This window comes from Passer montanus, unplaced genomic scaffold (genome assembly GCF_014805655.1).
Source record: "Passer montanus isolate IOZ18808 unplaced genomic scaffold, ASM1480565v1 scaffold17, whole genome shotgun sequence".
Taxonomy (NCBI): domain Eukaryota; kingdom Metazoa; phylum Chordata; class Aves; order Passeriformes; family Passeridae; genus Passer; species Passer montanus.
The window spans coordinates 4,901,047-4,965,150 of NW_024364270.1; the positions used below are offsets into that span (position 1 = coordinate 4,901,047).

Consider the following 64,104-nt stretch of genomic DNA (forward strand, 5'->3'; position numbering starts at 1 on the left):
GGGAGGGAATTTGTGTTTGCTAGACAAATGTAAATTCCAGTGAGGAGATTAAACTTGTAAGAGTCTTATGGAAAATAAACATCCTGGTTAGGGAGGGAGGCTGGAGAAACAACGCTAAGTATAACCATTGAGTGCTTTGCCTCAGCAAAGAGTATTAATGGATAACTTGATATCCAAAGTGCTAAAGAAAACCTCAAAAGCCCATTTGAAAGGAGTTAAAGAAACTCTGTGTGTGTATAAGATAAGGAAAGAGGCCAACAAACACAGCACTGTTGAAGGTGCTGGAAGTGATTTAACAGACAGGAAGAAGATCCAAAAAGCTGTTAAGGCTGTAGGAGACCCCACTTGCAAGGGAAATGGGATTCTGATTTTCCCAGTCTGAGGTGCAGGATACAAGCAGGAAAAAACCATTTTATTCTCAATGAAAACATAACTATTGGAGTAGAAAGGAGCAGAGTCAAAGCCCTGACACCCTTGCTCCTATTATACTCTGTCATTTTTTCTGTCTAATGCATATGCTTTCAGGAAGGAGTAGGATGATAAGGCAGAGGGTTTAGTCCTGCCAGACCTTTCTTTGAGAATCTCTTTCTCACACACGAGAAGAAAAGAAAAGAAAAGAAAAGAAAAGAAAAGAAAAGAAAAGAAAAGAAAAGAAAAGAAAAGAAAAGAAGCAGCAAGTATTTTGTACAGCCAACTTCACTTTTGTTCCTGAAAAGATTATAGGATATGTCTTCTTAGAATCCATTTACAGACATGAGATGGGCAAGAAGGTACTCAGAAATAATCAACATGGATTGCCTTTTACAACAGTGTGACTGTGGAGAAGGAGAGAGCCATGTAGGCAATACACCATGACTTTATTAATGATCTTGGTGCCATCCATCACCCACAGCATTCTCATTTGGAAGCTGAAGAAATATGGACTAGAGAAACAAAATGCTTGGGGGACTGAAAAGCAGCTGAACCTCTGGACTCAAAGGGTGGCTCACATCTAGTGATTGGTTGTCACTTACAAGAGGAGTACTGAAGATGTTGCTTAACTTTTTCATCAGCAGCCTGAATGATTTCACAGAATGAACCATCAGTGAATTTATACAAGATATTTAATTAAAATTAACATTTGACAAGATGAGTGGCAGAGCTTACATCTAAAACACCTTTGCTAAACATAAAGACCAGGCCAACCTAAACAGCTCAAATAGTTTGACAAGGAGAAATGCAGGGTTTTGCACCTGTTGCAGAATAACCCCATGTATCAGCACAGGCTGGGAAGTGACTGACTGGTGGTAGTCCTGCCCAAAAAGTCCTGGGTGTTTATGGAGGATGGATGCCAACAGGGCACTCTCATTGCAGATAAGTTAATCACCATCTCACTTGCAAATAAGCAGAAACCTAATGTTGCTTTCCATTAGGAAGAGTCTTGGGATGGCAACAATCCCGCTTTGAGCATGAGATTGGGGTAGATGGCATTTAAAGGTATATCTAACCCACACATCCATGATGCTACAGCTTCAATATCAACAGCAGCTTATCTTTAAATGTTTTTTTTCTCCAGCAAATATGTAGGAAAGATTCCACTCTGTAGGTATACATCTAGTGTGGAATTTAAGACAGTACTTCAATTTTCCACATAGAGTCATCTCCCTCCCCAGGAAAAAACACTTACCATGAAATCATAAGGTAGACAGAAGAATATGAATGTGTTGTATGAAAGTTGGGAGTTGGGCCAGTTACACTCCTACCCTGAATATTTCTGGTTGTCTTAAAACTATTTGCTTTATAGCCTAGCTAATTTATGTTGGTTGTTATGAGTCTTGATAGCTGGGAGGGACTGGGTATAGTCTCTTCTAGTTTTCATTACTGGCCTGTATAATTACAGTTAATAAAAGCAATGGTTTCTTAAAATGCACTTAGTGTATTCCAGGTGTCCTCAGACAAGAGAACAGTATGTCTTGTTAAACACTCAGCCTGTACAGCAGCAGCATAAAGTCTGATATTCTCCTCTGAATCATGGGAGAGGATAATGGAGCACATCCCTTGCTGAGAACAGGGTTTGGAAATAATTTTCTCCATCTTGCTCTGGTTACCCAAAATTCATTTTGGTACACTCATTTGTACGCCCACTCTCTTTCTAAATTGAAAATGGAATGCTTTGTGCTTTTGGGGATTAGTGACTTGAGCAGAGCCACTGAGATGAGATCAAAGCTCATGGGAAAATGATGAGCTGGACTTTATCCAAATGAAAACAGAACAGAAACCTTCTCAGAGTCCTGTTGTTGCAGTGGCATGAACACCTTTGGCCCAAATTCATCCCATCACATCACAGGCAGTTAACGAGGCATCTGAATTAAGAATCTAAATGCTTTAAGTTCTCCTATTCCTGTAGTCAAGGGACCTGGAATGCCATTTATTCCTCTCACAACCTGAATTACTCTTTCAGACTGTCTCTCACTGGATGCTCAGGAAGCTTGGGTGACTCAGGGTGACACTCCAAAACTTTCATTTGGTAGGAAACTCAAGATCTAGATATTTTTCTGTTGAAAGATTACAGCTTTCCTAGCTTTCTTCAGGTTCTATCAGAAAGCATCCATCTTTCTCTGCTGTTCACCTATCCTAGACCAGGACTGTGCCATGACTCCTGGAGTGCTAAAGGAGGCTGTCTGCATCCTGGAAATCCTCTTTCCTGCTGTCAGCCTAGAAAACACATCCCAGTCCTCAAGAGTTGATTCTAAGAAATAATGGTGTTGGTACCCATACAAGATGCTGGCTTTCCTGTTCAGATGTCCAAATACACATTTATCTTTTGTTTCATGCAGATACCCACTTGTTTGAAGTTGCAAGCACATGCTGAGTGTTAGTTTCCTTCTTTCCTTGTTTCAAAGTGTACGATCCATGTCTGTATAAAAGTATCTCTTAAGTGTAGGAAATCCTTCTTCCTTTCATTGTGCATCTATTGGACATGTGATCCATTTGTGTAAACAAAAAGGGAAATTTTGAAAAAGTGGAAGGAAAAATCCCAAACACTTAATTGAATTAATACATATTTTGCCTTTCAATAGATTGTATTTATCTCATTTTCCAGTGTTCCACTCCTGAAACTTTCCACACATTCCTGAGGGACCCAAATTTTTCCCTGGAGACTCAAGGTATTGGATTAATCAGGAATGACTTAGATGGCTGTGTAAGCCTGACTACAGACAGAGTGGGCTCCACCTCACTGGAAATCATCTGGAGGATGTCTATTATATAAAGAAACAGAAATTCTTAGTTCATCTGGGCAGAAATAAGCAGTGCAGAGACGTGTAGCTGCTGCAGTAGTCAGAAGAGCTCTTCTGCAGGGCACGTGCTGCAGCCGTGGGCAGAGGCAGCCAGGCTGGGCAGCTGTGGCTGCCGTGTGGTGCTGCCAGCTGCAGCAGGAACCTGGAGCAGCTGCACGGCCTCCAGAGCATGGCTGGCAGCACAGGGGACAGCAACAATGGCCACTGATGTGTAGCCAAGTGTTTCCATAGCACTTTGAAGTGCACTTTTTCTTTTTCATAAATAGCTTTCTGCCTTGCTTTCCCAAAGAAGCACAGAACATGTTTTACTTCCCAAGGACTCCCATGTGCCCTTGGGCAGGAAGGAAACACCTGTGGAGGTGAGAAAGCATGGTGAGGAGCTTTTGCTCTATACCTGTTTGTGGGAATCTATTGCAAGCCACTTGAAGGTTTTCTATAAAATTAGTAGTGTGCTAATGTTCTGGCCTTCAGGGATATTTCAGGACTGGGGTTTTCCATTTGTTTTACTTTTTGCTTGTTGTGCTTGAGATGCCAAGGGAATTTACTTGGAGGGGGCCAAAGCTGCTCTGGCACTGTGTGAGTGATGCCCACCAGCCTGCCTGGAGCCCAGGCCTGTGTGTGCCCAAACTGATCAGGCACAGGCCCCTTCCAGGGCACCTGGCAGCACCTGGAAGGCAGCGTCTTGGCACTCCCACTCTGTACAATGGCCACACATTGTGTGGCACTGCCACATGTGATGTGACACAAATGGTAGGGGCCAGGGGTCCAGGGTCTTGGTGCATCCTGGCTGCTCCAGTGCCCAAGGTGACTTGGCACAGCCTGGGCAAATGAACAGCTGAGAGAAAGAGGCCACAGAGATGAAACACAAAGATACTCTTGGAATGCTGGCTGCCCAAGCTGATTCTGGAGAATGTTTTGGAGACTCATGGGGCTTTAAGCTGTGCTAATTCAACATTTTGAAACAAATAGGTTCTTCTGCCCTACTTATCCACTGGACGATGACGTTGATCCAAAGTGTTCACCGTGCCAAAGGCCTATTCAAAGTGATAGGGGCTTTGAATCCTGCCTGTCAACACTTAACATATGTCTCCTTGGAAATCAGTGCTACAGGCCTAATCTGGCAGGCACGGCTTTGGAAGAGCCCAGATTTGTCTGTAAAAGAATGGCAGGAGGGTACTCTGTGGTATTTCTAATCCCAGTTGCTATAAACTATAACAGGATCTGTAATGCTGCTGTTGTTCAAATAGGTGCCATGGCAATTGTTTTCTTCTCCTGGCATTTTCCCATTATTTTTTCTTGAAATGCATAAATAAGAAAAAATATTCTATTTTATGGAATTGGTCAGAAACTGGGGAAAAAAATCAATTAGAACAGGGGCTGAAGGAACTTCTCCCCATTTCTCTTTCTTCTCCAGGGCTGGTAGCTCTCTTCATTCCCAGGCATTCTCTCCATTCCCAGTTTGTAATGTCTGAGATGAAGTGCTATTAAATGTAATGAAACACATTTAGGAGCCACAATCTACTACCTTGGTGGTATCTATAAGAACAGGTGCTTAAAAGCTACATGGAAAAAGAGAAATCCATTTTTCCAAGTGTAGCAAACCCACCGCTCAGTAATGGTTTCTGTCCAACTGAATCTCCATGCCCTACTGTTAAAACCCAAGAATCTGGTAAAGTATTTATTTCCAAGAATCTTTTTTTCCCCCTACTGTCTGAAAATTGCCTCTTAGTTTTAAATGATGATTTTAAAACACACCAGAAATTTATTTTTCTGCATTGGTTATTCATTCTGCCTTAAGAATATATAAAAAGCAGATGGGACTCATTTTCTCTTATTTGGTCCAAACATTTCAACAAGTGGATTATTTTTCTTACCAGCCTTTGGGCTCCCTGCTGTTCTTAACAGGATTATTTGGATAAATAAACTGATCCAACTTTGACCCTTTACTAACCATTCACCTGAGGCAGAACATGCAGAAATTTAGGGAAATAAAGGATGTCTGTTCTGGTGAGAAGTGAGCTAATATTGCTTTACTATGAAAAGACATAAAATTATTATTGTCTGAAACAAAAAATCATGCATTTTTGGCATAAATATCCTGTTTTATTTCTGATGTAGTTGAAAAACACTAAAATGTTAATAGGTTGGAACAGTTTGGAAAGGAAAAAGAAGGAAGGCTTACTCTAACTACCTTATGGTTTACAGATGTTTCAGGTAGGCAGATAGACATCGCCTTTGTTTCAGAGTTATCCCTATAGCATTTTGTCAGTGTTCAAACTCATTTTTCCCTTTAAGGCTTTGTCTACCTTAATTACAATTGGAGGAAAGCAGGATACAGTCTACTATACAGCAAAGGCAAGACAAAAACAAACAGTGAGACAAAAACAGTTTCCGCTGTAGACAGGAAAGGAAAAATTTCAAAAAGTGAAATGATGAATAAAATAGGACAGTCATACTCCTTGTTCTTCAAGTTTGAGTGAATGAACAAAGATGCCTCTGTCAGTGGTCAGCCACTGATACCTGTATCAGTGATAGATTTCAATGACAAAACTGAGGTGGAGATCCTGAACAAGGGAAGTTAAAAGCTGAGCAGTGCTCTAAGTATGCAGGTCACAAAAGAGGTGCAGGTTAAATTCACACATATCATCCTTCAACTGCTTCCCAAGCTCTGGTCACCAAGGACCTGAAGCTGTAGTAAAATGTTCCAGTGGGCTGTACCTACCTTTAGGATTAAATGTTTTCGTGCTGTGAATGACAGCTATGACTGAGGTGCTCTGGCGTGCCACATTGTCTAATGTTTCTGGCTTTCTCCTCATTATCTGGTCTTTTTGAGGAGGGATTACAGGAGCAATGGAAGTGATGCTGTGATAGAATGGAAGTAGGAGTGGGACTGAAGCATCACTTGTGTCTGGTGACCGAAGGTATAAGTGACATTGATGTGTTGTCCCAGTGTGCAAGGAAGCATGCACTGCAGACAGATGCAGCAGTGGAAGAGGGTGTTACCTGCTCCTTTTTGTTTCTTCTGGGCTGCCAAAATCTCCTGTTTGCTCAGATGTGCTGGTAGGGCTATACATGAAACTCCCTTCCTCTGTTCAGTCCCCATGAGCTGAGGTAACCAACGCCTCAGAATGGAATTGTTTGGACTAAGAATGAGCTGAGGGGACGCTCCTGAGGAGCAGGGCAGTGGTGAGGAGTGGTTTGCAGCAGCTAAGAGCACTTGTCTCTTTGGCTGTCAGCATTGCATTTGTCCTTGGTGCCAGGCCCTGTGAATTTGGCCCAGTAATTTATCATTCTGTAAACAAGGAGCTGGTTCCAGCTGTGAATTCCAGAAGCAGGCATATAATTATAATGTTTTTACCAACTCCTTCAGCTAGAATTGCATTAGGACAGTTAACTATGGCAACTGAAAAACTAGACAGATCTGTAAAAGAAATTTTTCTCAAGCAATCCTCTTATTTTATATATAAAGTACTAATTAAAAACTATTCAAGTTGTGGAAGAGTGTGTAGGTAATTGCACTGTACTATAATTTCTCTTTATATTCAGTATTGTGGGAATAAACCAAGGAGACAGAGCAGCATATTTGACAAGAGGTAGAGGAGATGATCCTACAGAAGATAATGGGACATATGTCACAGCTGCAGTAGTGTTCTGCTCTGGATGACAAGGGTGTGCAATGTAATTTCAATGAAATATTTAAGACCTTGTTCCCAATGTGAACGTGGTCCAGTGAACACTGTGTACTAGTCTCCATTAACGTTGACTGTGTAGTGACATTGGATAAATCATTGCATCTCTTTGTGCATAAGCTCATCTGCAAAATGTCTTCCTCACAGATATGTAGTGAAGATTCATTAGTTAATGCTTACAAAGTGCTTTGAAGACATAAATAAATACTGTTATTACTTTAACAATGCTCAAGTTTTGAGATCAAGAGGGCATTATACCCTCTGCATTGCACTGACAGTGGGGGGCTGCACTGATTGTCTGTAAGTGAATGCACCTTTTACATTGGTGTCTGCACACACCTGTTATCTTCTGCTGAATGTCATTATAAATCTACATGGTCACTGGCTATCCACTGTCTATGAGTGCCCAATCTTTTATAGCAATTAAGGAACAAATTATAATCATTTTGCAAAAATGGTACACTAGAGATGAAAACCTTTTGCATGCACTGGCGTGATTTGGCACTCCAAGCGAGTAGAGGGTGATTTGGTTTCAATCATTCCTTCATTCATCTAATCCATAGCATTTCAATTCCCAGGCAAACAGCAGAATAATATCTGAACCTGGGGATGCCATTAAAATGAAACAAGTTTGAAATTCATAAATTTATTTAATGCTAAATCCCTGGGACACATTAGCATTGTTGTGTCTTTTCTAAACTTTCAGATGAATTTACTAAACTGATACACTTCTTATGCTGTAGTTTAATATGCAACAGGAGATCTCTTTAGCACAGTGAAGCAATCGAAATCTTGATCAGAACTATTGAAAAAATATGCATTTTCATAAAATCTGACAAAAAATAGTATAAATTGGTGAATATTAGATTTTCACCAATTAAAGTTAAATTAGACTTTGTCCCAAATTGGATGTTAATATCTATTTGGTTTGGTTGGTTTTTTTTTTGTTTGTTTTTTTTTTTTTTTTTTTTTTGTTTGTTTTTTTTCTTTGCTAAAAGGAACAGCACAACCATGGAAATACAGAGGGGCTAAAAACTAGTAGTTCGACATTGTTTCCATGTTGATAAGCATACAGTTATAATCTATAATCATGCCTCCTTTTCCCTATGTTCTTCTGTTCTCTTATATTAGGGCCTAATGGATTAATTTCCACCATGAAGGGAGACATACGTGGAGATATGGGGAAAAACAGCTGCCTGGAAGGACACGAAACAGACCATGAAAAAGCGGATGGGGCTACTTTCCTTTTCCAGGAAGGAAAGAAGACCATGAAAACCATGAGCATCATTTACTGATGACAAAACAAACAGAGAAGCCACAGGTTTCATGGCTTTGCTGCCATCTAGCAGAAGATGGACAGCCTGACATCCAACCCCCCACTGGGACAGAGAAGAATATTAGATTGCTGAGGTAGCTGGGGGATAATGTGGATTATGGTTCAGGTCTGAGCTGGCCATTCTGGCTGGTGGACTCTTAAAAAATGGCTTGTTTCTGGAAAAGCAAATTTAGAAGCAGAACTAGCTGAGATTCACTCCTGTTGCTGGAGGAGTGAAACAGGCTGGTCTCCCCTGTTGGCACTGTTGGAGTGAAGGGAATGTGCACCCAAAAGAACAAGGCTTAGGAAAATTCTGCTATGCCCTCTAAAGACAAACCTTCTGAGCAAGGTAAGAGCCATTTTCATTTCTGGGGAAAGAAAAGCACTCTTTGTGTGTACAGACCACATTTAAAAATGATCAGTTAATAATATCAGTCAGCTTGATCAAGGTTTGGTCAAGGCTTATGCTAAAAAACCCTTTAGCCTGTAACACATTTCAAGCAAGTCATTAGCTGATTCTGAGTTTATACTGCCTTATCATCTGAACAGTCTTGAACAAAGCTTAGTTACGTAATGACCGTGTTAGGCTCCTAAATGAGTTTTCTTTCCTGCAATTATTAATCCTCCAGCTTCTGTCTTTCTTGCAATCTCATTTTCTCCTGCAGTGTAGGTTCCTTTTGCAGGGACAGATAACTATGTCTTGCAGACAGTCATTTATGGTCTGTGTTCATTAGTTCACAGGCAAAGGAAGCAAAGCAGACTGTGCTCCAATTTTCCCTTTGTGCAATGGAAACTGAACATTTATTATGGTTTTGTTGCTGAGGAGAAGTTCAATTGCTAATGTAACACAGACTAAAAATTTGCTGAAAGAAATGTTTCGTGTTCTGGAACAACTGAACTCACATGTGTTTTCCTGGGAAGGAATAAATTGGCTAAACCTGGGCTGAGGTGCTCTTGGGAGGCTGAGAAACATTATGATAATGTTGTGCTTAGGCTCAGACTAAGGATTAACCAGGTCACTCAGCCTGAAGGTTAAGCTTTAAAAGAAACTGAGACAAGTGAAGATAGAGGACTATACACAAATCATCCAGGTAAGTTTGCCTTGTCACTGTGTTCTTTAGATGATTGAAAGTAAATACATTTCCTGCCAGAAATTAGTCTGATTAGACTGAATTTTTTAAAGACGAAGTGAGAAGTTTTATTCCCATTCTTCTTCTGTTGGACATCACAATACAGCAAAAGCCATTTTCCTTTGAGGAGCATATCAGAAACTATGGGGCCCACACTCAGCTGAGTTTCTGTGATGCTGCTTTTTCCTAGGGATTGTGAATACAACAATAAGTTACATTCCAGGTCTCTAAATAACATTAGCTTTCATACGAATGCAAATATATGTTTAATAGTTTCAGAAGTGCCTTGGGGAGGGGATGTTGGCCACATCTGGAAGGGCCTGGGGCATGCCTTACCTTCCTCAGGGGAGCTGTCAGCTGGACAATGCCCTTCAGCTCCCCAAGGATGGGGAAGCTCTCCAGGGCAGAGGGCTGCTTCACACATTCAGCACCTTCAGGGACACAAGCCTTCTCCAAGTGCTGTGCATCAGGGTATCCCTTCCAGGTCCTGTCCTGAGGTGAACAGATATTACCCCATGAACCTCTGCCTCACAGGGCTGGGGCGAGGCATGGGCTGCCTGGAGGAAAAGCCTGGGTGCTGTGGGACCCTGTCCTAGCCTATGCATTACAGGCACTGGGTTCTCCTCCTCTTAACTTTGCAGCAGGGATATTTTAAAGTGATTTTGTTCCACAAGCCTTCTTCAACTATTCCTTTTCCCCAGGTCCAGTAGGTCAGAAGGGAGTGGTGTCTCTGCTCGGATATGCCCCAGTACCCAGCCCTGAAGAGCTCACCCCACTCGTGTGGTGTCTGCAGTGCAGTGGCATGAACTGCAAGGGTTCCTTGTGGGGCTCAGCCTGGCAGAGTTCCATGGTTAGCCTCTGCTCCTGATTAAGAGGGAAAACATTCATGTATGCTTAGGTGAAATAAACCTTTCTCTCTTAACTGAGAGAAAATGAGAGAGTAACTTTAGCTTTAAAACAAATTAGTTTTCAAACCATATTGTCAGTGTCACCAAATAATTGTTTTAAATCCAGTTAACTCGAATAGACTACTTTGCCAAAATGAGGGTGTCTCCTGCTGCAGAAATGTACATTTCTGAATCTAAAGCTGTCTAAACAACACTATTGTGGCAGTACAATTATTATTTAAAGCCAGATTAAAATAAATTGATTTTTGCATCAACACACTGATGCCTTTACAATAATTTCAGTCTTTCTGAAGTTCACCCCAATGCATGTTTCCTTTATGATCTGGGAACTCCTCAAAAATCTAGAGAACATTCCTTTTTTATGTTCACCGGGTCCAGACTGGTGGAATGTGTGTTGTTTTTGAAAGAGGGTTGTATGTGCTGTACAAACCAACCTCGAAAAACAAAGGATGTGTAAAGTGCCAATCAGATTCAAAGAAAGTGGAGTTCTGTGCATGTTCCTTATATTATCCTGACTGATGGCTTTATTAAATCACTCATGGCCCTGTAAGTGCTTTCTGTGATAATTTACTTGCAGTTGGTTTGGACATGGGAATAGAGCATGGGTATTTTAGTGCAGTCTCCTTAACTGTAGGGATGTTGTTGGTGATGCTCTGAGCATACTTTAACTGGAGTTAAATTTTCAGGTCAGGAATTATGTTTTCAGATGTGCATATGGGTTCAGTACAGAATCCCAGCATGCTTTTTATGCAAGCAATAAATGCAGCTGACTAGAGGAGGCAGAGAGTTGTGTCTTTCTCTTCATAAAGGATGTAAAGTATTGCCCAGAAAAGAACAGTTTGTCCAACCAACATGGAGTTAGCTAAAATAAATTTACAAAAATCTGGTATTACATGATGGATTTATGGGCTACTGAGAAAAGAATTGACTAAAAGAAAAGAGCAAAGCTGCCTAAACCACCACTTCTCTCTTATGAGTGTGCATTTATGCTTTCTAACATGCATTGATGATATTCATTCACTCTTCAGTGTGTTTTATTCATTCCTTTTAATAAATTGACTGGTTTTCCCAGAGGAGGAGAAGGTGGATCTTTTCCTAATGTCCTCTCTATAATGTTTTCTCTTCCTCACTCAAACCAACAGCTCTTTGTGTGCAGATAATTGAATGGACAGTCTAGCTTCCAGCAGAGCCTTACATGTTCAGGAGATATCAGTTAGCCATGGAACAGACAGGGAATGATGCTCCAGTTTTGAAGCATGTTTTGAAGCATATGTTACCCACATGGAAACTGTTTGTTCTCTCATGTAAAGGCTGATAACTTTGTGGAAAAAATGCCAAGGGCTATCAAGGAAAAGGCTTTCTGAAAATTCTCAGAAGCTGAAGTCTTTTAAAAAATGTTTTTCAGAATTTTTTTTAGTTGCAGAAAATGTGAGGAATGATGTCTTCTCTCCAAGATGGAAATCATGAGCAGAAATAGAAATTATTGTCTGTGCTCCTCTGCTGTTGAGATATTTCCAGTCTCAGAGAATTTGCTTGGGAAAATTCCTACCTGGGTAGAAGAGCAATAAACATAAGGAAAACAAAAAGAGATGCCAAGACAGTATCATCTGTGTTATTTAAACTGTTTAGAAACTGGAAAAACCCCACTCTGTTTGCATCATGCATAGATTTAATTTCTTGCTAAGGAAAGCTGAAATCACTCACTGCTTTTTGGAATATGAGTGCAATATGATCACTTTGTAATGCTGGGGAAAAGAGTAGGGAGCTCTACATGATAGAAATGGTCCCTGGAGGCAGTAGCATCATTTGATCCTTGGCACAGCCAGTGTCTGACATTATCTGAGACCAAAGACTGTCAGGTTAGTAGCTATTATCTTTACATAAAGAGGCAGCAGTTACGCACTTTAACTGTTGTTTGAAATTCCCATCCAACAGAATAAATGCCCAGTGCACAGGTTATACTTTGCACATGCCCTGAGGAAATGTGTGTACCTGGCTACAAAGAGGGAAAATGAGGGCAGGCACTGGCAAGTTGGCTGGACCCAGAGGCCTGTTTTATTCTTGCAGTTATTGTCAGCAATGCTGCTTTTCTAGGAGCAGCCTGTGCATTCATTCCAGCTGGAGACATTGCTACTGCTTGTCAGAACCCCAGACTAAAGCACTGACTTGCTCAGGGTACTTCTAAGGCCCACCTATGCAGGACTGTATGTCACATATACATGCAAAAAACCCCCAAAAAACCAAAACCCCCAAGAAACCCCCAAACAACATTTTGGTTAAAGTATATTTGGGTTATGAGCATATTCAGGTCTTGAGTGCAGCTTTACAGATTTCATTATCGAAGGCTGTCATCAATTTGAGGTCACTTGGTGAGAGTTTTTAGTAGTGTAAAACTGAGTGGCTGTAGTTTTGCTGGTGCTGGGGACTTGGGGTGGTTACAGTGGAGTTAAGAAAGCTTCTCAACCTCAGAGCTGATATTTGCTTAGAAATCAGCAAGCTGTTCTTGTGGACAAAGCTTGGCAGAACTTGAACATATCAGCACTTGTGTAGTGCGGGATGCTCCCACTTGGTTGTCCTCTGAGATCCCCATTATTGAGATGCATCTGTGTCTAGGACTTTCTGGAAATTGTAAGTGTCTTAGGGCCAAAATAAACCTTTGTAATTCTCTATCTGGAGAAGGTGATTGGAAGACGAACCAGCTGCAAGTGCACTAAGAGCTGTGACAAAATGGTGTTGAATAGATGATAAGGAGCACTGCTAGCCAGATTTTTAGGAGCTCGTGGAGACTATTACACTTCTATCTCCCCATTCTTACCTTTCTGAAAAAATATCAAGCCATACATAGCCAAACTGTAGGTTTATAGGGCAATAGACTAATAGACTCCACCTATCCATGTTAGCCAGAATACCCATAGAGCACTTTCTCAGCTCTTCAAATACATCATGCTTGGTATGTGATTTTCCTGGCCACAGCACACTGTGGTTTAGACATGGCAGTGAAGTGCTCACAGCCAGTTGTTGCTGAGTAGAAACGTTGCTTGGTTTCATATTAATTGAAATATTTTCAGTGCATACAGCTCCCATTCCAGATGTGTATTTCAATGGCATAAAATCAGAAGTTATGAACATTTTGGAACACTTTACTCCAGGGACAAAGTGTTGATAGGACAGAATTTAATTGAGATAAATGCAGTGAGATAACAATCTTACGTGATATGACCTTACTGGAGGCATTAAAAATGCCTTGCAATGAGACACCTTGGCCTAACTAGCATGCTGCCAAGATATTTTTCTTAGGCATTAATTTTGTCCACATCTCCTGTTACATCCATTGTCCTGCACTCAGAGAAATCAGTCCCACAAGACTCACAAAATGGAAAGACTTAGGAAGCAGACATCAAAGCAACCTCCTTTGATAGTTTTGTTGTTTGTACAAAAAACACTCTACTTGTAGCATGTCATAATATGAATTCTGATGTGTTTCCAGTGATATTTAATCCAGGTCCCAAGCAGGGTTTTTTAATCTGTGTTACAGCATGACCGATGTGCCATAAGAGTGACTTTTTCATCCCTAAAATCCCCTGCAACTGAGTCACCATGCAACAGGATATTCATTGAAGAAAGCTACTCCCAAACAACAAAACAAAACTGCACAGTTGAGTTACACACTGGTAAAAATAGAAGGTGATTGTGGTAAGGCTGAATGCTGAATCCACTAAACTGAGAGTTTAAATAATACCTTCAGTGTTTTATATATAAATATATATGGATGTTTTAGTCATGGCATAACTTTTACTATCTTGAGAGAAAGGACAAAAGTTTGACTCCTTTAACAGAAACCACAAATGTGATTTATGGATTCAAATTTGTCTGTAGCTTTCTGCTGACAGAATTCATGACTTAGCTAAACGAGAAAAAGTTTTAGTCTTCAATTCCAGTTGAATCAATGACTTGATAAAATAAGAAACGAGAAGAGAAGAGAAGAGAAGAGAAGAGAAGAGAAGAGAAGAGAAGAGAAGAGAAGAGAAGAGAAGAGAAGGAAAAGAAAAGTGCAGTCATATAACAGGAATCCGTGGGAGAGGACGTTCATATGAGGAGCTATCTTTTGGAAATGTGGGGTGTTTGACTCAAAGGGTTTTGCCCTTGGTTAAGCACACAGGCAGAGGCAGCACTGTCTCCAGCTGTTGTGCAGTGCTGGATGAACACCAGAGCTGTGCCAGCTAATGCAATCCCACAGAAGACCAGGTAAATACTTTCAGGGGGTGAGAAAACTGGCATGAAAAAATATCCCAGTGCAATACTCAGTGACTGATTGATTGGATTTGCCGACATTGTTCACTCTGCAGAATTGTTTCTGAACTTGCGATCATCTCACAGTTGTTTCACATTTTCCTAGGTTGAAATGGAAATTTTCTACTTCTATTCTAGTTCAGCTGTAGGTCACTGCCTGGCTGCTGTTACCACAAAGATTTTTGAATTTATTTTCTTATTCTCCTCTTCCATAGAATCGGTTTCAGTTCAGCATCTTGTCCTCCAAAGTGTTTTCAATGTTATTTTTGCCCCTCTCGCATAATATTTCAAGCTGCTGTAAACAAATTGTATGGCTGGTGAGGAAACAACTTGAAAGGATAAGAAGGACATAGAAAAATTAATTCCCTTTAGAAAAGAGTTTGAGTATTATCAGTTGTGGCTAGGCAGGTATTTGCACTTTGAGTGTGGCAATTAGATGCTGCAGTGCTGGGCTGCTGGAGGGATATGCAAACTTCTTATGATATGGCTTTCTGATAAGCTGCTAAGAACAAAAATGCATCAGTAGTAACAAATGCTCTGACTGTTTGCTAGAGGAGAGCTTTAGCTCTCTCTAGATGTAGTAGGGCAAAATTCCCCTTGTGCCCCCAGGGAATACTGTTCGGTGAGCTGCTGCCCTCATCCCACAAATGGCTGTGTTCAACTGGCCCTGGTGAGCACGATTGAGAGAGTGACCACAGATCCTCTGGTTGGAAAGATATTTAATCTGTCTCTCCATTCTGCTAGTCATTGATCCAAATGTCCTCTGTTTGAAGTACTGCTGAAGGGGGAAGTTCTTTTTACTCCCATCTGGTTATGATTAATCTTCTCAGCCAGGCTCCCTTTGGCCAAGGAGGAGCCCAAGACAAGAACAGTCTCTCTCCCTCTTAATTACACTGGTTTAACAGAGAAACACCAGTAATTAGAGCCCAGAAATGCCAGTAGGTATATGTGAACATGGTGTCAGTTTACAAGGCGATATGTAAAAGCTGATTCAAGCCTTTACACAATCTCTTTCTCATTACAGAGGTGTAATTAATCACTTTGTCTCATTAGCACACTATTGGATTGAACAGAGCCATTTTAACCTTTCTCCCTATCTTGGAATCTACTCTCACACAACAGAAGCCAATTTCCTTTGGAAAATATGATCAAGCTTTTGCATCTGTGTGGACGTGGCTCTGCAGAATTAAGTTAATTTTAGCCTTTTGGTTATTCACCTGAACTTGAATGGCATGTTAAAGTCATTGTCTTGGAGTCATCCCTGGTCCAGACATGTCATTGGCTAAGTTGAGGAGCTTCGCTGGCCGAGTCTGAGGTGGGCTCCTTTGCTGAAAAGGGCTGTGGTGAAGAGAGCTAAGGGTGAGACCCTGTCCCTATTTTCTATGAAAAGCAGCTGCTTTTCAGCTTTATGGCTGGTCTCACCCAGGCTGCATGGCAGCTGGGTCACAGCTGTGCCCGGGCTCAGCCTCTGGCTGGGCCTCAGAGCAGCCTGGTGGCTGAGCTGGGTGATTGCTGGGCTGCATCTGGCCATGGCTGCTGTCTCTGGGCCCAGACCTCACGGGCATTGCAGCTCCTGGCTGCTGAGGCTGCTGCCTCCACCAGCCTTGCTGCCACCCTTGGCTCCCAGCTATCCTTCCCTGGGGAGCAGCTAGCCAATGCTCTGCCCTGCCACAAGTGGACTCGCCTGAAGGAGAAGGATCCAGGCTGGTGTCATGCCTTAGACCTTGTTGGTGCCTCATAGCCCTGCATGGGGAGATATTTCAGGGAGGGATTTTTGCTACTTGTCCTTGCATCTCATTTTTCTTTTAATATTGGCCAAGCAGAATCCCTCCTTGAAAATGAAACAGAGCAAATAAGTATGACCCAATTTTGCATAGAATTACAAAAATAACATTTTTCTGTGCAAAATCATAATCCAGACCAAGATTTTCTGAGCTTCAACAGACTTAAAAGGTTTATGAACCTTTGAGACTCATTTTACTCTCTTTAATTAAGCTCATGTCTTGAGAAAGCCAAGGGGAGGTTTACAGTCATCTTTAAAAATAACAGACAGCAAAGACTTTGCTAGGAAAAGGCTGGTGGTCTATTGCTTTCTTCCAGTCTGCTGTTTTTTTTCCCAGAGATAACAATTTGCTAGGGTTGTGCAGGACTTTGCAGCTTGCCTTAACTTGAAGAGATGCCCAGAGAGACTCTTAACAGGGCAGGAGGGAGGCTGGCGCCTAAGTGAATCCTTTTATCCCCTACAGAGGCTCCTGGAGCTCAGCCCTGGCTACTCTGGCAGGGCATTGCATAGTTATCTGATTATACCAAAATATATTCCCTGAAACATCTTTTCCTCTTTAATTGTGTATGCTGGAAAGAGCTTTTGCTTTCTCAGCCTCTAAAAATACTCTTTTTTCTAATGCATTTGAAAATGTCAAAAAATTTGTAAATGTCTTATATGCATAAGGGCTTAAAATTATGTGATTTCTGCACACATGATGGAGTGGAATCTTACATTAAAAATCAATGATCAGACAGCAAGGTAAGGTCACACCACGACCATCAGGCTTGTACTGCAGGAGCACAAGGGCAGGTTTTGATGCTGTCCCAAGCTAGCAGACTCTGACAAGTCCAAATAATGGGAAGACCCAAGCAAGGCTGAGCAGAAAACCCCCAAATTATTTTAAAAATTATTTTCGAATCAGTGAGTATATTAACCAGTTCAACAGGGCTGCTCCCTTCACTCTTTCCATTTTTCTCCACATCCACAAGTTAGATCCTGAACTCTTGTGGGGCCAGGTGATATTCCTGGGCGCTTTCTCTGGATTTAGAGAAGTCAAAGACTGCTTTGCTCAGTGAAGTGCAGTAGATAATGGGCAGAATCAAGAACTCCAGAACCAGGAGACTGACCCTCCTCCCCTTCAGGCCAAGGCAGACCAAGAGTGAGTCCAGTGAAATCACTGCCATTGTGTTACTGTAAAGGCAGAGAAGAACACGAGTGTTTGAGTCTTTGCCACTTAGGCCTAGAGTGTCTGTAGAGACATTTTTAACCATCATCTTCCAAACATCCTAGTTTCAGTACATCAGGGATGAAAACCCTAAGGTAGGTGAGCTGCCAAGTGGGGGATTTTGTCATTACTTGGAGCAAGCATCAGAGCAGAGCTCCAGTCAACTCCTCCCTAACATCTTCTACCTTATGTTCATTTAATTCCTGGTGCCTTTCAGGCACAGAAGAAATTGTTACCATTTAATCAAGATTTTGAAGGGGTGTAGGGTGATTAAACTACATGCTGGTTGGTTACCTCAGTGCGATGCAGAGACTACAGAGGCAAAGCATTTTCTTTAGTGCTGAAGAATTGGCTGCCCAAATAAGGGAGATGTTTCTTTCTGGACAGTTTATTGTGGGATCTTTATATCTATTTCTTATTTTCTAGGCTTAAATAGTTTCCCTTTTCTTCCCAAAAGATTAAACTTGGTCCAACTTGGCCCATTTCAGTTGCTGTTACAGGCACTTACCAAGATGCAGTATTTTACATATATTGAGTTTTTTTGGTCTCTCTGCATTGTCTTTGCAATCACACCATGCTGGGGGATCCGAGTGTAAACTGCTGGTTCATAGTTGTCAGTTTTGAAACGAGAAAGCGGCTGTTGGAAAAAAACAAGTTTCATGCTCCCCTCCCACCCAGATTTGCTACATCATCTATGAAATTACATTGTTGTCACATCCAGAGCGAGAAATACCCAGCCAGAGGCAGGGGAAAGGCATAAAAGCCTGGCATCTGGGGCCATAATGAGAATTTATTTATTTGGAAAATGCAGTAAAATGGAGGTGCTCCAGCTGAGGCAGAAGGTTTTGTCTCCTAGGAGGTCTGGTGATGGCAGACTTGGAGGTCCCAGGATTTTGTGAACAAGCAATGCAGCTTTTGCCACCCACAAACAAAGTTACCATGGCCTGCAAGGGGAATGGGGGAAGGCTTTGTGCTCTCAGAACTTAAGCTGGTGTTGACTGACGTGATTAGAATTAATTTCATCGCTCTAGGAATCCTTGAAGAAACTGCTTGAAAAAATATCCTAAATTCTCATCGTATTTCTCATGTAATAAATGAATCTGGAAAGAAGCTGGACACTAATGCTTCCTGCACACATGGATCTTCTCAGATGATCGCAGTCAGCACAGCTTGAATTTGCCTCAGTTGTGTGTAGCCCTTCTTTTCACTCCTTTACATTCTAAGCTATTAAATTTTAAATTTTTAAGCAGGCCATGGAGCCTTGCTCAGGAGCTCTGGGCTGGAAGGAGAAAGCATTGCCATGACCCAAGCGCCTCTAAGACAACCCTCCTCGTTGACCAAGACAGCTGGTGAAGACCTGCTTCCCTAGCCATGTTGGAAGCAGGCTTTCCTTCACTGCCTGTTGGAGGATTCCCTTTTGCTTGCCTCTGGCTGGGTTTGCTGGCAGTGCTCAACACCTTCCAGCACGAGGGGGTCTCTCCCAGCTGGCTCTGGACTGCCCAGCCCAAGCTGGGAAGCAGTAGGACATTCATCCACAATGGTACTGCTGGTTAATTTTCCTTTTTCATAGCGAGAAATGAACGAGATGGAGTTTGGTGTACTCCCCTATTTTTTACTTCAAAAAAAGGGAGTTCCAAGTGCACCAGTGAGGACAAGAACTGTTGGAGGATACAGCCTTCCTCCTCCTCAAGGAAATGATGGCCATGGTCCCATCAATGCAGCTAGAGCAGGCTTGGGGCTTGTTAGTGATTCTCATAATGTATTTAATCTTATTAAACTTCTAATTGTTCTGTATCAATTGAAAGGGAAAGGTATTATTGTTGGAGAAGCAGGTCAGAAAAAATCCAAAAACAACACTGAGTGAACTGCTGAGTTTTCCTTTTAGAAATTATTTTTGAGAACCTCAACCCTTTGCAACTCACAGTCATTTTAAAGCTGTTGTTGGTAACACGGGGCATTAATTCACACCACTTTAATCCCGGGGAGGGTAAGGTGGCAACACTGGGCTTGCCGAAATCAATAGTGAACCTGCCGTTGATTTTAATGGAAATGAGCAAACTCAGTTTTGGTCGAGCTGTGTCTTACGTGTGTGGCTAGGGAGGGGCAGGAGAACGGGAAGAGGAAGCCACAGGTCTGCAGCTGTTGTCCACTTGCTCTCTCCAAGCAGCTGGTGGTTCTAAGGACGCAAAGCGAGCACCAGCTCCTCGGGTGTCGGGGCCGCAGTCGGGCAGGCACTGCTGCCCTCCTGTGGAGAGCAGGACCGAGGGACGGCTGCAGGGACACGGGGTGTCAGCAGCGTGCGGCTGGGCAGGCCCCTGGGCTGGGCTGGGCTGGCTCCCGTGGTGCCCAGCTGAGGATCACCTGGCACGGCTTTGGGCCAGGGTCACCCAGTCTTGCCCTGGCCTGCTCCAGGACCTTAGGAGCCAATTTACATTGCACTGGTCCTTGTGCCTGCAACAGCTGGGCGGGAATTGTGCCCATGCTGCATGCAATAGCTGGGTGATGGAGCCACTGGGGCGAGCTGTTATCCTCTCTGCTAGTCCTTCAGTGATCACATCCAACTAAGATTCCTCACCTGGACATGTAGTGCAGGAATACTTCTTTTAAGGGTGTCCTTGAAAGTCTTCCATACTGAAATGAGAGCCTCAGTTTTAAGTTCATTTTTTATTCTGTAGAAGTTTAATATTTTTGCTAACAGATAGTATAAAAAATAGTCAATCCAACAGTGTGATTGGAGTAAAGCTATATGCTGACAGGTAAACAGATAGCTAGAGAGCAGGAAAAGCAGGACATCTAATCACCAAAGAACAGTTATAAACAGCAATAAAATTAATGTCTATATTAAACTAGCAGTGCAAAAAAAAACAAACCCAAAAACAAACTGGAAGCAGCTTTACATTAAAAATACAGCTTTTTAAATACAGAAATAGCACCAATTTACAGAAAACAATCAGAAATGTAAACGTGGCAGATAGATTCAAGTATAAGTTATATGCTCAGCCTCCTCAACAACTGACTTGGGACAGAAAGGTTTCACAAACCCTGCAGAATTTCCTGGGTATGCACTTTGTCTCAGTGCAAATACAAATTCTGCTTTTCCAAAGCTACTTTGCTGATGAATTGTTCATAGGTCATTTAAATTCTTAGCTTTCAGTGAAGGTAAAGATAGGAAAGGTAAACCCATTCCCCCTTGACAGCCAACTGCTCCCCATCACCAGTCCAGTTCAGCAGCTCAGGTACAGAACATAGCTGCCCAACTGCTTCAGTGGTCTCACTCTATTTTAGTGAGAATTTTGCATTGACAAAATCAAGACAGCATATCAACATCCTTTTTCTCCTAGGTTCAAAACCTACTTTCCCAGCCATGAGTCACTGAGAAGAAGGAGTCAATCCTCATTTCCAGACCTGCTGTATTTACAGAAACTCAAAACTGTAAGAAGAAATTAGAAATGGAAAATCCATTTTCACTCCCTGCATTTTCAAGTACAGTTAAGTTAGTTATGGCACAGTAACATCACTGACAAAGAAAGGCAGTTTTGGTGATGATGCTTCAACTGGAGCAAAGAGCCAATATTAGCTCTAATCCTCCTCCTGCTCCCAGCTGCCATTTCACTAAAAGGCTGCATCGTACTAGAGGGAGAGAGAACCCCAGCAGCCTGTTCCTGCCCCAGCAGCAACACATGCACACCAGCATGTGCTAGTTACACACTGCTTTTCAAAGCAAAATTAATCTAAGTGGGTGTATAAGAAGAAATAATTCAGAAGAAAAAAATGTAAACTTTCATAACTGTAGTGTCATTAAAATATAAAAAAAAATAAATTAGCAGTCTGAAGATGTCTCTTTACCACCCCTGAAATTTCCTATGATAATTCTGCTCCAGATTGTTTCAACCAGGGCTAACCAAGCCCTCTCAAAAATCTGATATTGGTCTATTCTAAGAGAAGGCCACATTACTCAAACTCTCAGGTTCACTAAAATTCTTTCTTAAATTTTATTTTCATTATAAAAATAAGATGCCCTCATCAAATCCCCAGCCTCAAAGTCCTAACTTCCTTTGACCAACAAAAAAGCACATCCAAGAGTGCATCTACCCTTGGAAAATCAATACCAGTACCAAAGAGAGAGCTGATCATGCTGGCCTTACATTTGCTAAAAGTCCAGGCTAACGTGATGTCTACAGCAACACTTTCTGTCTTTTGAACAGGAGACTGCACAAATTTAATTGCAGTTTGCTACATTAGTGAAAACATACCCAAACATAAGAGCATTAGCTCTTAAAATTATATCCTATATTGATAATAGCACCATCTATTATTTGAGAACTCTGAATGGGAGCTGTTAAGACTTTTCTTCCTCATTATCTTCTCCTAGGGTATACTGATAATTTTTTATTAATTTTTTATATTACTTTAAAACTCAAGGCTCCTGCTCTTTTCAACCTCTTTTTCTGTTTTAGATAGATAAGATCTCCCTTGTCTTCCCAACATGCTCAAAAGCACTATTAACTAGTCACAAAGTTCCTGCAAGTGAAGAGTTAGGCACTTAAGTACATACCCCTCAAGTACACACCCCTCAAGTACACTTAAGTAAACAGCTAAGTAGGCACTTAGTAGACTCAGGTTAGACTGAATCTAATCATGAGTGAGGTTAATGACTTATCAGTGTTCCTTAGTCATAAAGTCTAGACTAGATATTTAAACAGGAGATGAAATCTTAGCACAGTCCTCTCAGTGGTTTGTCTCTCTCAAATCACTTTGTCAAATCTGATAAAGGATTCAGATTTTGTTTTCTTTACATCTAACTTGCAAATTTTGTTCAAAGTAAAAGTACAAACAAAAACAAAACAACCAACCCAAGGACTAATACAGTTCATTAACACAACTATAAAAATGTTAACATTCACAGTTATTTTGGTCTTAATATTTTTCACATGTATACATTCAATCATACTGTGTTATTACTACGTTTTTCTAACCACAAGGGCTGGGCAAATTGTACCACAACCAACTGACATTCAAGTAATCCTACCCTGAGAAAATCTGTTATTCTGAAACGGCAAAAATCCTTTTTTGCACTAATCCCACTCCAATATACAAAATAAAAAGCAAGAGGCTGCACTGCAGAGGCAGGCTTAGATAGCTTGGAACCAAGGAAGCAGTTGCTGTCACAAGTGCAAGAGTTTATCATTTTCACCACAGATTTACTCAGGGTAAGTAGAATACATGCAAAAGAAATGCTTACCCCAGGTGAGTGCTACACATCTCACTTAAAACCATGAATAAAGAACCCCTGGGGATTCCAAAATAATTTGTTTGTGTCTCCTCACAGAAATCAAGAGAGTTTTCCAAATTAAAATCACAATTACAATTTGATGTCCACAAGGCTGTGTGAAACCCAAAATCTGGATTCAAATCTGTACTGAAGGAACAATTCAATAAAAGGATTTCTGTACCAAGGGTGATTTCGAAGAAGATGGCCAACAGAACCAGTGGGTGAATAGACAGTGGGGAAGCATGCCAAAGGGGTGACATTTTAACGTGCTCCTCTTGTCAGGTAAGAGCTTGTTCTCTTGTAATTGATACAGGGTCTGAGGACAATCTGCCCACCCCTCGCCAAGAGTGGAATTAGTCAGGGCTGGTACCAGAGATTTCCAGTCTCCTCTGCACAGAGCTGGCATTTCTGGTCTGGTTGCCTTCATTTTTCTTCCATGCCACAGGGTCTCCAAGACTTCCAGGAGTTTTGAAAAATGCCTCATTATGTGCAGGACGAATACTCTTGGGAGTGAGAGGAGCTGACGAAGGCTATTTGTGAAAAAAAAAAAAAAAAAACAAACAAAAAAAACATGACCCGAAGTGATTCAGCATAGTTCTCTCAAAGTCCAGACACAAGCAGGCAAACAGAGGACAGCTGGGAGGCATTAATCCCTGTACCCTTATCCATTACAGTGGATCAGAAGAGAGTGAAGAGAGATCAGAACAGGGCTGAGGGGATAATTCAGGACACTACTACCTGAAAACTGTTGCAACCAGCTGATTCCAGAATTCTGACACAACCCTCCTATCCTCCTAATGTTTTTCTGTAGCCATTGCATAACACATAGTGACACTGTCAGATGGGGGAAAAAACTTTAGACTGCTGGGGGATTTTAGAATTTTTGTAAGTTATAAACCCACTTCACTGTTCAGTACTAAACATGCTATGCTGGGCTATGACTTCAGCAGTGTCCCACCCCCTGTGCCTCCCCTGAGATGCACATGCACAAGCTCAGTGGAAGACACCAGCTGTCAGCGTGCCAACTCGGCACTGATACCAGCCTGCGGCACGTGCCGCCACCAGGCAGCTGACCCAGCTCCTTCATCAGCACTCCTGCCCACCTTTCCCCCTTACCTGCTGCAGCTTCAGAAGGGTCAGAGAGTGTCCCACACACACAGGGGAGTCCAGCTTAACAGCACTGCCAGATCTTGTAAGCACAGGACTCTGGTGCAGAGCAGGGGGAGCCGGCTGCTGTGGATCCGCCGAAGGGGCGGGTGAGACCTGGGGGGTGACAACGGCCGTGGTGCTTATGAACACAGGGGTGGTTGGTGCCAGGCTGGACATGCTGAAATTCGTGGAGGCAGCAGCTGAGAAGGAGCCATCAGGAACTGAGGAAAGAGGACTGGTGAACGAAGGAGAACAGACGAGAGGGAAGGAAGCCAAGGCTGCTGATGGCACCATGACACAGGGTACACTTAGAGAAGGCAGCTGGTTTGCAGCCAGGCTGATGGCACCGGGGGCTTGGTTTGCAGAGAACAGGAAATTAAAACTGCTTAATCCTAAACCAAAGAGAGAAAAAACAAAGCATTAATAATCTTGAAAAAGGGAATTAAATTACTGTAACTTCATCTACAATAGGAAAAGCGTGTGACAGTAGAGAAAAGTCTGCCTAGAAAGTAAACTATGACAAAACCAATGAAAAATAAGGAAGAAAAGTGTCAAAATCTCCTAACTCTTCCATCCAGCTCCCTTTCCTTATTTGCCTCCATTTCCCCCCCTAATTGTCTATTTACTGTACCTGCATCCATTTACTTTGGTCATATGAAGCACCAACCACACCCCTTGCTGTTTCCTGCTTCTAACTTTGATTACAAGCAACATCCTGGCTAAACAAACTTTTTTTTCACTAACTGGAATCATCCTCTGCTATATGAAAACATGGACATTACTTTTAATGAGGAAGAAAAACTCAGACAAACCAAACCCAACAAATGGGAGACACCCACAAGGATATATCACAGAGGCATTAATTTTGCTGAGAACAGCTGAACTACTGTGTTGAAGCAGAAGCTGCTCTGGCTCCCATCTTGTCTGACCTTCCAAAACACCAGGTTCAGCATTTTTAAACTGAGCATCTTCAGCCTAAGTGAAATGCCATAGACCCAACTCCGTGTCACGAGTGAATCAAAGACTAAAGCAGTAGTCATGGAAATCTGCCACACATCCTGTTCTACAAAGCAGTCATCCACTGCACACAAACACAGGCACTAAACACAGTGGACACGAAATCCCATTGCAGTATTTTCAGTGGCTTCCTCTAGATCCCCACAGTGTCATACAAGCAGGGCTGGCTGCATTCCCAGTGCCTTGGGTTTCAGGGTTATACTGATAATGCATGTTACAAGACAGTACAAAGTCTGAAGGCGATGAAATTCATACACTCAGGGGATGCTGCTGTTCTATATTGGTCAGCTTTCTGCTAAATCTAGACTTCCAGCTTCTTTGAGTTTTGAATGCTGGATAACTGTCTTTTTTGTACATAATTCAGAATTCATAACTGTGTTTTGCACATAATTCAGGCATGCAAATCCCACATTGTTCAATGCTATTAATGTTTGGGTACTTCAGAAAAATGTCTCTTTTCAGAGGACAATAGTTCACATTGAGTCAAGAGATTTCAGAGTTACTGAACTACTACAGAGAACTGTTGTCAGGGTTTTTTATGCCAAATATTCACCTATTTGTAGGACTCAGTATTTGCTGAGTGAACAGATACAGAGGTTTGGGTGCCTCTAGATCTCATGGCTGTCCTTACCAGTAGGAGGCTGAACATAAAAATACTGTGGTTGGAAAGGTTGATTGCCATTTTCTTCAGAGATGTGCTCATTTCTAGGAGGGGGTTGGAAAGGTTGATTGGCATTTTCTTCAGAGATGTGCTCATTTCCAGGAGGGGGTTCATCAGGGTCGTTGTTCTGAGATTGTTTTTCTTGCTCCTGACAATCTAAAGGCTTAGTGGACTCCTTGCTTGCCACCTCTGGAGCAGCAGGACTTGCAAGGTCAAGACGATTTGTTTCTCGATGTACAGCAGCTGAACAGCCACTTCCTGGGGAAGATTCTGCCTTGGGTGACTCAGAAGGCTTCTAAACAAAAAACAAAAGTGGAAATGAAGAGTCCAAACTGAAATAAAACAGTGCAATACCTCTCATGAACTCTCCCCATGCATCTGTGCAAAGGTGCAGCACAAACCTGATTAGAAAACCACCAAGTTTAAAGTTTTGTTTGGGGACTTGAAGAGTCATATTAGTGATGCCTAAACTCTGTACCGTTTGCTGCAGTTCACATTCAGTACTTGGATACACTACATAAGAAATACCTGACCTCTGGGATTACTTTTTTATTGATAAGGAAAAACACTTGATTCAAGTGGTTTATATTCAATATTCAAATGGCTTATATGACATGGTGTTGAGCTTGACCCCTACTTTCAGTATTTAAGAGAATTCTGAGATAACTGCACATCACCTTCATCATCATTATCTTTCTGTCACCAGCCTGCTGTGGGCAACACTGGGCCTCAGAGTGGTACTCAGGCTGAAGAGCAAATCACATTTGCTATAGCTCAGTAGAGTAAGCAACGCTGCTGCTGTCTGGGAAAGCCCAAGCTAACAGGGGAAGATGAGAAGTAGTAATTACATTGATTTCTTCCTCTCTGACCAAATTTTTTTTTCTGCAGAAAATGATCAGGATGCTACTTCCAAAGAACAGCTGAGCATCACATCACTATGCAAAGCAACCCAAGTCCATTTTCCCCTGGTGACGTGAAAACATCTCCCAGTTAATGCTCATACTTCCTGACACAGCCCACTTGCAAGTTTATTAACATGTGGGCGATAGCATTTTTATCTCTCAAGAGCAGTGTACTGAAATTTCCCTTCTGAAAACAATGAATTAGACAAAAACCTTTCCTTACTATGAGAAAGCCTAAGTGATAATGAAATTCGCTTTACCTTGGGTACTACAAGTGAGAGGGGCAGATCATTGTGCTCCAAGGTTTGCTTTTTGGCAGCTGGCTCTTCATCATCTACAGGTGCAGAGGGCGATGAGCACGTGTGGGAGCTGCGCTTTTGGCAGCCAGAGGGAGGTACAGCAGCCTGAGCTTCTGCACTCCTGTTTCCCAGGTCTCCTGCAGTGGGCAGGTGCTCCCTTAAGTTATTTTCCTGAAGACCACCACACAACATAAAAAGGGATGAAGATGGGAAACACAGGAAGGGTTGGTTGGGGAGCAGGGTAGCTTTTCCATTTTCTGTTTTGGAGGCTGCTGGAGTGGAAGGGTGTGAAGCCTGGCTGCTGATACCATTTGGTAGTGAGAAATTTGGCACATCTGCTTGAACTACAGGGAAAACTGCCTGAGGCAAAGGGTTGACACAAAAATCAGAGTCCCCAGGAACCGGAAGAAGGGAGAAAGGTAAGCTTATGTTGGAGTTCTTTGATGAAGTTAGTATCGTTTCAGTGTCACAAGCTTTATTCCTGAAAAACAAAAAAACCCAAATAGTAATGAAAATAGGAAAAACATCTATTCCAAAATTAAACCCCTATTTTATCCTTAGAAGCAAAGAGATATATATTTGGACATAAATGTGGAAAAATTCAACCCTCAAACAACAATTTTTATACAGTTTACAAGAAGGGTTTTATCACTTCTGCTATCACAGAAGCAGAGTTCTCAGGTTTCTGATAGACCAATAATGCTTTTGGCTGCACTTGACTAGTCAATCATTCACAAATTAATACAAATTGGAATAGGACAGATGACAGACAAAGATGCCCTTCCATGGAATCATAATTTGCTCAACCTACCCAGACAATAAGTCAAAGGATGCAGGAATTACCTATATTAACACATACGACAGAAAAAAATACTGAAGCAAAACACCAATACTGGTACAAGAACAGATGGGTGTAAAATGACCATGGGGAAAAAAAGGCCGTGCTGACATCCAGCAATATTAAAATTGTAATAACGAGACTTTATGGCAACTCTTTTATCTCAGTCTCATCAATGGAATCTATCCTTAAACTAAACATGACAAGCACAAAGCTGCAACTAGACAACAGCTAAGACCAACCCACCCAGTATCTTCTTCTTCTTCTATTTTCGGCCTGCAGATAGCTGCTAGATTTATCATTTCGGAACAATTTTCATCTGAATTCACGATACAGGCTGAAAGAACAAAGAGGAATTCAATTAATCACAGACAGGTTTACCAAGCATATTTTGATACTGGCCATATAAAATAATTGCTATAATTTTTCAGTCCTGACACATTTTTATAACATCCACTAATCACCTAGAGCCAGAACCTGCAATACACTCAGAACTCTCAGTCCCACTGGAGACATGTTCAACATCATCATTTCCTATAAGAGGGAACTGTGAAAAGCGCTGTAATTACTTTATCTTTTTTAACAACTGTCCATTACATTGTTACAGTAAATTTCACTATATTAGGAACCATAAAATAAAACAAGCATTTTGTGGCTAAAGAATTTTTCTTAATCAAGTTCTCACAGAAGAAACTAGTATAGTTGCAGTTAGTACAGAACAGAAACATTTACCTGCAGAAAATAAACTGCAGATTCAATTGCAGTATGGCCCAAATTCACCTCATGTAACTTTAGGAATTTGACTGGAGGTTCTACACCAGAAGTTTCATTATCATGTGCACAGTAGAAATATAGGTATCTCCCAAGAGTAGTTCACGTATTTAATTATACTGATTCACCCAATCAAGTGCCTTAAATTGGTGCATGCCCTCATGTGGGCAGGTCCAGTGGGACAGAAAAGAACATGCTTCATTAGTAGTTACCTTGCCTCTCTTGACGTGGGCTGTTAGGCTCAGAACTGACCTCCCTTCTGGCTGCCTCACAAGGCTGTGCACTGTTAAATGAAGCGTGACGTGTAAACCTTTGCTTTCCAGTAGCACTGGTCTGGTACTGGGCACAGGCTCCTGTCTGTGTCTCTGACAGAGGATCTGATGTTGGGCTATGACTTCTCAGCTCATCTGTAAGGACACAATATTGTACAACAGTCCTTCAGGCAACACAGCTCATTGTTTAGGCTCCTGCCATATTACCAAACTTGGCATTAAGGGAAGAGGCAACCTCTATATTGTCTCAAACCTCACAAACTGAAACAAACCTAGAATTCAGTAAGCACCAGTAGACAAGGTAAGGGCTTCCTTCCTATCCATTCCATAGCAGCTACAGCAGCAGCTACATACCAGTGTGCTAGCCAGGAGAAGAAAGTGTACTAAGATAGTATTTATATTATCCTTCATTTCACTTGTTCCTGGCACTGTCCTGATGCAAATATCAAAGCCAAAGGGTTCTCTTTGCTCTGGCTTCTAGCCAAGGAACATAATCTTACAGAGATGGGCTATCCCACCACCTTGTTCTTAGCAGACAAAGCTTTTGTAGAAGGGGCCATATGCAAGAAACAGCCCTGCTCTACCTTGTTACAGGCCCTTACAAAGAAAATTATTCACTGTATAATTATGAAGGAATTACCAAAATTTTGCAACCCAGAACAGCTGTGGACCCAGACTTGAAGATGTCAGTGCTATCTGCTATTGCTCTACAATTCACACAGTTATGCATACAGTTATCTCAGTCAGCGTTTAAATACCTACAAGACACAGTGTCCTTCAACACCCCTCCACAGACCCAGATCTTGGGTGCAAAGTCTAACAAGGGCAAATGTTGAGCTGGCAGCAATTAATAATCACAGGGTATGCATTGTATGCTGAGCCATTCTCTACAAACAGAAAGCAACCTTTTACCGCTTGGGAAGGGACTGCCAAAGCAAAAAGAAAATAAATGCAAGTTACCAGTTTTTTCAGGGAATTCCACAGGCCCAATCCACTTGAAAGCTGGTTTGCGTCCTCGCTCCTCTGTGACGTGGACTTTCTTGATCAAGCCGAGGCTGGTGAGAACGTTGGCGATATCATACAGTCTTCGTACCTTTGCTAACCAGAAAGGGCAGGAGTAGATAACAGTCAGGTTTACAATGCATATAGAACATATCCACGTGCCTATTTCCTTCCAAACTATCACCACAGCTTTCATAGACGAGGTGGGCAAAATCAAATTGAGATGGACTTAGGCACCTCCCATGAAGTCTGCCAGCTCCCACCTGATTGTCACTGCTACTTCATAGCTTAGCTGCTGAGGTTTAAACTCGTCTACCTCATTTTGATGGATATAGGTTAGGGAGTGATTATAGCAACTTGCCCAGAAAAGGCAGCTACCTCCATGTGGGTAAAGAGAAGCTGGCGAAAAGCGGCACAAGAGTGCACAGCTGATCACAAGAAGACACCTACTTATAATTTCTAAAAATGTGACACACTCAGAAAAATCTCTGTGATTGTAGTAAATAACATCTTGGAACTGACTATGATACCCACATATTTTCCAGCTAAACTCCTCACATTTCTTCTTATACTTGGTGTAGAATTTCAAGACTGAAGTGCAAGCACTTTATTTTAAAAGTACTTTAAAGACTTAAAAGTCTTTATCTCAGAAGATTTATTTACTAATGCTAAGTTCTCCCATGTTATCTAAGGGATTGAAGTACTAATCCTCACTAACGGAAAGCAAACCTGTCATCCAGCTGTAAAAGGTTTCTGGGGTAAAAAGGAGAAGGAACATATTTCTCCAGAGAGAAAATTAATTCCATTAAATTAAACAACATGCTTCAGTTCTGAAACATCATTCAGAGCAGTACAGGAAACAGGGTTTAAGTATAAAAAAAAAAAAAATCAACAACGCATTTTCTTCTTTATGCTGAAGCTGAACTTGGGAGACAATTGTCAAATTGACTCTTCCCTACACCAAGCTCTTTTTCACAAATATGCATGTGCAATATAAAAACCCCAGAACAATATTCCAGGAAAAGATGCACGAATTGCTTTTGCTGTTACATACTGGTGTCTGTTTGCTGTCAGTCCAAACATGCCCCATTTTCTTTACTCACTGACTGATTTGCCTCTCATTAGCCATCTTACTTTTAAATTTGCTGTGGTCCACTGTATCCTGGGTTTCTTCTATCAGTATCTTTGCTGCGATGTCCAGAGTGACTATCTTGGTCTTGGAGACAAGGAACAGCATGACAAACTTTTGGCTCATAATCCGCAATGACTTGTCCTTTCTGCTGTTTGCAGATGCTGTGTTACAAATAATACCCAAGCCTTTTAGCATATGTCATCCATGACAGCCAGAAAGCTAGTAAGGAGGTTTCTCACACACAAAATAAGTAAAGTATTTCCTTTCCAGAAAGCAGAAATTAATTGAAAGGCAGCAAATAACTGATTAATGCAGACAGGAGTCTCTCTTCAAAGGGCAATAAAAATTCAAACTTGCAGAAATAGCTTTTAGAAAGTGAAATTCCAAAGCTGATTCTATGTTATGCTACACAGTTTTGTGCCACTGTAATTTTGTGACTCTAATAGACTTTGTAACTTAAAACCATCATGTGTTATATGGGCAGCATGCAAAACGAAGATGGTTCTTTCTCACAGGATAAAGCATTTACTCTCAGATACAGGTGGGGAAAGAACTGGATTATTCAGCAGAACTTCCTGCCAGTCTGTAAGACAGAGAGAAAAATCTGTCTTGAGACCTATGTTAGTGACAGAACAGAAGGAAGAATTCTGTACCTTCCATGGTGAATTCAGCACCTTTTTGCAAAGGATAACTTTTTATTATTTAATTTTGAGTCAAAGAAAGGGAAAAAGAGACATACTAAACTGGAGAAAGAGATTTTGTGTCTGTTTATCATCACACTTTTAGTAATCATCCTACCAGAGGTGCAATCCGCTTCTGAAAAGTCCAGTAATGGTCTGTCTTGAGAATCTGGAATAGTTTCCTTTTTCACTTCTCCAAGTTTGTATTCTAAGTCCTGTTCCTTGTGCTGGGAGGTCATTAACTCTCCATACTGCAGCTCTCCTGCCTCCTGAAGCATTTTCAGAGTTTGGCTGAGGTTGTGCCGGCCATGCCAGCAGTATTGGTTCTTGGCCACACGACTGACCAACTGCAATGACTCCAGGACGTTCACGATATCGTAAATTCGTCTCCGCTCAACTCCTGTTTGGGAAGTGGGGGGGAGCAGATAAAAAGACATAGATGCTCATCTTAGTTCAGCAGAAGCAAACAGAGAACAGGTTGTTCTCTAACAGACATTTTCACTGTTCACGTGGACACATTCTATTAGATACATCTATATTTGCCCATGGAAAATCTGCCTTATGTGTGGCCAGCTTCACAGTAGGTTGCTCCTTGTCCACTTTCTTAACTTCCAGCCCAGCCATGGCTGCAGCTCAAAGCACCTACACTGTGTTTAGAACTGGCTGCAGTCTGCCAGCCCCATTCACTCAGACCTACCCCAACAGTCCCAGGGTCTTCAGAGCACTTTGGCTCTTCCTTAGAGAGCTTCAGCACTCAGACACATAGCTGTACATGAGCCTGTGTGTAACAGGGCAGAAAAGGGTTTGTCACAGCACAGAGATAAAAGCCCCTCATACGGGGGGAGTGCAGTTTTTTACCAAGTAAAGGGGCATCAACAGTTTCACAAGGTGCAGAGGGGCATAGAATGAGACCTACTGTTCTCAAACACAACAGAAACAAATTATCCATGCTGGCTGGGTCTAGTCCTGTAGGAAATTTATAAAATATGTCCAACTTGAGTTCAGCCTGACTGATGTGAGCAAGGTTGAGGACTGAATATGAACAGGTTGGTGGCAATGCTGTCCTAAGTGCTTGTGTCTGGCGCTGTTTGAAGCATGGCTGTTATATGTAACACAATGTACTATAAGCTGTTGGCAGCACCTGCACCAAAAATCTTCTAACTGTTAACATCAGCTGAGCAGAACAAGTGCTAGTTAGGGTGAAAGGTTTTGAAAACCTCCCTGTGGGAGGCAAGGCCATAATGTACCTGGTTACCCATTTGAAGAATAGGCATAATACTTGCCAGCCTCAAACATATATTGGGTGAAACAATTCATGAGTATTTCCAAGTGTGGGAAGAATTTGGAGCGAAACATAATTCAGAAAAACAAGAGTGTTACACATATTCTGGTGTCTGTCAGACACCAGCAGCACAGCCCCCTTTGTGGCCTTCCACATGTCTTCCCTGAACAAAGCAATATACATTTGTAGCAAAAGCTGTATCACAGACATCATTTGTTACATCGAGAGCAGCAACATCAGCAGGGGGTAGTTTTGTGGTCACTGAAGCAAATGGACACAAGCAAAGAAGGGAAAACCAAAGGGAGAAGGACAACCAAAACCTTCCCTTTTCTGGGAGGTAAAATTTCCAACAGTAAGTTTTACAAGAAAGTTTCTGTTATTCAGGAAAGCAAGGCAATGCCACTCCCAACACAGAACAGAGCACTATTCGTGTTCAGCTGTACAAGGCTGAAGTATGAGCATCTCATGCAAACACATAAAGGAGTAACTGCAGAATCTAAAGAACCATTAATTTAAAAAATAATTTATCTATTTACCTAATCTGTATTCTATCCTATTTCCAATTCACTCTACCAAGGGAAATAAATGGGTATTTTGTGGCCTTTCTTAACAGTCACAGAAGACATCATTCTTCTGTTCCTTTTCTTCCCAAACCAGAAAAATTTGCCACATCTTTTCTGTTAACACCTGAGTTTTAAATGTAGATACAAGATTTATTTAGTTTAAGTCCAATTTTGTAAAGCCTCTCCTAGCTAAGAAACAACCTCTCCCAAGGACTCAGATATTTTTGTTATTAATGTGTCCTGTGTGAGTCCTCTCTCCTAAGTTTTATTAGTTCTTGCATATATTTAATTAATCTTTCAACTAAAACCAAACTTAACAGCAGAACCAGCAAATGTGCTACTCAAAACAAGACATTTTCTCATGGTGCTCTTGTAGTTCTCCCAGGGCCTTGCTGTCACAAGGTGATACTCAAAGCTAAGGTAACCTTGATGAACCATGTGATCTCAGAAGATATGATGTCAAACATGTTCACAAGTCAGGGAGTAAACAACTGATCTCCTATGCATACCAGTTTGTTCATTTTGACAAAATTTGATGTCTGTAAGTCCTATCTCCTTCATTGTTCAACAAATTGAATATTTAAGAAAGCAACAGAGATGGTAAACAGCTGGAAGCAAGATCTGTCTAGTAAAAAGTGCAGAAAGAGAGCAGGTTTCAAAATGGTAGTGCTACCAAACAACAAAGACACTGAAGAATATTAGGCATTTCCAACTCTTGATTAGTATGATTAGAAGAGCAGCCAGACCCTGGAAAAGGCAGATCTTGAATGCAGTCTGTTAGAATATGATCTTTGGAAGGCCCACCTGTTAGGTTACCCCAGGTGATCAGTTACCCCAGTTTCACAGGTGTACATACCAAGAATTGAAGCCACTTCATCCAAAGAAATGGTAGTTTTCTCTGTTGACAATGGATAATTTGGATAGCGAGCTAGAAACTTTTGGCACAAGAGTCCTAAGCTTTTCTCTTTTCTGCTGGGCCTCTGCTTTTCAAATTCATCAACCGTGCTGTCATCTACTATAGCATACTGTTAAAAAATAAATGTTAACCCTTTAGTGCAGAGCTTTTAAAAGCAAGACATAGTCAAGAGAGGCTTATTTCAGACGTTAGCAATATTTAAGATCAGATTTTCTAATTAAAAAATAAAAACATGGACTCCTTGAAAGTACAGAGCACTTGGATAACACAATTGCAAGCTCTTCTTATTTCATCGCACAACATAGCTACAGAAAAATTCTTATCTGTGCAATCACGAAATAGTGGTCATGCATAAGGAAAAAAACCAGTAAGATCAACATTCAAGACTACCAGATGGTAAGATTATACTTGGAAAGAGTATTTCCTTTGGAAACAAGGAAGAATATGCTCTCAAACACTTCTGGATCTAATAAAAGAGGAGATGCAGAAGCCATCACGAAGTTCCTGCCATACCTCTGTTTGCTGACTTTTATAGTGACTCTATCACTTCAAGAAACTGGTGACGGGGTGGGGGCACTTTAATCAGAGACTATAAAAGGTGCTAGTTCAGTCTTTCAACCTTAAACTTAGTCAAGATGTTAGCTTAAGTAATTCTGTAGGATGGTCTGAAAGTGGTCTTACTGACCCTGCAGTGGGAAAAAAACAGAAACCAGCAAAACCATGGTGGCAAGAATGTAGGAAGAGGTATGTTTGTTTATCACAAAACAAGAATGATGGAGGATTATTTTGCACTGGTAACTCTGGGGTTATCTTCTGTTATAAAAAGGAAAAGAAGTCTTGCCCTCTAGCAAAGAAAAGCTGAAGGTGGTAGCAGCTGTTGAAAGCTGTGTTTCCCAGTTTATGGGATCTTAAACTGTCTTTAGCTAGTTGCAAGTAAGTTACCTTGTGGCAGGCTGGTGCTCTGATAGAACTGAGTTTTATGTGGGATGGAAATAGCAGTATTCTTACTCTAAAATTTTTCCTTCTTTTGCATGTTACCCTTCTAAGTGTAGAAGATTATTAAATGAAAGTTTTATTAACTAGAAAATAATTGAACTCTTTATAGTAGCCACCCCAAAAATGCTGTGTGATCTCAACACGCTTGGAGTGGTAATGAACCAGCCTTAAACATCAACTATTTTTTACTTAATGGACACTATGTTAGGAATGATCTCTAGGGAACTGTTTGCTTTGTTATGACTATGAAAACTGCAGAATTTTTACACTACTGTTGCTACTGCAGTTGCTGTAATAACTACACTTCCAGAGTGATCTGTACCTATGAAATGATACTTCTCAGTAGAAGGACCCAGAACTATTATCCTGTAGCTGAAATCAACAGGGAAGGATATCCTACAAGAAATAAACCAGGACAGGAAAAGCAGTGGTTGGAAAAAAAAAAAAAAAAAAGAGCATGAAGGAAGAAAACTGCAATGATGCTTACTACAGTGTGATGTCATTCTCTCCAGGGACAGACTTGATGAAGTGAGGACAGGAATCAACCTGCATTGCCTAAGTCTTGTGAAGTAGAGATTTTAATGCTTGACCTTGCTTTCTGACCACTAGTTTGGGAGCTGGGGGTGAAAGTGGGAAAAAAAAGCTTTTGCAGGACAGTTGCAGATGAGGTCTAAGATTTGGAGAGTATGTTCTCTCACTGTCAAATTTATTTTTGAAAAGGATGCTTGTTTAAAACAGATCTGGCAATTTGCTTTCTAACGTGGTCCAAAAGTACTTCACTTGGGGAAATTAAACATTTAAGCTCTACTTCCTTCATTGTCCTTTTAAATAATATTCAGGCTCTTGAGGGGATCTCAGGTCAATTACTAGTAAGACAGCTACTTTTGAAGTCCTACTGCTCAGACACTGCCATGTAGGCAGCTGTCCTTGGGAATGTCTTACAGGTCTGCACCATTCCATAGGAAGCAAAGAATCAGTTGGAAGAAATCTGAGGAGCAACTTAAGGAAGGTCTGAATCCTAACTGAATATAAGGTGATTGTGTTCTGAGTCTCACCTGTAACGAATCAGGTGTGTCACTCTGCTCACTGTTTTCTATGGGTCTGAAGAGCTCTTTCTTCTTTTCCCTGTCCCTCATGTCAGGACTAGCAGCACTAACAAGAATCTTCAGGTTAGCAGTAGGAGTCCAGGGATCAGGCTGAGGTCTGTCAATGATCTTAACAGGTGTAATTGGATTTCTTTCCGGTGTGCAGCCTTTTTGCTTCGATAAATCAATAGGTTCATTCTTAATGGGAGTCTTTGGGGCCATCCTGGATCGATCATATATGTTTTCCTATTAAAAACAAAGTTTTTTAGACACAAGAGAAAAAAACCATTCCATCAATCAATTTTGTGATTCTTATGAAGTTATTTTTACTGAGTTGTGCCTTGGCACTCAGCTATATTTAGCACAGTTCTTCTGCCTTTGTTTGGAATGTTAAAATATTCTACATGCTGCTATACTGGAAGAAGTGTATTTGAGATACTGCCTTGAAATGCAGACCCTGAGGTCAACCAGTCTAACCTGTGGCCTATTAGGCTTTTAAACTCTGACTGTTCTTACAAGAAAGCATTGCCCACAAACATAAATCACCAAATTGCAGGGAAACTGAAATCATGCACTGGCCACATTACACTTAGCAAGAAGATAGAGTTCTGTTTGAAAGGTCCCAGGTTAAAAGCAATGCTGGGGGTGCAGCTCAAACTCATAAAATATCAAACTAAAGGGAACATAACCTCATGTGCAAGCAAGGCAAGTTTTGCATCTGCACAGTCTGCTGCCCAAAGGAACCAAGAAAATCTTCATAACTGTTCCTTGACTACAGCTAAGAGCTGGTAGGAGGAAAAGTCTGATGCATCAACTGATTTTTATAATTTCTTGAATGAAGCTCAATTCTTTCCAGTCCCTAGCTGCCATCAAACTTTTTTTGTATTTCAGCTATGGATCCCTTTCTCTTACTGCAAGAATGATCACTACAGATGAACTCCCTTCAAAGAGGAAGCACTGAAGGAAGCATTATTGGTATCCTTAATATATTTTATTTTGTGCTGTAAGAAATCCAATTCAGAAATTAAATAAAAGCCTGAAACAAAATATTAATTTATACTGGATTACCATAAGAACTTTCTTAAGTTTTGCCTTTTACTTGGAGTAATTTAACTATTCTGTAGCTGAAATATATTTAAATAGGTGATTCCAAAGGTCATCCTAGCAGACACAGTCTAGCTGGAAAGTAGAAAAAAGTTCTAGTAACAACTGAAACTGGCTTTTTCTAGGTGCAGTTTTGTAGCATTCAGACTAGAGACAAATTTGGCATGCCAAAAGCATTGTGCTCTGAGCACTGATGAACACTTCTGCATACATTCATCTATGGATTACCCAAAAGGATGTAATAAATACATCTCTTTTTTTACAACTAACAGTCAGCCAGTTGTAACTTATTACACTGTGATAAATAGGGGTCAATTTAGAGGCCTTGGAATAGATATTCATATAGTGTTGGCACTCAATATTTTCTTGCAATTTCACGTTTGGCAGTGAATCAACCCTTAAGTAATGCAGAAAGTCTATCTTCCCCTAAAGTTCCTGTTCCTTATGGCTGGTGGCAGTGGAACTGCAGTGAGGGCAGCTGAAGCAACCTGCTGTTTCAATACCTCAGATCTTCATGTTTGTGCAAATACCACAACGAAAAGCACATGACTATGCCCTTTCAAATCATTGTTTCCTACTATCAGATCTTAATTTTTTACTATCATAATTACCTATTAAGGTAAGAAACACTTTTACCCTCTCTCCCCCTTTTTTTTTTTTCAGTAGCTGCAACACTCTATGAAGTCCTACCTGTATTGCACAAAATCTCAAGGGCAGTTAGTTGAAGTATGAGATAGAGGACAGGAAAGGCCAGCCTGATGAACTTAGTATGTGAGCAGGAATTGAAAAAAATCTCTGATATAAGAGAAGTGGAATCTGATAAGAACTGTGTGAATTTTGGAGGACTCAGACTGAGCCTGGACAACAGGTCATGAATTGCATCCAGTTCAGGAGACATTACTGATCAAGGTTATGCCCAAGGCTACATAGGTGTCTCCTGGCTGGTGAGGCAGTAGGGAAACAATGAACTGTGCCTTGCTGAGTGGCCCTACTTAGCCTCTTGACTGGAGAACTCCACTTTATGAATACAGGCCAGAAGGCAAGCATAGTGGATGTAGCCATGAGTGTGCTCAAACTACTGTTAATTAACAGAACTGTACTATTCCTGTGCCAAGTTAAGAAGGTTCTTACCTTTAGAATCATGAGTCTCTACGAGAGCCTTCTCCCCCTTACCACACGGTAACCATTGGGATACTTGAGATCACTGAGCGAGTTCTACTCAGGGAAAGCTGAATGGCGCTTCCCAGCTTAGTGCCAGAATCTAATCACTTCACTCACTGACACGGGGGGCACGACTCAGGCTTCTTACACTGGGTCATTTCTTTACCTTAAGGGTGGCGCTGGACACCCCAGTGCCCCAGGTGCTCACAGGGAAGATGCTGCCGCACAGTAACAGGGCAGAGCAGTCCGATGGGCAGCACCTCGCAGGCTGCCCAGGGAGCCGCAGCAGCGCGATCCAGAGCCCGGCTCCCCGGCGGGCGCCCCGGGCGGCGCCCCTGCACCCGCGGCGCCCTGGCCGCCCCCTCCCTCCGCCTCGCCTCCCCGCACCCCCGCCGCGCTCCCGCTCACCTTCTGGGCCGCCTCGGCGCGGCCCCGCCGCCCCGGCCGGGCGCTCGCCAGGTCCCGCAGCGCCAGCACGCTCACCTCCATCTGCAAAGCGAGAAGGCGCTTTTAGCCCGGCTCTTAAGAGGAGCCGCTCCCGTCCCCGGAGGGAGGCGCGGGGAGCGCGGCTGCTCGGGGCTGCGTTCCCGGGAGGGAGGGAGGGAAGGAGGGAGGCAGGGAAGGAGGGCGGGAGGCTCGGCGGGCTCCGCGCCCTCACCTCGGCGCGGGCGGGCGGCGCGCGGGATCGGGCGCGCGGGACCAGGACTCCCGCCCGCGCGGAGCCGTTTCGCTCCTTTTCTTGGCGCCGCCGCCCTCCCCCCGCGCCCTTCCCGCCGCGCCGGGCGGGAAAGCCGGGCCTGCCTCCGCCCGGAGAGCGCCCCGCAGCCCGCCAGCCCGAGCGAGGGCTCAGCCAGCCGGAGCCCGGGGCCGCCTCCTAGGAAACGCCGGCCGGGGCGTGGGTCCAGCGGCACAGCAGCCCCGGCAGCGCTGTGGTGCTCCGCCGCATCCCCTGAAGCGAGCCTGCTGCCGGGAAGGTAGAGCGAGCAGACGCCATGGGGAGCGGTGTGGAGCCTTCGCTTCTCCCCGGGACTGCTCCGTGCGTTTCCCTCCTTTGGTACCTCGTTACACACCCAGATAAAGGGAGAACTAAAAGGCAGCCGTGTCCAAAGTTAACAAATCAAACAAATCCCGGCAGCCTGTGGAGCGGTGCCGTGATGAGATTATAGTTGTACCTGTTGAGGCTAGGGAGACACAAAGTTGCCAAGAAAAAAAAAAAAAAGAAAGGGAAAAATTATCAAAATCATTGCTTTCTGCAATGCAGAATACTTCAGTTATGAATGTAATTGCTCTTCGCTTGAGACCCTTGCCTGAGAAATTTGCTCTGTGCAGGGTAATTAAATTTGTCTTTTGAAGTGTATTTAAGATTTTTTTAATGTAGGATTTTTTATTAAAGTTGGAACAGCAGGCATGCTTATGCATTGTTCCTGTCTTGTTTTGTTGTGGGAGGACTTCCCTCTGAAATAGTTCATGAGCTAGTAATGCATTGTCACTGAAGAAAAAATCCAAGGCACAGTTCTGATAATTTATAAAAATATTCACTTAGTAGTTTTTGAGGAATAGAAAAATTTTCTTTTCAATATGAATGTAGAAAACAGCTAGATATTGTCTCTTGCATTAATTATAATTTTTTAATTTTTAAAATACTCTGATTATTTTCAGCAAGTTCCAGTACACCACAGTTTGCTGAAGAGAATTAAATACAAACTCTCAGACAACCTCCTTTTATTAAAAAAAAAAAATAAATCTTAAATGGCTCTGTACAAAACAGCTCTTCATGCTTTTAAAACCTTCCTATTTTTAAGAGGAACATGAATTCCATAACTGCAAAGTGTGTCTCTCAGTACATATTTGCAGATATGTAGAAAGAAATATTTCTAAGGAGTGAGCTATTGCTGCTGCTCTCGCTCACAGGAACTCTGAAAACAGACTCATGAGAAGCATGAGAACTGCAGAGTCATGGAAAATGTAGGCAGAATCTCGTGTCACAGACCGACAAGCCCAGGCATGATTTCTAGACCAAAGGAAAGAAGTTGAGAAGAGTGTGTAGCAGCTGAGAACCTGCCTGTGTGCTGCAGCCCCAGCGACAGGAAATTGCCATCTGTCCCTTTTAGTCATCTACTTCAGCTAAAGTGACACCGAAATACACATTCTCAGACCTTTGTCTTAGATCTGCCACAGGCATTTGTGTATCCACTGCCAATTAACAACATCTATTGTGAGGTATTTTGTGCTGTGAAAGTTTAATAGGTCTAACTGCAATTGCAACCCTAGCACAGAGATTTTCTTGTTAAGGCCTTGATGGTGGTTAGGAACTTAACATTTGGGTCACTTGCTGAAGTATCATGGTATGTGCATGTAGAAATTCATTTGATCATTACAGTGATTGTTTCTGGCCTTAGTTATCTGGTCATTTATAAGCCATTAATGGGAATATCTGTAGGTTGTCACAAGATTTGGGAGACCTAAGTCTAAATACCTGTCTAAATCATTACAGGCTGTGTAGGCAATGGGACACTTTCTGCTTGGGATGTTACTGACTTGCAATACTATGGTTTTGCTGCTGGGATGGACCTGGGGCCTTATTTGACCTTCAAGACTTGTGACTTCTTACAGGTTAAGGAAGCCTCTGAATAGAAATGAGTTACTATTAAAGGTCTCTCCTAGTCCTCAAGGGAGAATAATTTGAATCACGTTTGACACCTTCATTTAATGTTGCTGTCGTTTCACACACACTGTTCCTGGCAGCAGGGCTGGGGACTGCTCGCAGCGCCCTGGCTGAAATCTGCTGGGTTGCATTCAGCCCAGAAAAGCAGAGCTGCAGGGAGAGAGGCATCGTGCCTGTGCTTAAAGGAGGTGCTAGAGCCCACTTTGGCACTGAGTGCTGTAAGGGTGTGTGTGAGTCACATATACAGGCTGAGGTGGGAGAAGTGACACATAGCACCAGGTGGGCAGCTCTGGGAGCTGCAGCGAGTGTGAAGGGACACGGGGTGCTGGTTTAGTCTGAGGAAATGGTTTTTATTTAGACTGGAGAAGTGCGTTTCATGGGAGGTATTGACAGTGATTTGGATTCCTCTGTAGAATGGTTCTTCTGTAATATGGAAAAAAGAATGTTCAGGATTAACATATTAAACTGTTATACAATGTGATGACTATATATAACATAAAAAATCTGCTTTGCTATTTGTTATATGTTTTTATATAGAAACTATTTGTTAAGCAATGCTAATCTTTCCATGAGATGAATACAGAGTGTTGTAGTGCATTTAATAAGCAATTTCTTTGTTCAGTGAAATAAAAACAAAACAAAACAAATCTCTAATAGTGAAATGTGGATTTTAACTGGTAAACAAGTTACGAGTTAGTCAGAACAAGGCTATGACACTGCATTTCCTTGCTTGGCTACAGCAGCTGAGAGAAGGTGGCTGGTTATCAGATAAGATTAATTGTTGCAGCCATCATATTTCACAACATTTTCCAATTTCAATATCTATTTTTGTATCTATTTTGATATGCACAGGTAATCTACTACAACTGGCAGGAGTAAGTTAACAAACTGACAACTAAATTTAAATACAAGTGCCTTCTCTTGAATGAATTTGTTATTTAACTTTATTTTCACAGGACCAAAACCCATTATCTGATTATTTATGATTTCAAATGAATCATGCATGGATTAATATATATATATATATATGTGTGTGTGTGTGTGTGTGTATTTGTTATTATCTATTTAAAATTTATACTATTAAGAATTAAGCATTTCTATTAATTTACATCCATTTATTTCTACACTTGTAAATACAGTATTTCATGCAAGGTAGAGTTAAAAGTGACAATTCTTTGTCATAGAAAGCCAGTACCTTTGACAGAGGTGATGGATAAAAACAAATATCAATGTGTTCAACAACACTTTTCATCTCAGAATAGGAAATAGTTTTTAAGACCTTTAAACCTGATGATTTCTTGCAATACAAGAAATATGATGGACCAAAGACCCAGTAGTTCCTCTATTCTTTCTCATTTTCTTGGCTGCCTTTTCCTATGAGATCAGTTGTGATGGAAAATTATATTTCTCCATCTGTTTTGGCTGATATTTGAAATTTCAGGTCAAAAGCTAGCAGAGGAAGAGACAGATCCAATTAGGAGCTTTTATTTCCATTAAAAGCCAGACTGAGTCACCCAATTGCTGAGCCATCAGGGAATCTGTGTACACCAGCATTCTCACCAGTGAAGGGAGTGCCCGGTGTCTGTTTGGGATGATTTCCCAAAATGCTGCTGACTTAGCTATCATCTCTTCCCTGGGGCAGCCTGGAACTTCCCACCCTTCCAGGACCTCAGGCTGCCTTGCTCTGGGCATGTTCTGCTCCAGCAGGGACAGTAGCCATGACCATTTGACATTCAAAAACAGCTGGAGGAGATTGCATTAGGAGTGTTTCTATGGACATGTGGCATCAGTGGCAGGGCTGGGAGTGGGACCTGGACCCAGCAAACCCTTTCTCCCTCCGTGCTGTGGGGTCACTTGCTTTTGAAGATTATATTCACCGTGACACAGAGTCCCAGCTCGGACAGGAGGGGCAGAGAGAGGTCACAAATAGACCACAGGTGAGTGGACAGGGAAGATATGCACACTGGAAACCATTCCACTAGAGGAGGGCTTTGGATGTCTCCCATTTTCTGTCTGCTGTAGTTGCTTAATGTTCTATTAGTATCATTGCTTTGTCTCTTGGCTCTGTCTTATCTATGAAAACAGTAGGTGATTTCTCTGGACTCAAATCAAGGAAGGCAGCAGTGATGTTTAACCTGAGGCTACAAGTTCATAGAAGGGCCTCAGGTCTTTGGTATTTCCCACTACTTAATTCAGGTGCAGCCCTGCTCAGGGTTGTTGATTCACACAACACTGCTGACTTTTTGCCTAGTGGGTAGTGTAGGCAAGTGCTCCAGCTGGTTTGGAAAATCCCTTCTAGGAGCTGAGGACCTGGCATGGCAATGCCTCAGTCCTTTTATGGGTCTGATCTCAAGTAAGCTGACAAAGGTCACATAAGGAAGCAGGTAGCTTGCAAATCACATGGCCCTTGAATCAGCTTTTCACCTGAAAATTACTTCCAGCTGCTGCTGTTAAAAAACCTGAATCCTTCACAAAGGATTGCACTGGTAGCATTGCACCCCCATTATTTTGTTCAGAATTAAATTGCTGTTTGCATACTGAAATTAATGGTCAGCCCTAGGTAAAGTTCCAATTTCATTATTCTTCCCTAAGTGGGATACAGTTTGCTTAACGTCCTCTACACCAAACCTTCTCCTCTAGGGCTCAGGTAGATAAACTTGCATTAAAGAGCAAAATTTAACTGCAAAATCATTTAAAAATTATTAAAATGATTACTAAAATAATACATGGTGACTCTAGACAGCCACCTTGATGGTTGAAGCCCTGTCTTCCTGCACACTGTATAATATCTTCATCCTGGATAGCCCTTGATCTAAAATAAAAGGGACTATGGACATCTTCCATCTGGTTGCTGTTGCAGAGAGAAGCTCTGTGCAAACTGTGTCTTGCCAAGTTACCTTTGGTGAAAAGTGTTTAAGTACCTCTGCATGGCTTGTTTTGATTCATCCTGAGATGAATCAGGACCTCACAGCATAGGATGCTATTCAGACATGAGATCACACATCTGTGCAGCTGCAATCTCCGTCGATTGAAATTAAAGTCTAGAGTTCTTTCTTTTGTGGAATATCAAGAAAACCCCAACAGAACCTATTCCTGCCTAAAATTCACAGGAAAAGATTACTTGTTCCATAAAACTGTCAGTAGTTTAATACAAGAAGGGATGCATTCTGTGTTGTAAATATTCAGAACTGCACTCTAGTGATTGTTTGCTGTTATTTCATTGTGCAAAATAGCTCAGCAGTGCTAGATTCCTCCATGGACCTGCCACCTGAATGTTTAACTGTAGAACTAGCAGTGAAATAGAATGCCAGGTATCTTCTTCAGGTTTTCCTTCCTGATTTCCTGTCTAAAAACAGGACAACTGCTTTCCTTAATAATTAAAAAATTTCTCTTGAGACCAAACATGGCAAATAACAATTTGAAAAATAGGCTCTTACCTGGAAATTACTATCATAAATGTTGTAACAGAAGTCTCAAAGTGACCCTAATGATGGGTTACCCAGGGAATTCTGTAAGACTGTTTACAGTTAGTGATAAAATCTACTCATGAAATATCCTCCAATGGAGAAAGAAAATCAACAGATGGACAGGCATGACAGAAAAAAGAAAGTCTCATATTTGTTCATTTCTTAGCACAGTAGTCCTGGCAAAGACTGCCATAAACACTCCTAACTCATTTAATTTCTCTGCCCTGTACTTGTACATCTGATATGATTGTTCCTAGATTATAAAGCCAGAGGGACCATTAGATCATCTGGTTTGACCTCATGTGTGTTGCAGGCCATTAAAATTGTATTCATTACCCTTGTATTGATTCTAAGGACTTCTGCTTGGCTAAAGCTTGTGTGCCAGAGAAGGATGTGGTATTGATCTGAAGACAACAAAAGACTGTGAATCCATCATTTCCACTATTATTAGTTTAAATATTATCCCATTGTTCCTATTATTTTTTTTGCCTTATTTCTAATTGGATTTTTTCTGACTTAAGTTTCAAGCCATTAGTTCCTGTTATGCTTTCCTACCTTAAACTGCAAGGCCTTTCAAGTATTGCTTTTTCCCATGGCAATAATAATAAGCAGGCCACCTCTTGCTCATTTTAACAGACTTCACTTCTCACTAAAGGCTATTTTTTGTTTTTATGAAGCAGATCCTCTTGAGTGCCATCATACAGCACATACAGGACAGCCAGGGGGTCAGGTGCAGCCAGAATGAAAGGCAGGTCCTGTTTAACCAACCTGATCTAATTCTATGACAAGTTAACCCTCATACTGGATGATGGGAAGGTTATGATGTTGTCTACCTGGACTTTAGTAAAGCATCTAACAGCATTTCCTACAGCATTCTCCTGGAGAGTAGGACTTCCTGTGGCTTGGACAGGCGCACTGTTTGCTGGGTAAAAAAACTGGCTGGATGGCCAAGCTCAGGGAGTGGTGGTGAATGGAGATACATCCAGCTGGCAGCCAGTCACTGGTGGCATTCCCCAGGGCTCAGTGTTGGGATCAGTCCTGTTTAATATTTTTATTGATGATCTGGACAAGGGGATCAAGCGCACTCTCAGTAAGCTGGCAGACAACACTTAGCTGGGTGGGAGTGTTGATCTGCTGGAGGGCAGGAAGGCTCTGCAGAGGGATCTGGACAGGCAGGATTCATGGGCCAAGGCAAATTGTATGAAGTTCAACAAGGCCAAATGCCAGCTCCTGCCTTTGGATCAAGTGCAGTGCTACAGGCTTGGGGCAGAGTGGCTGGAAAGCAGCCTGGTCTTTTCCTGGTGGAAAAGACCATGGGAGTGCTGATTGACAGCAGCTGAACATGGGCCAGCGTGTGCCCAGGTGGCTGAGAAGGCCAATGGCATCCTGGCCTGGATCAGCAATAGTGTGGCCAGCAGGACTATTATAGTATCTTTCTCAAGCTAGGTCTAATAAGCTCTTGGAGGCTTATAACACACCCAAGATAGCTCAGCTACCTTTGGAGGCATAAAAATAAGCAGGATGGCTTCTGCTGCAGTGTTGGAAACAAAAAGGTTTAATAAAAGGCAAAATAACAAACAGAAAAACCTGAGCTAGGTGCAAGAGATTTTGCTCCTGGTAAAACACCTCGCAAAAGCAATTAGTTCCTTTGTTGTCTTCTTTTTCTACCTAATTGTTCAGGCAGGACTTTTTGGCTTCTATCCAATTAGCAACCCTTAAGTCTGGGTGAAGTTTCCAAGGTCCTATGAGGGGGCTTTTCACCTAATTGATGAGAGAAACATCTGGACTTCTTTCCTTTTTAGGGGGACAAAGGATAGTTGTGTCACTCTGTCAACAGGGCCACATTCCTACAGAGGGTGAGGGCAGGGATTGTCCCCCTGTACTTGGCACTGGTGAGGACCCATCTCAAGTCTTGCGTCCAGTTCTGGGCCCACCACTCCAAGACACTGAGGTGCGGGAGCATGTCCAGAGAGCAGCAGTGAAGCTGGGGAAGGGTCTGGAGCACAAGTCCTGTGAGTGGCTGAGGGAACTGGGGTTGTTTTTCCTGGAGAAAGGAGGCTCAGGGGAGATCTTTATCATTCTTCTTATAAAGCAGTCCTTATCTCCAATGTGACAGCCCTCCTCACCTGTGAATTGTATCAGTCTTTAGTTTTTTGCCCTTGTTTGAAGTTTGCACATGCTGAGAAGATAGCACCACATCTGTCCTTTCCCAGTATGTTTTGAAGGCTTGCTGCTTCAGCAAGCGTCAGCAAAGCTGTCACTGGACTCACTGCCCATCAACCTGCTATGCAAAGGAGAGCAGTTCCCACTGGTCCCTCATGTCATATATGTGCCATGCTCAAAAAAACCTGCCTGGCTGATGCCAGCTTCTATAAAGCAGGGCTACGAAAACAGATGAAGAAAACCACTTAACAACAGCAACAAAGGGGAAAATCTCTGCTGCTGGTAGGACTGAAGAAGCTCTGAGACATTGATAAGATCCAGACTTGAAGCTAAGGAGCACATTAGGCAGATTTCAGCATCTAAAGTAGAAAGTTACCATGACAGCATCTTGTGATCACCAAAACATCCATTGCAGCCACCAACCTCAGAAGTCAGCTCTCCTGCAGGAGATATGGGGTTTTTACCTGAGTGCTTCCTGCTGCCTGGAAAGATATTAGGCTGCAGCCAGAGCTGAAACTGGGCTATTTACCCCATCACCATCAGTAGTTACTGTCAATAGCTCTAAACTTGATACAAACATATTTGCATTTGCTCGGTGGGTTAGGAGTGATAATGCACTGTTTAGGCACTGAGGGCTGTCAGTGGCAACTTACAGGTCCCTGACTCTCAGAGTGGAATCTGAAACTCAGTGCTGGTCACATTCAGCATTTGCAGAGCTAGATGCCACACTGAAATGTAAACCCACATGCACAGTGGAGTGCCCTTTTCACCCAGACAGCAGGAGATGATAAGGACGAGACTGAGCCCTGAAGAACAGCTTTGTGCAAGTCTTTTTCCTGTGTGATAGAACCTGGTGCAGCAGTCTTCAGAGCAGCCAAACTTTGGGCTGAAGTCTTGAACTCAAACATTGCACAGATGCTGTGGTGACTGCATGTCACATTATCTGGAGATTTTTGTTTCAGAAGTGCATTGTCTGGATGTTGAACCTGAACTGGTGCCCCCTGACCTTGCACTCATGCTAATAAGCCCTCAGGATAACAAACCCTCCTCACTTCCATCATGGGCAAAGTACTATTTAGAACTGCTGTTGCTTATATCACTTTACTTTTTTCTATGCCCCTACTCTTCCCTTTTACCCCAAGGCCATTAACCAGTGTGCTTGGAGTTGCCCTAGATCTGTTGTTTTATAGGCAGTGGTTTTTATCTCTACTGTTTTTCAATATTTTATTTCTTGGAATTCTGAGCAAAGAGAGCTCCATGGTTCTTCAGGGAACTAATTGCAATCTGGCAGAGCAGTCGTGTTTACTAGCTGGACTACTTCCACACAGAAGCATTGTTTCCAGGCTATGGCGTGGAGCAATACAGATGCACTCATGTAGGGCTGTCCCTGGGGTAATAAACTAGCACTAAGCTGCTTCTGCACAGAGCCAATATGATGTGTCTCCAGCTGTGGTGAGGTCAGTCTGGAAGGCAGATAAATTGCCAATAAGAAATAGAGCAGAGCTGACTATATATCTGAAGTCTTGTACAACTGTGTTTTTAAAAATAATGAGACTTAAAAAAAGCAATGGTCCAGTATTACATTTGATAGATGGTAGGGGCTTATTTGAGCTGCAAAGGAATGAAGATATTTAGCACCTTCCAGAAGCAGACTCTAAATCTCTTGGTATTTGTAAGGATTTAGTATTATACTTACAATGCACTTCAAGGAAAATAGAAGTCTTACGGCTGGCACATGAAAGCTGTGATTTATCAAAATTTCTTCCCCAATATGAAAGGAAGCTTTTGGAGGTGAAATAAATCAAAATACCTATTTGTAATGATCTTGTCAGGGCTGGAGGAGAGGATAGCATTGCCATCTTATATGTTTTTGCCATCTTATATGTTTTGTGGGATATATTACAAAAGGTGTCCTAAACATTTCTCTAAATATATTTTCATTTCTCCAATGTTTGTATACCCAGAGTAATATTTCCCCCTTTCTTTTATGTATGAATATGGCTATTTTGGCAGGGGTCAACCAGTGCCATAAAATCAACAGCAGAACCCCAGCCTAATAACGTTTAAAATGCCAATAGAAAATGGAGCTATGTGTCTCTGCTAAAAACCAAGTGCTATTTGGTGCTCAAGACTTGCCCTATAAGCCCCACAAATCAGCTGGGGAACTGCTAGGAATTTGGTGCATTTTAGGACCTGACTTAATACAAGAGCTTATCAGTTGCAGTGCAAGGGATTGGATATGAAAGTAGTTTACAAGCCCAGAAAGCCCATCTACCCTCTAGACAATTGCTCTTTTTGTTTCCCTTTCTACATTTCTTGCTTCAGTACACTATAGAGAAAGTCACAGGAAAATACCCTCTCTCATCAACTGGTAAAATTTCCAAGTGAACTGTTCTTTAAATTTTTTTAAAGTTAACCATCATGTGCTTAAGCTTGATATAGTTCATACAAAACAAATGGGAAATAAGATATTCTGCTGGAGCCCTTGGATTGTGTTTTGAGTGGTGGTTTACTAGAAGGATTGTCAAACTCAGTTATGTATATTATTTTAGAAAAATACAAACAATACTTCTTTTTGAATCAGAGGTAACATTACCTTCCCTCAAAGATAACTCTGCCATATGCCCTGTAGGGGAGATGATAGTAAGAAATCAGAGGAAGGGCAGAGAAGGAAATCACTCAGATTGGGTCTGGCCAGGCCTATTGGCTGCAATTAGCTTGTATAAACACACTCAATATCCATTTCATGAAGGACTCCCAGCCACATACAATCTGTCAGTCACAGGAAGGATAGCGGGTTCAGGGAGGTTACCTTGGGCAAAACTGTACAACACCCATTTTGCTCATAATTACAGTTAGTGCTGGTGAGTCTGGGAAAACACAGGGATGAGCATGCCAGACTAAGCCAGAAGTGTGCCCTGAGCAGCCCTGTGACTCACAACTAGCAGGAGCAAACATCTGAGGGAAGTACATGAAATCAGAATGTACAGAAAGTGATTTTTTCCCTGATCATTCTTCCCAGGTCCAGTACTTCAAGGAGCTTCCTAAGAAAGCACTTGCACCTAGGCAGTCACGTTGAACACTACCTCTGAACTTCACATGCACAAAGTTGCTTTTGAACTCAGCTGCACTGTGGGCCACCTCAGGGTTCTGAAATTACAAGTTCCACACTGCAATTACACAGTGGAATTACAGAGTGTGGAAAATACTTTGCTTTGAAATATGATGTCTGACTGAGTGCAAAAGTTTTCTTTGCATTAAGCTGGATGTTAAAACAGCAAAAAGGAGCAAATGAAAGTTCTGCTATGATATACCACTATAGGATTGATCTCCAAGTGTGTTAACACTGCTAGTTGACTTGCAGGTGTAAATCACATGTTTAAGTGACAGTGCTGTTCTTATTCCCAAAAGCCTTCTAGAGCATATGAATGAGACGCTGTGCTTGAGCTGCGTGTTTGAGTGTGTACAACCAGAGGCTTTCTGGCTCTTTTGGGAATTCAGTTGCAGCATGAAATTGATCTCTTTCAGCTACTCTGGTTCAGCAGGTGAAAAGTGAAAATAATTATCAAGGCTCTGTTGCCCCTAGTAATTCAGTGAAACCTCTGAATATGCCTGCACTGCAGTTTGCTGACATAGTTTGCAATTGTCTGAAATGAGACAGTGCTCAAAATAAAGAACAGCACTGCTTTCCTCTTAAATGTCTGGAAAGGTGCAAAAAACGGGTATCTATCACATGCCTTTAAAACACTACTCCTTTTCAGTGCAAGCATTGAGGGAATTGCTTATTCAACATATCTAGTGTCCTCTTGACACATAGCTGGGAATGCCAATAATTGGGCTCAGTGTAGTGGCTTGTCTCTTTAGATGAAATACCAAGAACTGATTTCACTGGTGCTGCCTACACTATGAAGGAAGAATACTGTATCTGACCTAGATAATTGGCACCAAACATTGAATGGAAGCCACTCATACTGGTTTTTTTGTCTGAATACCAAGGATGGCTAAATGAAAACTCAGGGCTTACTTTCATTGCTTGGTAAAGATTGTTAATAATCTAGTGCTTAAACCTTCTCACTCATTAAGGAAGCAGAATAATTTCCAGAAAAGTCAGGAATTGATTTTGCTCTGATTTTTAGTTAGTCCTTTTTATTTTTCTTCTTTCCTTATTCAAATGATCAGTACAAATTGGAAACTTTAAGATGCTCAGAAGGGAGGAGGGCTGTTAAAGAACCACTTGTCCATACTCAATAAATATATAAGAAAATAATGAAAAAATGTTAGCAGGTATATTCTGGTTTTGAGCTTTACAAGGTTTGAAGTTTACAATGAGCTTTGTTCTGGATTAGGCTTGATCGTTCTTTTGTTGCTACATTAACAAAATAAAAAATTACTAGAGCCAGTAAAGAGCCACTTGGTGCACTCACCTGAATGGACTCTGAAGTCCACAGTTAGAAAGCTCACACTCTTGCCTGGGAGAGTGGGTTGTCTTAGAATAAAGACAAGACAAATCTGCCCCTGAAACCTCAACTTCTTGAACTTCCATGAAAATGTGATCCACAGCCACTAGGACAGCTTGGTATCAAAACTCCAGGAGGTGTTTTTAGTCTTGCATTTCTAACCAGGTTACAGACATGGAAGGATGCTTGAAGCACTGGTTTCAGGCCCAGAGGAGAGACAGGATTCCAGATCATCCTGCAGTCAGCTGGATTAGGCTTGACCCAGTCTCTGCACATTGTGCTAAATACCTAATTTTGTACTTTCTGCAAGAAGACCTTGGCTTTAGGAATTCCACATAGAGCTTGGTGATACCCTAATTAAATGTGAAACTAAATCCAGATGGTGTTCATGCATAGATGCTGAATGTTCCCAGTTATGTTGGATCTGGACATTCCTCATGTTTTAGAGGAATCACACAGAAAGGTGTGTAGCAAATTGATGTACCTAGGGCACTGGAGGGAAATGCTGGACACTGGAGGGAAATGCTGAGTGATTTGAAATATCAAGTTGCATCCCACTGCCATCTCCTCAAGTGAGGATTCTTGCTTACATTTAGTCCAAGAACAGCAGGATTTATCAAGCATTCAGGTCATACAATAATGTGGCTTTTTGTACAAAATCACAGAACAAATGGGTGTGCTGCCACTGGCTGGTGACTGGTGACATTGATTCAAGGTCAGAATCTTGTTCTCATCACCAGAGATAAGCAGGAAGTATTAACAGGAATGAAATGTCCTTGCTCTGATTGAGACTTGATAACTTGTCTAGCTGAGAATGGAGAAATACCTGTTTTCTTGTGAAGAGGCTTGTATTATCAGTCTCATAAACATGTTGATGGATTTGTTAAAGTTGCGGCATTCCCCACAAAATTGGGAATTATGTTCAGTACAAATTATTCAGCATCTGTGTATACAGTGAACCTAGGCACATCAATGATAGATATGCCTAATTGAAGGTCTCAGGGTTTTGCTTTTCTTATGTTGTCTGTGCAGTTGCAGTGTGATATAGAGTAGATCTGATTCATGAGGATGCTGATATTTAGGACTGGCTGTCAGTCAGTATTGATTCTGGAAATCTACTGTTGCTGGAATGAATTTTACAGAATAAAAGTTCTAAGTGTACACCTGTTGCTATACATTTGTCCTTCCCGACCATTTTTATAGGTGTGACACTGGCATCTGAAATGAAAAAAAGCATGTTAAAGTTCAGAGGTGAAAACAACAGTATGTAGTAAAAAAAATGCATAGGGCAACTGTCGGTTTTCCAAGTAATTTCAATGGAAGTACATTGACATACCATCTGTTTACTGAACAAGGTAACTCAAACTAGAGTGTGAAAAACCCTATTAAACTGGGGGCAAGGACAGAAAGACATGCTTCAGCTACTGTTTTAAACTAGATTGTGAATATTCTATTCCTACAGAAAGATCCATGACTTGTACCATGTGTCATGTAGGCAGAGGATAAATTCAGAGTGCTGTCAGCAAGAACTCGAAGGACGTCAGTGTACACTCACATCTGCATCTTTCTCATGCACTTGGTTTATACTGTCATCAGATTTGAGTTTAGAGAGTATGTTGGGCTTTTTGTCCACTACTGCAGCATGGGGTCTTGTCCTCCCAATGATTTTTCCAGACATTTCCTGCTCGATAATTTCTCTCCCTCTTGTGGATTCCAATGTTCTGTACTCATAGCATGCCCATGACACACCATTTGAGATATTTAATGATTGAAACATTTACCTTTCATTGAGTGGATGAGATATTCTGCCATTTCAGAGTAGACCCTCTTGGTTTTTATTCTGTGAGACTCTGAAAGACACAAGGGATTGGATACAAAGCACCAGACAAGTGTTTGAGAACTTTTCATGTCATTCCTGTCTTTTCAACCTATGTATTATTATTGAGAAGAATAATATTGACACACCACTTTTAAGTAAATACATTTCCTTTTCTTATGAAAGTCCTATCTGTGTTTTTACAGAGTATTCAAAGAGATGTTCTCGGGAAGGAATGCATTACTGTGTTTTCCAGGAAACCACCTTCTGTGAGCAACTGGACCTCTGTTCAATATGTCATTCAATACATCTGGCCTTGGGTCCAGATTCTATGGCCTGATTTTGGTCAACTGGATGACAGTAGCATAATTAAGTAAAAGGATATGACCAGCTTGACTCAGCCTGAACTTTAGTCTTGAAATATTCTTGCTGTTTCTTGACAGATTGACAAGGACATGACGGGAAAATAAAATGGAGCTGGAAAGGAAGTTAGATTATTTATTAAATATTTAATGTCATTGTGCTTGAGGTATAGTGATTCTTCTTGCTGCTCATTCTGGTCTGTCTGCCCCTTTCTTTTCTGGAGGTCACCTGGCCAGCTGAGGTGTTTGCTTGACTGCTCTTTAAATATCTGGAATGATTTGGCTTAATGAATTGAAACACACACACACACACACACATGCACACACTCAAATCCAGGTTACTGTAATCTCATACTTCTCATATTTTCTTTAGCAGACATGTTGGTTTAGGAGCTCCTGTGCCTGGATACAAAAGGATTCCTTCTGATTCCTAGGAATTGCCTGGCCTAGTTCCCCAGAACTAGTTCCACCGGGCCAAGCACTGCTCCAGAAGTGCTTGGCACTGTGGTGAAGGACAAAGTATCTGAAGATAGAAGAGAGAAGCAGGACCTTCCTGGACAGGATTGCCTCTTAGAGAAGGCACAGCAGCCCAAGGACAGGCCTGGTGTCCCATGGGGGTGTTTTTCACCTGCCGAAGGGCTGATGATCTTTCCATAGTCCTCCCTCTCCTTCCCATCTCCATTAATGCCTATTTGTGGCATGTTTTTAATTTGGATCCATTTTTGGTCTGGATCATTCTACTGATATGATTTAGAGCATGATATTCTGAGGAGTTGCCTCAGCATAACACTGATTGAAGGAAATCATTCCTGGAGTCCAGAAAAGAGGGACGAGGAGAGGAAAATTCTTCTAAATTGGCTTTGCAACAAAAGGAAAAAAAAACTATAGTGTTCCAGCTATCTCCTACAGAAAAAACAGCAGCTTTTTGTTTCTACAAGAACTGCCTTAGAGGGGCTTTTCTCTTCAATTGGCTCTTCTGAGCAAGCTGCAGACTTCTGTGGGGCATGGGATGAGGGACCAGCTGAGTCTGGAAGATGTGACTCTCCCAACCACTCCAAAGACACAGCCACCACAACAAACCCAACACTTCTCCATAGCAAACTACATCTCTAGCGTGTCTTCACTAGTCTGATGCAGCTGATATTGGTATATGCAAAACTCTTCTAAATGCGAAGGAGATTTGGCCTTTTCTTGCACCTTCTTGTACAGCTCAGACGAGCACAGAGCTGTCTGAAAGGATCTGTAGATATTGTTGTGTTAGAGAGGAGTCCTGAGGCAGTAAGAGCTGTAACAGAGCATCCTTTCCTGCATGATGGGCTGAAGACATGACTGAATGTGTAGTAAGAAGCAGCACTGTTGGTATTACAAGCCTTTTGAAGAAAATTTCTATCAAGAAAAAATGCTTCTCCACATCTTAGCTATTGTAAAATGCAGTCTTGGCAGAATTTTTTATCATGGCTCTAGTATGTCGAATTTATGGGTTTGATTCAGCAACACCTTGAAATTTTATGGCCTGGGGGTTTTGTTGCTATTTTTGTTGTTGTTGTTTTCAAGCAAAGGAGGCCAAATTAAATGAAAAAAATGGTATTTTCTGGGGCTGGAGTATATGAAAGATTCATTCACTTTTTTTCATGTTCACCTTTATAGTTACAAGGCATAAACTAGCTACCACAGCAAACCTTATTAAAAGAGGAAGGGCTCTCAGAAGTGGTCTTGCTTTCCTGTTAGCTATCTGTTCTACAACTTTCAGTTGTAAATGAAATGCAGTATTAAAACCATCCAATATTAACATAAATACGTTTTGGACAAAGTAGATAATGTTATATCACATACCAGATCAAAAATACATGCAAACTTTAAAGCCAAAAGCATCTCTCAGGTGTTGGAAGATTTAGTGGCTTTGAAAATTTAAATTTGCTTAAATTCCAGACAGTCTTAAGTTCTTCAGACTCCAAAGGCAGCCATTTGAAACCAAACTGATCAGGTCATTGGTCTAGTCACATGTGTCAAAACAATCCTTACAAATGGAAGGTGCATGGAAATTCATATCTAGTAGATGGATTTCAGGTCCTGACTTTGACCCTTCATATTTCTAAAGTCTTGAAGTTTTCAAACCACTCAAGAATAACAGTTTGCAGTAAAATCTTTTGGTTTGGCCCTTTCAGAAAGAGAGTGCCATGTAGCTGCCACGTGACTCTATGGAAGGGTGACTATTAAGGCTATTAAATGATGTCTAATCAGATCACATAGTATTTGAAGGGTGTCTCTGTAGAAGGGAATTTAAACCCCAACTATCATCCTAATAATTACTGAGGAGCTGTGTGTGGGGACAGATGAGCTATGGGCTCTGTCACTGCTTTGTTGTGTGACACAGAGCTGATCACTGCGCTGTGCTATTTGTCAGTCTCTCTGTCTCCAAAGCAGGGAGGAGGATGCTGATCTTGGTAAAGCTATTTATGAAAATAGGAAGATATTAATACTTATTTATGCAGTGTCCTAGTTATGCAATCTGCTTCGGGTCAAATTTGGATGTCTTGGAACAAAATCTTCAATCTGTCAAGGGGAAATGTATCTGCAAAAGCTGCTGAAGAAGAGCTGCCAGACCAGAACAACAGCCTGAGCAAAAGCCTCATACATATACTGCATACACTTTTCTGTTAGCTGTTCAGGTCCTGGTAGGGTGATACCTTTCTGCCTGAAAATAACTTGATTTTCATCTCTCAATTTTTTGGCACTTGTGTGGCAGTCACTTTGGAAGGGGCATCTGTCGTTTCCTCCAGCAGTCTACAAGCCAGAGCTTGTTTTCACAGTCATCTGCTAGATGCTCTCAGCATGAGCAGTGTGTCACCTTCTGTCAAAGAGGAGGCAGGGAGGGAAGGAAAGAGAGACAAAGAAGGAATAATCAATTAACAAGGCAAAAGACTGAAGGCAGATAAAAACTAAGCAGGAAAGGAGAAGAGAACAAGGGGTTCCATAAAAAAATAAACAGGTGAAGAAAAGAGTAAGATTAGTGGAGGGAAGATAGCGGTTTCTGTTATGCACTTAAAAAGGCAAAGCATGCCTGTTCACAAGGCCTTGTGCTTTTTGTTCTTGTGGAATAGTGGCAGTTGGAGTTAGGCAATGAGGTCAATCCCCAAGGAAGATTCCCCCAAAAGTGCTGACCTGCTTCTAGCTGAATCACTGTAAACATCACACAAGTAGTGAAACAGCAGTGCCATTGCAGGTGCCAGGGCAGCAGCAGCCCTGTGCTCAGGAAGTCCCACCATCTCTGATCTGTTACTCTGCGGCGCACATGGGGGAGAAATGTGGCCCAGACTGGTCTGAAGCAGGGACAGGGATCAGTGCCAAGGCAACTGAGCACCCTTTAAGGAAAGAGATGAGCAGGTTTCTCTGAACAAGTATGGGCCATTCTTCAAGCTCATCAAATAGACTTAGGTTTTAGCTGAGCTCCCAACAACATGATTTAGCTGGCTTCTGATTTATACCATGGGTAAATATTGTGTGAGTTGCTGGCTGTCAAAACTCTGGCTAGAGGTAGGGTTAAATCTATCAGACTACTGCTTTAGGAAAGAGGAGGCAGTAATGAATGTAGCTTCTCTCCTGAGCTTTTAAAAAGTGCCTCATGTCCATTTAGTCATAGCCATTCTAAGAAATATAACCCACACTCCTGAAAGTGCCTTCATCTTTGTAAAGAGAAATCATCTTTTTTCCAGTGGACTGTTTTGAGACATTTTGCAAAAGGCAACCTAAACTAAACATATTTGCTGTTAGTTGTCATTCCTTACAAAACACAGAAATTTGTGTTACAACAAAAGATTGTAGGTTTCATTTGCTCTTGCACACATAGATTTTGCTGTACTATAGTATTATAAAAGCTACTAACTGCATGTAAAGGGTTGTAGTAGAGGAAGGTGCGTGTCTGGAAGTGAGGACACATGTTTGTCCAGCCAGGAACAAACATGTATATTTGGTTTTGTTTGCCAGGAATCATAACATCTTTAAGCCCCTGGATATGCCTGTGAGCACACAGCATATATGGCATAGCAGCCACCATTGGACATGTGAGGGGAAGCAGTGGATGTGAGACAAAGGCAGCAGGTGGAAGTGAGACAGTAAATCAGAGGAGGTTATAACAATCGTTGGGATGCATAAATTATAAAGTTCAGTTTGTTGTTGGTTTTGTTATTGTTGTTGTTGTCATTGTTGTTTTTGTTGTTGTTTTTGCTTACATATGGGTCTCATCCTCTGGAGGGACAGCGCTAGCATATATGTCTACCAGCCTATCTTTTCATTCTTATTCATATATATATATGTATGCCATACTATTGTATTGCCCTTTCTAGACACCAGGTGGGGTTCTCCATGAGGATGCTGCATAGCAGGAACCATTTAACCTGAGGAGAGATGGGCTCAGAGCCACAGGCAGCATGGGGAGGGCGCCATCCGATGACAGTGGGAAGAGGACATTCACTGCCTGGGAGCTCCTGGCTGTTGCTGCAAGGACACTGTTGATGGAAAGGACCTGAGGAGGATGAGAGTGAGCTCAAAATACCTCTTTACAGATCTGGCTGGGCTGATTAGTTGATGTTTGGCGAATGAGATGCTGGACTTCCATGGATAGGAAGCTTTTCTCTTGCAGGATTTTGAAGAGCTGTGAGCTGGCAGCCTGCTGGTCCTGGCAGCTGTCTGAATCCCAGTAGGGGTCCTTCTGCCACTACCAGGAAATTTCAAGGGTACTGTGCAGCCTCCTGCTATTTTATGCAGAGAAGTAGCCCCTGAAGGCACCATAGTAGAAGTTGCAGCTCTGAAAAATAAAGGACAGAATATTAATATCTCCTTCCTAAGTTTAAGCAGGGACTCTGTCAGGTGACTGCAATATAGACAAGGATTCCCAAGGACTGTTTCAGCTGGGTGCCTTAGACAGTCTGTGGAGGCAGGAGGAGCTGAGGGTGGTTCAAGGTCCTGTTTGACATGCTGGAGCAGTCACCTGCAGCTCAGGAGAGACTGTACACAGCTGAAGCCATATAGGCATGTGTTAAGCCCAGAAAGACAGTGTCCTTGGGAGGAAGGTGTTGGAAAGCAGAAGTGGGAGGGAGGAAAATCACAGACAACTGACTGGGCTCCCTCAGGCAAGAGGGGCCCTTCAGAAAGTCATGCACTTCTGACATTTCCTTCAGATTTTATATTTAATCCTATAATATCTGGTCTTTGTCATAAAACTTTATGTGACAGCCTGTGCTTAAGGAAATCTTTTATCTTCATCATCTCTAAAGATAGTCTCCATCTTTCAGAAGGAGCACAAAGCTCAGAAATCCTAAAACTACTAATGCAAAAAAGCAAAATAATATATAATATTATATATTATTATATATATTTTATATAGATATTATATATATATAAAAAATATACCTGGTGACCATTTCTTATGACAGTGTTGTGGCTGTCAACCTACTCCTTATGTGAGCTTTGCCTTCAGCTCAGAAGTTTCAAAATTGCCTTCTCCTCTGTTGCCGCTGAGGAAATAAAAACATTTGCAAATCCTCTGTGCAGTTATGAACTGCCAACTGAGCATGTTTGAATTAAGGATTCCTCATAATGAATTACCATTAAACATTCATGCTTGTTCATCATGTCACTTGTTGAACGTGTTTTACATAGATTTTTACATAGAATAGCAGGATACATAATGTGCATGCCTTCCATGGATGAGATGGGCTGCTTCTGCTCCAAGATCTGTAACAGTGGACTCCATTGTGTTTAGATGCTCCCATTTAGCTCTCTCTCTGGTAAACCCATGAGGGAAGCCAGTGGTTCAAGTATGAAGTGAATCCTAGCCAGCTAATGAGATGTCCTGCATTTCCAGGGCTGCAATAGTTTGTAACTGTTGTCCAGACCCCTTGCAGAATGGGAGCCCAGGACTGTGACTGTCCCCTGCTGACTTGTAGGTAATGGTGATCTAATGTCCTATGGTGCCTGGTTTCTGGTCCTTCTGCCCACAAAACATGCATTTCTTTTGCCCCATATCATGTGTTTTCCTGAGTATCTCCAAACTAGGCTTTTCCCTGGTACAGGGGAAAAAAATCACTAACCAACATCTATACATTAAAAAACTCATCAAAGATAGATTGTTCGTTTTATATGTCATTTTATTATTTGTTACTTAGGTATTTCTTTGATTTTTGCATCTCATATTTTTCCTGCACTGTAAAGTTTGGGAATCATTCTTTGGTTTTGGTGTCTATAAGTAGAATTAGACACCTGCCAAAGTGACACAAGTCTATCAAACAGGTACTAGCATCAAGGGATTTACTGGGCAAAGGAATCCTGAAGCTATACATAAAAACATCAAATGGCTGATCTGGTAAAGTATACCCTGACTTAAGGGGAAACATTATAAAACTCTTTAGAGCCTTGAGAATGGCTAGGCATGAATTATGCTGATATATGTCCACATTACTTTTTTATTAAGAAAGATAAGCATAAAACAGGAAAATCAATCATATTCAAGCAATCTGGAACAACCAAATACATCTTCAACTGCATTAGGCAAGTATTTTTATTCATTTATGTAGACAAATACTTTGTCATGGTCATAAACAAAATAAAATGTGTGTTTTTATCACTGGTCTGTTTAAGCTTTGCTGCAGACATAATGGAACAAAATGGCACAATAGCCTAAGGCTGCACATTTTGTCTGAGGAGCCAATACTTTCTCTTTTTTGTGCCTGAGTGAATATTTATCTTGGGAGGAAAAACATTATTTTACCTCAAAATAAAATATTTCTTAGTGTTTTGATTTTGATTTTAGTGCTGAACATATTTTTAGGAAGAATGCAGTTAAAGAACTGTTCTGGAAACAAAACTAAAGACTAACCTTTGAAAGCTTAGTAATGAAATGCAAAAATCTAAATCTGTAGTATGCTTCTGTGTAGCTGAGGTGTTTTCTACCAGAAAGCTTTAACAAAAACAACCCCTGAATCTGGCCACTTGAAAAACATATCATGCAACCCTGCTCTAGTTATGGAATTTAATCTATTTCTAGAGGGACCTGTGCTATATCATTCCACAGTTCATGAGGATTCTGCTTCTTATTCAAGAACACTCACTGAACCAAAGAAATCTAGGTTTGACTCAAACTAATTAAACTTGTGAGGATTTACAAACATCAGTCAAAATCTTGCCAGCAAAATATTCAATGGGATACACTGTGGAAGCTCAAACATCTCCCTGCAAATTGAACAGCTTTCCTTGGATCTCCAGCTAGGAGTATGAGGCTTAAGGGATATCTTTGATTTAAACAGGGATTTTCAGAGCACAAAATCGAAACAAAATGCTTGGGGACCAAAATGTTTTGCAAACTTTTCCTAGTAGGCTGTGCTAAATGTCTAAAAGTATTAAGGGCTGAACAGATGATCAGTTTACAGATGGAAAGCTGAAATGCCTTAACCTGGCCTGTGTATGCACTCCTGACTTGGTGTCACGGTAAAGCAAAACATATTAAACTATGCTAAATATATAGGATTTATTCCTCAGTTGCAATGAGTCAGAAGCATGCAGATGGTTAGTTAAAATCTTTCTGGTGATGAGTCAGCTTCTCAGACCACAGTAACTCAGTTTCTTGCAGTTAACTTTAATGCCTGTTGTGGTCTGACTGTACCCTTGCTAAACGATAAAGCCCCAACAGTCTTAATTTTCCATTCCCTGAGCAATAATCTTGTACCTGGCATCACACACGCAACACCTGGGCGCAACACAGCCCAAGAATGTTCTTCAGAGCCTACATGTCATACAACCATTTCCACTCCCATGTACTTTCATTAATCTTGAGTGAGGTGGGAGGATTTCAGTCTGGCAAATTGGTGTATTTTTATATGGGCACTGCATCAGCCTGCAAAGCTGTGAACACAGTTAAGGATTGGTGACCCACTGAGCACGGGGAGTGCTTGTGTTTGTGGAGCTGGCTCCTCTCTCAGAGCCTGCATGGTGCTCACCAGCAGATGCATTGTGCTGGTGAATGTCATGCAGACTCAGAGAGGAGAGCCAGTTCCATGGCCAGCCCATCTGTTACAGGATCCAGGCTCTTTGGGTTAAATCTGCTTCCTTCATGTAACTTGTGCTTCTGCTGGGTACAATCCTTATTAATGGATCCCTAACTTAATTAAACTCAGACTGGTTCTGTTATGAAAATATATGTACTGAGCTGCAATTTTTAAAAACCACATTATTGCTGATACTGGTGTTGAACTTTTTCTGCATGGTCTGCCTTTGACATGGTGTGCTGAGGGGTAAGAGGTGCTCAGAGCATGATGGACAGCAGGTTCCAGAAGGTGTTCCCACTCCTGCTCAAGATGAAACCCACAAGCTGTGATGTAGGGCCTCTGGAAGCCTTGCACCTTTACAGAGAGGCATCTGGAATTGGGTTGGGACAGGCTAGGATGTTAGATGGCTGTATTCAGAGAAGTGAATTGAAAAGAAAATACTTCTGCTGCCTTCAGAAGAATGTGATGGCATTATGACTCTTTCCGTGGTAGGCTCTGTAGGAGATATGAGTTGTCAGAAGCTGTAGCACTTACTGAAGCCCTGGTATTCAGTGGTGTTGCCATCAGACACTCCACTTTCCAGTGAGAAGAGTTCCCTAGCTCTGGGAATGTGCAGAAAATATCCAGCCCAGATTTGTCCACAGAGAAAAGCAGCTGGTCAGGAAAGGGTCAGAGGCAAAGGGTCTGGATCAGAGATGACAAGTTTCTTCCAGAGAGCAGGAAGAGGAGTTTCAGAGAAAGTTATTGATCCAAGCTGTCAGGAAAACTTTAACAAATGCAGACCAATATATGTGTTTGCATGTTTTACGTCAGCATTTGCCTCGACTCGAGGTAGAGGCCATGCAATACAAACTCAATCTTCCATCAAACCCAGTATTTTTGAGTAAAGCCACTGCAGTTGCTGGCTGTTCTGCCTGTGTTAGATGACAGTCACCATGGAGGGGTGAAGGATGTCACTGCCAGGATGCTACTGAAGATCCCAGTCTGCTCTAAGGAGCAGTATTACATTCTCACCATAATTAAATGTAGTTGCGATGGACTACAAGATTCTAGAGTAAATATTTACAGGCAATTTGGCATTCTCCTTAGTAAATTCTTCTTACACTGCATTTGCGCCTGCTCTATCTTTAGTTATACCTACACTTGAGCAGCTAATGAGCTGTAAATTTTTGTTTTAAAAGGACAGAACATGTCATTCTGACAACATTTATTGCCAGCTTCTTCCTCCATCAGGAATCACAGAATAGGTCAGGTTGGAAGGTACCACAGTGGGTCATCTGGTCCAACCTCCCTGCTCAAGCGGGGTAATTCTAGAGCACATGGCACAGGATTGTGTCCAGATACTTCTTGAACCTTCCATCAAGGGTGACTCCACAACCTCTCTGAGAAATCTGTTCTACTGCATGGTCACTCTCACACTAGAAAAGCTCCTCCTTATATTCAGGCTGAAATTTCTGGATTTCAGTTTCTGCTCAAGGGGAGAAAGAAGCAAGATCTGGGATGATTCTTTCTTTCTGGAGATAGTCTGTGAATAGAGGAGAAATATGAAGAAGAAACTTTATTTTGGAATATATTTTCAAATGGTGCTCAGGGACATCCTCTCTTAGAAAACAAAGATCTCTAAATATCTTAGAGATATTTAGAGATCTTTGTAAAATAGGTTGTTCCAAAATGATAGGAAGAATACTAAACAATAAATTGTATCTCATGGAATGCCTTGCTTCCATCTACTGCTTTTTTTCCTTCACCAAACCTTTTATCTAGCTGTGTTTCTATTGCACTTTTCAATGCTTCTTTACATATAGGTCATCTCTGTTAGCTATTAATTGTGCTCAGCACCAATTACTCTCCCAGGCAATAATTGTAACAAGTAATATAGTAGCTCTACATCTGCTCAAGGGCTTCCTGCACAAAGGTTATCCAATCCAGTTCCTATTGAAATAATTGTTATAGCCTTTTATTGGAATTTGATCAAACTTTTAATTTATATCCTTTTGTGAGCACTGAGGCTATTCTGTATCAGACATAAGGAGCACAGGGACCTCACAAAATGGTGTTGTTATTGATGAATAATACTGAAAGATTGCTTGCTAATTGCCATTAGTGATTCATTTAGTTTCAGCCAGCCAATGGCATATTATTAATCCTACTTTAAATCTAAAGATGATTCTCTTCACAGTCTCCTCTTTCATCTTTTTCATTGTACTGTAAGGTCTATTTGCCATATTTTAAATGAGCTATTTTTTATCCTGTCTGAAGTATTGAAAAAAAAACTACCATCTTAGTAATTACTTCAGAATAGCAAATTACCAGTCACAGCATTTTATCTTCTGAAAATAAAAATGCAACATCTATAACTTTTGTTAAGTCATAGTGGTTTATTCATTCCATTGTTTTTCATTTTATTTTTTGAGGGAGAGGGAAGGTAAGTTT

The 64,104-nt window shown here is 41.6% G+C and overlaps 1 protein-coding gene across 1 annotated transcript; it reads right to left on the reverse strand.

Moving 5' to 3' along the window:
- Window positions 1–20,379: 20,379 nt before the first annotated feature.
- E2F7 (E2F transcription factor 7) lies at window positions 20,380–39,224 on the reverse strand. Its single transcript, XM_039704057.1, has 12 exons — window positions 39,111–39,224; window positions 36,408–36,683; window positions 34,297–34,465; window positions 31,714–31,995; window positions 30,918–31,076; window positions 29,742–29,879; window positions 28,722–28,916; window positions 27,985–28,075; window positions 26,862–27,381; window positions 25,670–25,994; window positions 23,989–24,413; window positions 20,380–23,402 (listed from the first exon to the last, which is right to left on the reverse strand). The coding sequence occupies exons 1-12, from the start codon at window positions 39,189–39,191 to the stop codon at window positions 23,226–23,228; spliced, it is 2,838 nt and encodes a 945-aa protein (XP_039559991.1). The 5' UTR covers window positions 39,192–39,224; the 3' UTR covers window positions 20,380–23,225.
- Window positions 39,225–64,104: the final 24,880 nt, after the last annotated feature.

What these genes read in the sequence shown, in the direction of transcription:
- E2F7 (XM_039704057.1), bottom strand. Translation starts at nt 39,191, where the DNA reads ATGGAGGTGAGCGTGCTGGCGCTGCGGGACCTGGCGAGCGCCCGGCCG. An exon ending in ACACACCTGATTCGTTACAG is followed by an intron (nt 34,466 to 36,407) that starts GTGAGACTCAGA and finishes ATTTTTTAACAG; the next exon opens with TATGCTATAGTAGATGACAG. An exon ending in CCCTTCTGAAGCTGCAGCAG is followed by an intron (nt 23,403 to 23,988) that starts GTAAGGGGGAAA and finishes TTTCACAAATAG; the next exon opens with CCTTCGTCAGCTCCTCTCAC.